The following is a 72089-nucleotide window of genomic DNA, read 5'->3' as shown; positions in this document are numbered from 1 at the left end:
TCATTTGGTGCTTCTGAAAATTGAGATGTACTAGTTGCCTTTGTTTACAAGCATATTCTAATTTTTTAGCGTGCTTATTTTGGCTTGCCATTTTGACCCAGAGTACAGGGTTTGCGTGGCAAGGTTTTGGTAGAGGGTGGCAACCAGGGTGACTTCTTTGAGAAGCTGCTGGAGGCCTTCTCCGTATTTGACAGAGCCAACACCAGCCAGCTCCAGGATGGACCCACTGCTGGCCATGGAAAAGCCTATCAGCAACACCAGTAGTGCCTTTGGAATAACAGATTTAAAAAGGGGGAAAAAGTCATTGTGCAGAAACAAACTGCAGCCAGAAAAATGAGGAGTAAGAATATGTGAGAAGAACAGTCCTGCAGACAGCCTGGTCCGTGCAGCAGCAGTGGTGAGTGGAGGTGGGGGATGCTCCAGGCACCGGAGCAGAGATTCCTCTGCAGCCCATGGGGAAGACCATGGTGAGGCAGCTGTTCCTCTGCTGCCCTTGGAGGTCCATGGGAGAGCAGAGATCCACCTGCAGCCTTTAGAGGAGCCCACAGGGAAGCAGCTGGGTGGCCAAAGGAGGCTGTTACCTCGTGAGAAGCCCACACTGGAGCAGGCCCTGCACACGTCTGGATAGGGGACCCCACACTGGAGCAGGTTTGCTCACAGGATTTGTCATCCTGTGGGGGACCCATGCTGGAGCAGCCCATTCCTGAAGGACAGCACCCCATGGAAGGGACCCACACTGGAGCAGTTCACGAAGAACTGAAGCCTGTGGAAATGACCCACGTTGGATAAGTTAATGGAGGATGATTTGCCATGGGAGAGACCCCATGCTGGAGCAAAGGAAGAGTGTAAGGAGTCTTCCCTCCCTCTGAGAAGGAAGGAGCAGGAGACACAACAGATGATGATCTGACTGCAGCCCTCATTCCCCATCCCTCTGTTCCCCTGAGGGGGAGGAGGTAGAGAGAACAAGGAATAAAGCCTGAAAGGAGGATGGAGCAAAGGGGAGATGGTTTTAAGATTTTGATTTACTTCTCATTATCCTACTCTGATTTGATTGGTAATAAATTAATTTCCCCGAGCAGAGTCTGTTTTGCCCATGATGGTAATTGCTGAGTGATCTCTGCCTTATTTCTAGACACAAATTATTTGTTACATTTTTCTCTCCCCTGTCCAGCTGACAAGGGGAGTGACAGAGCAGTTTCAGTGGGCAGCTGTCATCCAGAAAAGGTCGAAACACCCATCCCATGCAGTTTCATGCCATCCTTGCAAAATTTTCCCAACTGTTGAGAGTCACTTGTAAATATTTGCAAAGATCTGGCTCACAGCTATTTCAGACAGAACACATTTTCCTCTTCATTGTGCAGTAAAATATCTTTGCATTCTTCAGTGGTCTTTGCAACGTTATTTAATCAGTCCATTATCCAGAAAAGAAAGTCACTTCAGTCATCTTTCTCAAGTATTCTAAGTGTGGCTGAACACCAGTAGGATGAAAAAGCTCCACAAGTCTTAAATCTCTGTATTACTACCCATTTGTACCCCTTTTATTCTTTCTTTGCTTTTGAGTTAAAACCATTGCTCTCTGTATTCTCAATTGAACAACAAACAAGTATGACATACTTGGCCTCAGTTTCAGTTGAAAAATTTTCACTTCACACTGGCTTTTCTACACAGAAATGAAATGGGTTATCTGGTCTTTAATAAAACTGCCTGCAGTTCACCAATCTGTTAAGTTTAAGATTAATCAACACTTATTTACTTCAAACAAGAGTAGAAGCTGAATTTTTAAAAGCACTCAGCAGCAGTTCTCTCTTTGTCCTCATTGAAGTCTATTGGCTTCTGCTGATGAATTTAATGAGCTGAAAAAGCCATTTAAGAAATTCCAGTCTGTGCCTTACAGAAAAGATTAATGGTTAAAGAGCACCTTCATATGATAACCTGGGTCATTTCAATATCCAGAACTCTGAAGCTTACAGCAATTTCCTTTCCATACAGAAGGGTTGATATCCTCTCAAAAAGGATTTCAGAATATTTCCAAAATTTTTCCATAAAGTGCAGAATTCAGTGAAATAAGACAGCATGAACTCCACTGTTACCCGTGAAAAAATATTTTGAGGGTTTTGTAGTTTTGATACCTCAACAATTTCTTTTTCTGTGCTTGCTACTGAGAAAAGCAAAGTCTCTGCAGAAGAGAAATTAAACCATTCTGATAACTCTTGTCATCAGAAATGGCTCAAAATTTTCAATCTTTCATAGCATGAAAAATCAGAATATAGAGGAAATGAGCACATTTTATGTATTAAACACATTTTATATATTTAATTGTTTCTCTTAAAATCACATCTTTCCTTTTACCTGTAGGTAAGCATACCAATGGCTAATCTCCAGAAACTGCAATTATTTAGGTCTTTAAGGAGTCCTGTGAGTAGCTTAAAGAACAGGACATTTTATACCTGTTTGTATGAGTACCATCTGTACGGACATATCTAAGATTTTGTCTCACAAACTGAAAAAGACTTTTTACAAAAAAATATTTATCTTAGAATAGCTTGGCTTGGAAGGGGCTATAAAGGTCGTCCCCATCGACTCTGCTCCCCACCCCTTACTGCTTGCCATGGGCAGGGGTTTCACCCCTAGACCAGGTTGCTCAGGGTCCCATCCAACCTGGCCTTGAACACTTCCATGGATGAGGCATCCACACCTTCTCTGGGCAACCCATTCCAGTGCCTCACTGTGCTCATATTAAATTTCTTCCTAGCCACTAGTCTAAATCTCTTCTCTTTTAGTTTAAACCATTCCCCTTTGCTCTATGACTATCTGCCCATGTAAATATCACTCTCTCCAGTATAAGTGATCTGAGGTCTTTGTCTCAGTCTAAAACCACAGAATCTTAAATTTTAGAACAATAAATTCCACTAAAACTTGTATGAAAAAAAGTAAGTGTAAATATGGTATCACACAAGTTCCAGGACTTCTCTATCCACTTATGCTGCTGGCTTTCCATCATTCTTCTCTCCTCTAAGTAAGAGAGTATTAGAAGTCACACTGTGAGTTTTCATAAGATAACAACATTCTGTTCTAATTTTAGAACTCATCTCTTCCTTCATTTACAGCCATAAATTTAATAGATGTGATTCTCTCCCAGGTGGAGATGCATGGGACTTCATCACTGCCATCACCAAGGTTTTTTCCAGGGAACAACAGCATTCAGGTCCATTGCAAGTTCTCTAGCAAGGCTGCCAGATAATATTGTTCAGAAATTACACTGAATTCCCTGGGGTTACCAGGGAGAAAAGGCAATCTGGTCCATTGCCACTGGGTCCTTCATTAACTTCCATCAATTTTAACATTTACACCTGCCATTACTCCTGCTGATCGAGTCTTGGCAATGCTGGCACTTGCAGGGTATTCCTGCCAGCTGGGTTTTCCTGACAACATTCATTAGCAGGTAATTTGCCAGTTACTCTGAAGGACCATGTTGTGTTCTGTGGTTTGAAGATCTCCAGCATACACCTGGTGTGGCTAATTGAATTCTAGCAATCCTTGCTATGGTTACTTTCATTAAAGGATGCTTGCAGCCTGTTAAAGGAAGAATTAAAACACATCCTTTTCTGCTTGCAGATTAAAAAATCTGCCAGTTTCTTATCCTGTTATGCCCAGTTGCAGATACTGGAGCCACACCAGCCTCTCTTGCTGTGAGGCTTTCAGTAGGTTTCCTTTTTACTTTGTTTTACTTGTGCTTACTTTGTTTTGCTGTCACTGTTTATTGTAAGATTGAGCTTCAGAATTATAGAATTCCAGTTTTTCAGTTTGAGTGTGAAATGTTTATGTCCTTCATGTGCAGTGTAAGCTGTATTCTAAGCAATATTTTAGAGCATTTTTATTTGAGAACCACCACACCTTTGAAAATTTTAGCAGTGTCTTTGGTTGAGGTCCATTAATGATGCAAATTGGGTTAAATTTTGACTATTGTTTTCATATAATTTGATAGGTTTATTACGTTGGTATAAATACATTTTTTGTAGACTTTTTGCAGTCATTCCATAGGTCACTACCCAATACTACATGGATCTTCTGTGATTCACTGAATAGAAATTATGGAATTTTTTATTTAACATAGCTCAGCCATAAGCCAACCATAACCTACTCTTGCAAATCCAAATGCATTGCTGGACATGATAATATCCAGCCCTTTCTGATTTTTTAAGCCGTTTAAGTGTGTCTGTGTCACTGCCCCTCCTATTTAACAAAATATTTCAATGTCTATTTATAAAGCTACTAACACCTGAAGCAGTTGAAGTTTTCCCACTTCTTTGAGAGAAGATTTCAACCTGGTGCATCATCATTTCTGATGTTATTTTCCTTTTTTTCTTTCTTTTTTTTTCATCACTGCAAAGCTAAAGAAGTAGGTTTGTGTGAGCAAGTTAGTTTAATGCAATCATTACTGTAAGATGATTTTTAATTCTGTTTTCCTATCCCTTTATGTAACAGCTCCTATTCTTCATTATCATATTTTTTTTTTTTGCCTGTCAGAATAATACAGGCAGTGCAAAAAGATTTATTATACGACAGTTAGAATTGCTAAACTTCTGTGCTGCTCTCCAGTACTGTGATGGTCCAGTCAGAGTTTTCTCCCAAATAGACAAAATCTTTACTTTTCAACCAAACCTGAGGAGAAACACTAAGGATTAAATAGAAAAGATCCCAAAACTCATATGGAAAGATGTACTCAGTAATTCCTCTGTCTTGTTATGTAGGGAATTTTTTTGTTTTTTTCAGTTTAAGTTTTGATAGCAGAGAACAATGAAGATGGGATGCAACAGCGATGATTTCCTTAGAAACTTATTGCCCCGCATGATTTGACATTGACATGATATGATATGATATGACAAGATATGATACTGACATTTCTTCTGCCGTGTCCAGCTGCATGGAGTGATTAGACCACCCTCTTACTGTCTGATGCCTGCTCCAGCAGGAGACTCCAAGGTGCAAATGGCTTGGGAAGGGGAAATTGACAGGTACCTTGCACTGCCCTCTTCTCCACACACCTACGCGTTATAGGGTGTGCCTGTATTTATGGGCAGCAAGTGCTTCCCCACAGCTCAAGGCCAGGTTGGGTGGGCTTTGAGTGACCTGGTCCAGTGGGAGGTGTTTGCTCCCATGGCAGGGGGTTGGAACTGGATGATCTTTAATGTCCCTTCCAACTCAGACCTGTCTGTAATTCTGTGGTCTCTCCTACTGCATGGTGTGGGTGAGTGGATTGAGCCTCTCGCTCCCCACAAATCCTGGCCACTGCTCCCCATGGTGCTGGTGATTGTTTAACAGTTGAATAAAGTTACAGTTCCTTGCAGTGCCATGTATTTTAATGGTTACACATTTTCTAGCTGTCATTTCCACTTTTCCAAAGTCACTCCCAGGCTTGGAACAGGAATTAATTGCAATCCTCCTGTTAGGAGGGTAACAGTGCTTGCCAGATTCATTCAAATTCTGCTGCTTCCACCCAAAAAGCTGCTTCCAACAGTCTTGAAAGAACAAAACGAAGAAGCTCCGCTCTTAGAAATTCTATCACCTGCTCACATACTGCTACAAACAAACATCAAGGTAGATTATGGTGCCAGAACCGAGAATTGTACCATTCTATCATAGCTCAACAAATTCAGTTTCTGTTAGTGATGTAAAAACCTCTGGGAAGATGGAGAAAAGATGGAGTCACAAATTAGAAATAAAAAAAAAAGCAAGATTACTTCATCTGCAATGGAATAAAAATTGAAAATAAGTAAAAATTAAACCCTTCCTTTGATAAGGAAGCTCAAGCTAAGGAAATAATTTCTCTGACATGCCATCTTTGCTGTTCCCTGCTTTCAAAACTTCAAAATTAAAAAAATTATTCCCCTTCATAGGAGACAGTGAAATTACATTTTAGGTTATAACTCAAAATAATAGGCATGTCAGGCAAGGAGCTGGTTTAAGTTCTCTTTTACTTCCTTGCTTTTCTACTGCACTCCTTTCTTTCACCTATGATCTCTGATTGCAGAGGACTTGTGAAGGAATGTAGGGGTACATATCTTGGATAGTCCATTTTGAATTCTAGGGAAACAATAATAAATTCTGTGCTCAGGGAGGTGAGTGAAATACCAATTTCTGTTACAAAGAGCACCACAAATTCAGGGACATCTTCTTCTGAGTAGTTCTGGTAATACCATGAAGTAAAAATTGCTCAGTCTCCACACAAAAATTTGAATTGTGCTGAGTGACTTGTGAAAGATTCAGGAAGGTTATAAAATCCTTTACAAACTTTTCCCTGAAAAAACTCTATTTCTCTTTTTTTTTTTTGGTTGGTTTTTTTTTTTTTTTTCCAGTTTATGAAGACATTCAGAACAGTTTGTCTCTCCTTTTTAGGCTTTAGTGCTGAGGCAACTACTCTATTTTCCCTTTTCTCAGATTTTCAGTCCTTTTGCTCCCTTCTTTTGTGTTATGCTAATGGTTGCATTGGGATTGCACAGCCAGGTTTTGGTGGTGGGGAGCTACAGCCCTACAGGGGTGATTTTTGTGAGAAGGTTCCAGAAGCTTCCCCCATGTCCAACAGAGCCAATGCCAGCGGGCTCCAGGATGAAGAGAGGAGCCCGTGGTGGAGCAGGGTTCCTGGAAGGATTTGGGATCCTGTGGGGGACTCCCACTGCAGCAGCCTGTCCTTGCAGGACTCCATGCCGTGGAGAAGTGACCCACCCTGGAACAGCTGGTGGGGAACTCTGTCCCAGGGGAGGGACCCCATGGTGGAGCAGGACAAGGACTCTTCTCCCTGAGCAGCAGCAGCAGGAACAGCTGTGATAAACTGACTGGAACCCCACTCCCTGCACTGCTGGGGGGAGGAGGTAGAGCCTGGGAAGGAAGGAGGGGCGGGGGAAACTTGTTTTTAAGATTTATTTTACTTCTCATTATCCTGCTCTGGTTTTGTTAGTAATCAATTAAATTAATATCCCAAATCTGGGTCTGGTTTTGCCCATATTGGTGTTTAATGAGTGATTTTTCCCAGACCTTATCTTAATTCACAAACCTTTTGTTGTATTTTCTCTCCCCTGTCCACTCATGGAGGTCTGTGATAGAGCAGTTTTGGTGGGTGCCTGACACCCAGCCAGGCCAAACCACTTCTGTAGTGTGACCTTCCTGTGAGGTTTCCCACTTATTTACCAGAGAGAAAGGAATATAAGCCTGCTTCAGAGCATGAGTGGTCACTTTTGTTCAAGAAAGCAGGGATTTTCCTCTCTGGTTAGGGCAGGACCTGGTACAGACCATGGGGGTGGAAGGAAGCAACAACCATCAGACTTTACTGCTCCTAGGCCAGTGGAGAGGCAGGCCATCCCACTTCTTAAACTGTATTTTCCTGTCATGGAAGCCATCAAATGGATGGATGTTCACTATTTCAGCATTTGTCCAGATGTTAAAAAAGTTCATCAGCATTTCTTTTTCTCTGACTACCAGACAAGCAGATCGTGCTGCACAAATTACTTTTGTTTTCTTTGTGTCTAGACTTCACTCTGTTTGCATTTTCACCACCTCACTCAGGATTTCACAGTTATATGTGACTAAGCCTTTCTCTATGAACTACTAAATCACCTGATTTCCATGGCAACTTGGCTTATGGAACTGTCAATTAACTGACCTCTGGCTTTATATAGAACTGATCCTAGGAAAAGCAATATCTCCCAAGCCATCCTTTTGCCAGAAAAGGTTGCAAACCCCTACCATGCAGCCTCTTCAATAGGTTCATCTGGAGAAAAATTAGCTGATAGAGAAAAAATAAGCCAAATAAAAAGTACTGACAAACTTTTCCTTCCCAGAAATAAAGGAAAAAATCTCATTCTTTATTCTGTAATGCAGCTCTCTGAGTTCTTAGCAAGGGACCAATCCAGACCTAGGTACCAGTTACCTACACCCTGTGGCTGTATTTTCCAAACTAAATGCTATGACCCTTCTCTGATGCAGACTCCAACAGAGAAAACAATGAGCCTCAGACCTTCATTTAGCCAGTGTGGGGCTAAACATTGCTTTTTCCTCCTCAGCTCATAATGTGAGGCAGCTGTCTGGTGGAGAGAGCAGAAGAAACCCGATGAAAAAGTGCCGGACTGTTTGCTTCCCCTCCTGACACTCCTAAAGTATAGCTTTTATAGGCAAAGGAAACAGTGAGTTTGAACCCAAGCCTGGTTTTGTCTTTTGTTTCAAATGAATGCCTATAGTGTTAAGCCAAGACAGCTCATAAAAGCTTTTATTTTTGTAAAAAAAATACCACCATATTAAAAAGCATGAACAAGGAAACACTCCTAATACTTATCTTTGTCTGAGCTATCTTGATGCTGTTTCTTCTCCTGTTGTTTTTCACAGGCTCTCAGATTTGTCTTTTCCTGACTGGGAAGTAAATCTCAGACCTACCTTTGAATCAAATCTGGAAATGCTGTGGGAGTTCCAAATAGTGTGAAAATTCCTGTTCAGATCCTGAAAATAGTCTGAAAAGCATGTCTGTGGACATTAAATATTGCAAAATCCATGATGCCAGGGACATTTCAACATTGATTAAGAGTCCTTTTAATTATGTCAGCTGAACTTGGATATTCAGTAAAGTCCACTGGAATTTTCTTGGAAAAATTGCTATCATTGCCTGCACTTTCAATGGTAGCATATAGATGCAAAACAATCATCTTTAGTTAAAGTTGTTTGCTTCTTCTGATCTAAAATACCACAGTCCATGACCTGTCATTGCATCATCCCACACTGTATTTGCAAAATTGTTTGCCTGTTATAGAAATTCCTGCAAGAATTTTGAGATGTATCCTTCAATTTCTTTGTTGTTGTTGCTGCTTTTGTTGTTGTTGTGGGGTTTTGGGGGGTTTGTTTGTTTGTTTATTTGGTTGGTTGGTTGGTTTTTGAGATTTGTGACTTACAGCAACTTATTTCAAAAATATTTATTTAAAATAAATCCTGCATTTTTCTTTCCTTCTGTTTCTGGTCAATATCTGCCTTCTCTCCACTTTCACACATGGTATGGTATTAATATTTCATTTAGCTTTTCTACCAGGAGTCATATTTACAGCATATTAAATATATAAATATATAAACTTTATTTTCACTGCAGAATAAGGTATACTGCTCAGTAATTTACTGTAAATCCTAGTTTTGGTTTGTGTTTTTCATTTTCCTGAAGATTCTATACTTTTCCTTGTGGCTCAGGGTGGCTGCATGCTTTACTTTGGCAGCTGTTCAATACAATTCAGAACACACAAACATATGCATACATTATTTTAAAATAATACTATTTATTTCATTTAGCCATCTTATACCATCACTGCTCTCTCTGATGCCAGAGAAGAGAGAAGAGAAGAGAGAAGAGAAGAGAAGAGAAGAGAAGAGAAGAGAAGAGAAGAGAAGAGAAGAGAAGAGAAGAGAAGATCTGTGTTGATTTCACTAGAAAATAGCATTTTATAATACAATCATAGTACTGTAGTAAAGCTGCAAATTCACCCCTGTAATCCCACAACTCTGCTCTCATCCCTATATTTTTACAGGGAAAATGGTAAGATGAAGCATTAAGGAGCCAAGAAACTTTGATTCTGATTTTCCAAATACTAAAGGAGCTGAATAAGCACCACAACAGCTAAGTTGCCATGGTTCTTTGTGAAGAAGAATGTGAAACATCTTGTGTGTACAGGTTGGATGAGAACACAAAGGAGAAGAGCAGCACAATATCAAAGAATATGCTGAGTTGGAAGGGGCCAACAAGGATCATTAAGTCCAACTCCTGTCCTCAGATGGGACCATCCCCAAGAGTCACACCATGTAATTGAGAGCACTGTCCAAATACTTCTTGAACTCCATCAGTGCTGTGACCTCTTCCCTGGGGAGCCTGTTCCAGTGCCCAAACATCTGGGTGAAGAAACTTTTTCTAATATCCAACCTAAACCTCCCCTGACACAAATTCAGGCCATTCTCTCACTGGTCACAACAGAGCAGAGATCAGTGCCTGCCCTCCCCTTCCCCTCATAAGGAAATTGTAACTGCAGTGAGGTCTCCCCTCAGTCTCTTCTCCAGGCTAGAAGACTCTACATGTATTCAGAATAGTGGCAACAGATCCAGGCTTGTTCCAGTTACCCCAAAAGTAAAACAGGGACAGAAAAATGATTGGTCACTTTTACAGAAGGAGTGAAAGAAGAAATGTCCATGCCAGCTGAGCTCACAAAATGTTGAGGTTCTTGAAGGAGGTGCCTATAGAAGAATAAGAACGTTTTATAGAAGAGTTAAGGCTCTTGAATAAAGTATCCCAAGTGAAGAGCACTTAGAATCTTATTTAAGACTAGATTGCAGTGAGAACACAGAAATCTTACAATGACTGTTGGACTATCCCACCAACTATGCAGAACTAACATTGCTAAACACACATCTTCTGAGGATGCCTTTTCTTATCAGAAAGTTATAGTTGTTACATATAGAACACCAGCTGGGTATAGGAACTGATAATAGACTGAAATATTCTAATGCTTTAAAGTTCTTAATAATTAATAGAATTTTAAGAAGCCATATACCCAGACACCCAGAAACTGCTGAGGATTTTGGCAAAATTTTTCAAAAATTATTGGATCTATATATAAGATTTATGAATCAAACGCAGTTTCAAAGTTATATTCACACTCTTAAATGAAGGTATACTCTTTGTGTCCAAGACCACCATCTCCTGAAATCCACACTCAGGATTCAAATGTCCAGTTTTGAAATCTTGGATATTAAAATCAATATAGAGTAAACATTAAATGTCATGACAAAGTGAAGAACAAAATATTCTCCTATGAAAGATCAAGTAATTCAAGGCAGTCACTAGATGGTGTACACGTGCACAACTTATAAAGCTGCTACTCTTTACTATGAGGTTATTATGAAACGAGGCAAGATTTAATAAAGTCATCTCTTTCTGTTCATCCTATTAACAGATATTTGTCATAAAAATGGGATAGATCCTGGAACTGAGTCCTGAAGCTGGACTGAAAGGAGCAAAGCAAAGGAATGAATGTTGCAATGGGAAGCTCTGAGCACAGAAATGCCGGTGCAGTCTGAGTTGTCTCTTGGTAATCGGCATAATTAATTGAAATTTGTTTTCTTTTGTACCAAAGCTATGCAACTCAGTTACTTGTTTAAAAAATTAAATAAATAAATAAAGGCCCTTGGTTTCCTGAAAACTCTTGCTTTTACTTTGACAATTTATTCTTGCAGTACACGTTAATAAAAACCCTGTTTTCCTGCAAAGTTGATTATATTCAAATTTAAACTAGGGTGGCAAAATGAAATCCCTTCAAATGTCAGTTATCCAGGAATGAGCTCACAGGCCTCCTTGAATGAATTTTGCTGCAAAGCTGCTAGATCTGAGCTTATAATCTTTTTGACAACTATAAGCTCTGTGGCTGCAGCTTTTATGCTTCATAGGCTGTTATACTGACTCTGTGGCTCAGTGTGTGCTTTTATATGTAGATACATTAAATGCCAATATTTTATGAATTCAGATACATAAAGTATGGGCTTGTCTGTCCAGAGAGATTTCCTACAGGAAGCAGTGGCACTTTGACCTAAGTCATAGTCTCAAAGTAAGCATGATCAGTTTCTCACTACCAATTAGTTTTCTGGTACAAAACTTGCTTTATCCCAGAGCCCCAGACAGAGACTATAAAAATGTTAATACCTGAATGGATCCTCTCAACCTTTTATTATAACTTAGAACCTTTGCACTAACTTTTAGTAGTACATTTTCAGTGTGAAATCCAAAGAACTGATCTACAAAGTGCACTTAATTTAATACTGAATTTTAAATGGTCTTTAGCGACCAGCTAGTCAGAAAACCAGTGTTGATAGTGCTATAGCTAAGCAGCTTAAAAAAGCTGAATTTTAAGGTCAGAAATAACAGTGGGGTGTGGATCTTGCGCTGCATGGTTCTCAAGGCTGTGTGAAGAATCCACTCCCTTATGAATGAATCCAACCTTCAGTATTGTCCTTTTTCAGAGGAGCCACTACAGGACACCCACCCACTGCAAGTACCTTTACTCACAGTGTGGGTGACTTAAAATGCTTCCAAAGGGCAGGAAACATCCTGTTCTCCTTTGAGTGCTGGAGACCAATATGGACCTACACATACAATCATTTTTTTAAGGGTAGGTGGAAGCAAGCGTCTTATTTATTGTTATAGCTAAGGACTATTCAGTACAAAAGGAATAAAAAAGCAGAAAGGAAATTGATAGAGGGAAAGGGAAAGGGAAAGGGAAAGGGAAAGGGAAAGGGAAAGGGAAAGGGAAAGGGAAAGTGATCATAATGATGACCAGAGCTCTTTGGGTACTGATTGGTGACCATTAAGGGAGCTGCTCAGGGACAGCCTTGAGGAGGGTCAGTGTAACAAACAAGGAGGGAAAACATTATAATTGTGAGCACTGGGGGATATTTCAGGAGACTTCTGAGAATTTTCTCACTCTTTTGGAAGGGTCTTGTGGCATTGTGTAAAATGTATTGTGGAATGTTTAAGAAAATGGCCAAGGGAAGGGTCATGCTGTACCATGGACCAGCAAGCACAAGAGAAGGGAGAAGAGGGAGGAAAAGGGATGGTCTCACCTTATCAGCCACAAACCCATGGCTGGGTATAGCCTCTGTAGGGGGCTATGCTGGCAAACAGGTAAGGAGAGGGAGGAGGGTCCCTGCATACTTCACTAGTGAAATTCAATCCTGACTCTGTAGCTGGTAGGAAGATGGGAACATGAGCATCTAGGGCGAGTTTGTCAGTACAAGACTCATCATTTCTGTAGAGGCATAGCATTATATATAGGGTAATGTGATTTGACAGACTTCAGAGTGGAAGATGACCTTGTTGACACCATGTGAAAACTGACAGGAAAGCCCCCACACTCTTCCTGGTCCATGGAAAGAAAAGAGACCAATTCCCATTGCTGCATATTTGGCATCATTTGGAAGAAAATTCTCAGCAGGCAAATTGCTAAATAAATATCTTATAAAAGAAAATCTCTTTGCCTATATTGTTTAAATGAAAACATTTTTTTCTGAAGAAACGTTCCTTTAATCTAAAACAAATAAAACTGTTAAATCTTGCTGCACAGGTTGTCACAAAACTGGCACAAATCCTTTGTCAACAGTTTTCATTAGCCTAGAAAGTCAGCACGGCAAGAACCATAACTCTATCCATCTGGTATTGGAACAAATATATATACATATATATTCCAAAAAATTAGCTGACTTTAGTACTCCCCACAGTCTTGAATTTCAGACTGTTGCTTTGAACACGACCACATGCATGAGGATACAGCTTTCACATTAAAGGAAAAAATATCATGACTTTTGTGTACATTTTTCTATTCTTTACCTTACTTTGTCTGCAGAAAATATCAAATGTAAGAGCGAAACTGGGATTCTGCAGTTAGGGCAGAAACATCACTAGCTTTAGGTGGCTAAATTTGAACAATGAAGGACCACCAATGTGTTTGGAAACTATGTCCTGCTATGGGGGTGTCAGGAGGTCAGCAGCAACCTAAGCCATGTATGGCTACAAAGCACTTTTCATCCTCTCATGTTGCTTGCAAAAGGTTTGTCAACCTCAGATAGTCTCCAGCTCAGAATCACAGAATCACTGAGACTGGAAGGAACCCCTGGAGACTGAGCAGTCCAACAGCACTGCTCAGAGCAGAGAGTCAGCTGGAGCAGGTTGTTCAGGACTTTTTCCAGGCCATTTATGACTATCTATAAGCATGGAGACTCCTCAGCCTCTCAGGCCAACCTCTGCTGGTTTTCAACCATTCTTAACGTAAAAGTGTCTCTCAAGTTAAAATGGAATTTTCAATTCCATTGACTCCTAGCCCATTACTGGATGCCACTGAGAAGTGCCTGGCTTCATTTTCTTAAGTCCCCCCACCATTCATGTATTTATACATGTTTGCTGATAACATCCCTTTGAGCCTTCTGTTCTCCAGGCTGAACAGCCCCAGGCTTCTCAGCCTCTCCTCAGACATCACATGCTCCAAGCCCTTTATTGTTCAGCCTTTGCTGGATTCCCTGCAGCATGCTCATGTCCCTCTTCTACCAGAGAGCCCAAACCTGGGCCTGGTACTTCAGAGGTGTCTCACTGGTTCTGAGTAGAAGGAAAGAATCCCCTCATTTGACTTGCTGGCATTGCTTCTCCTCACTTTTTACTTATTTTATCCCATGCTTCACTAGTTCGTGTGGATGTTACGGCAAACTACAGAAAACTGTATTGAAAGCCTTGCTTATGTTGAGCCAAAAAACATCACTGCTCTGCCTTCATCCACCAGCCAGAAATCTCTTTGTAGAGACCATGCGGCAGTTTAAACATGATTTCCTCTTTGTAAATCCACAGACTTCTCTCAGCTTGCTGCTTCCTGCTGAGCAGCCTGGTCTAGTGGAAGGTGTCCTTGTCTCTGGCAAGGGAGTTGCAATAAATGATCTTTAGAGTCCCTTTCAACCCAAGCCATTCTACAGTTTTACGATATGTTTGGAAATGGTTTCCAGGAGGATTTGGCTTATACAGATTTGTTAAATGGTGGGTTAGTTCAGATGTTAGTATACATGTTTCAGCCAAGCAATTTAGGAAGAGCAGGTGGTCAAAGCCCAGCTGTACATAAGTTGTCTAGAGGAGTAAATTAGACTGTTCATAGAATATAGTTTGGGGTTTTTTATTTATTTAATTTTGACTGATTAAGCATTTCAGTTTTTCTTATACAAATAAGTGGGGGAATAGAATATACTTCTAGAACTTTCATTTTTTGGAGACTAAGACAAAGGTATTGAAGCTCTTGAAATGATACAAATATATTCTGATAAATTCTGGTTGCCTCTAACTTAAATGAAGTCCTTTTGCTATGGGCACAATATTTGCATACCATGACAGTTGATCCTGGACTTTGGCTGTTTTAATATCTTTGTTGAACACAGCACCAAGAATAAGTTTGTCAGAGAAGGACTTTTTTTAGTGCAGGAATTGAAGCAGGAGAGAACAAAAAAGATGAAAATAAAGGGGGAAAAAAAGAGGAAAAAACAAAGGTGTGTAGGTGTTTTTACATGAAGACTTTGGTGTCCACCCTCCTGTTACTGACAGTGTTGACCTTATTTCAGTTGCCAAAAAAATAGGCAGACCATGTTATTTGAAGTGTCTTAGACATGCCTGGTAAATGGCAGGAGCTGGTAAATGAAGATTCTTCCAAATTAAATAAAAAGTGGAAGCCATGTTTACAGTGGGTTTTTTGGTGGGAGCAGTGCAGATCTAATTTTGCCAGATTTGCCTGAAATTCTACCTCTTCCCTCCTTGTTTAGTAGTCAGTCAGGTTCTAAAGATTGTATCTGTGCCTCATTTAACATCAGTCCTAAAGGTGATAAAATCTATAGTTTGCTAGGAAGAGAAAATCTCAGCTGAATAACAGAAAGTCACACATCCACTACTTCAGTGTGTTCTTTTGTATTTAGAAATTTACATGGAAACATTGCATTTAAGAGCTGATGGAAATTAATTGTTTGTGTGCTCAGCAAGCCCATTAAGAGGAATAATAAAAAAAAATTAAATAAGAGCATGATTAAAATGCATGATGCAAGCCACAGGTATTGATGTATAACAGTTAGGTGCTCACTCAAGTGTTTCCGTTATTCAGAGTCAGTGTAGTGAATACATTTCTTTCCTTTCTCTGCAGCTCAACAATGGAATGAAAATGTCATTTTTGTGGAGTATTAGAGATATATGTCACTGAAAGGTTTTGGAAAGCAGAAGATACAGAATCATCCTCATTTTAGAAAATTCTCAGATGAGCTGAAAGATGAAAATTATGCTGGCTCAAAAATAATTTTAAATTAGCTCTAAGATTCTTTAATACTGTAGGCTATATAATCCATCTGGTAGATTTTGGGGGCAGAGTTAATCTTTGGTACCAAACAGTTCAACAAGAGAATTTCTTTGCAGTTTCTATTTGCCAAAATTCCTCTTCTGCAGCACTTTTACAAGCACCTTTCTCTGTTTGTGCTCTGGGGACCATCTTCTGCCTCAGATCCCATGCCAGGAGAAATTCCATGGCAAGAGGAATACAGAGAGATGCCACCTGGGTCCACCCGTCGCAGCAAGACTGTCGTGGTACAGGGTACTCTCTCATTCCCACTCAGGAAGGGGTGGTGGTCCAGAAAGGCCCAGCACCAGGAGCTGCAGCCCAGGGAAGCATGGTGGTGAGGGGCAAGCACAAGGCAAGGGGCAAGCATCAAACAGGAAAGCAAGACCTAACACAAAGAGGTGAAGAAATAAATTCCATGCTGTTTGCTTCCTATTCTTCCCTTTTTCTGTCTTCCAGGCTATTTTTAAACTCTTGGTTCTAAAGAGCAGAGCTGTTCATTAATCTTTTCCCCCACATTTCATAAAGTGTTGAAAAAATATATTCTTGGCCAGCTTCTCCATACTTTAAATCTTGATTCCCTTTCTTCAACTTCTCTTTCTTTTCTTCTTCAGTATATTTTTCCTGGAATTCTTAAACAAGTGTCAGCCTAGCCAGTCTTTGCTACAATTTTAATGCTCAAATATTCTGAGTGAATCATCTTTTTTCATGTAATTCCATTTGTACCAGGAAATAGGACTATGTCACAATAACATGAAAATACTTGCCTAGAAATTGTTCTGGTATTTGTAAAGTGCACCAAATTTTCTTGACTGCTTTGTGTTCCAGGATTTTGTGCTGTGCTGTTACTGTATATTTTTACCAGTAAGGTTATCAAACACTTCTAAAAAGTGTAGTCTCCACAGGTTAAGCTGACTGATTGGTTGGCAAAACATATAAACAAGGAGTCGTCTTTTCAAATTTAATTCAAGCTAAAAAAACTTTTCTTGCCACTTTCATATCACACCAGATTTTCTGTGTGTATATCACCATAGTCCAGTTCTGCTCAAGAAAAACAGAAAAAAGGACAGCCCTACTCTCTCAGCGGGTTAGGAGTAAGTTATAAGGATTAAAATGAGCCCACCCACGTTGGTAACAATTGGCAGTTTCAATATTTTTAAGTTCATAAACACACTGTGATCTCTTTTACTTTCAGGCTAGAGGGAAAGGACTTTTTGGATCAGCATGGGGATCTTGTCTTCCTGAACAGGAAGAAAAGTGACACAAGCTCCCTGTTAGGTAGAAAACAATGTTCCTAGTGAGATACTTAATTTCCTTGGGGAGCTTCTTCCCCTCAACAATTATAAACCGTGTTTAGAAATACTATTTCATTTTTCTAAACCAGGGAAAAGAAATACCTCTTGCAGTCACTGTACTGTCAGCTCAGAAAGACATCAAAGTTGGGAAGGAGAGGCTGTTTCCTAAAGGTTATTGCCAGTTGCATCTGCTTGTTTATTAACATTGTAAAGCTCAGAGAAACTTTTTCTGCTTCACCTAGTCAGCCGAGCCACTAGAACTGCTTGGATTCTGTATTTTGTATAATGCAATCAGATGGCTATTGGCAGTTGAGATACAATCAAATTTATTGTTTCAGATAGAAAAATTCTACAGAAATTTTGAAAACTGGCTGATAACTCCCCTTTCCCCATAGAATATATATACCAGGCTGGGCTGTTCCTACTTATAAACACTCATTGCCTATCCCCAGTTGGAGATTTTGGCTGCCATATAGGAAAGCATTTGCCATTCTGGCTGAAGATTATCAGCTGGGTCATGAAATAAATACCTCTAAAGGTCTGAACAACTGCTGGCTGCCCAATTTTTGTGACTTCTACATAAACACTCTTTGATGCAAAGTGTGTTAGTCCATAGCCAGATACACCTTTAACAAGCAATGTGTGAGTTCAATCTGTCCATCAGCAGAGTGCTCATTCACCACCCGTGGGAAGAGCTGATGTCACAGCTAAAGCAACATCACTGGTGTCCTTCTTCACTATTTCTTAACAGCAAAAGTCTCCTGAACAGCCTTTGGCTTCTCTCAAACACTGTTGAAAAGCTAAGTTTACACAGCATAGTAGAGCTTTATAAAGGAATTCATCTGTGTGGTGATTGACCTAAGATACTTCCTCAGCTGGATCCAACCAAGCCATCAGTTCTTTCAAAGGTTTGGGTTTAGTTCCAGAAATCTAATTTTCCAATAATTATGATACATGATACCTGTGTCCCTCCTTTGCATGCACTTTTTTTTGTTCCAACTGTGCTCCCTAGCAACAGTGCTGGAAGATGTTCCAGTACCTTTTTTTTCATACTGAATTTTTTTAATATGGAATGTATTAATCATTAAACTGGACCCTACACCATGTGTAGCCATATTTGTCTCCATGGTGATCAAGTGCCTCACACCTCTGACAGAGTAACAACTCAATGCATTGCCCAACTGCTCAAGTGGTTGGTTGGTAGAAATCAGGACTTGTACTTAAAAGCAGGTAAAACAGCTGAATAATCCCAGTGAGTTTTAAATTTTCAGTCCATCTCTTCAAAGTTCCAGTCAATCATTACACCAGTCTGTGATAGTTTTATAAAAAAGAAAGGGATTATATTAGAGGCAAACCCCTGGCACTGTGTCTGGTTTTGGCTGGAGTGTAGTTAATTTTCTTCTTAGCTGCTAATGTTTTGGATTTGTGCTGGAAATAGTGCTGATAACACAGGGATGTTTTTGTTATTGCTGAGCAGGGCTGCTCCCCACCCCATCAGCAAGTAGACTTGCAATGGGAGTGCAAAAGAACTTGAGAGGGGACACAGCTGGGACAGCTGACCCCAGCTGACCACAGGGAGGCCCTATGCCCTATGGCATCATGCTCAGCATATAAACAAGGGGGAAAGTCGCTCAGGCACTCTCTGGGCATCAGTTGCTTGATGGTGAGCAATTGGTTTTAATTTCTTCACTTGTCTTTTGTGGGGCTTTTTTTTTTTTTTTGTTGTTGTTGTTGTTGCTATTTTCTATTTTTATTATTATCATTATGATATATATAGCTTTAATAACGATTGCTATTATTTTATTTTATTTCAATTATTAAATTCTTCTTATCTCGCCCCACAAGTCTTCTCCCTTTTACCTTTTGAATCTTCTTCCCCCCATCATGCTGGAGGGAGTGAGCAAGCAGCTGTGTGCTGCTTAGTTGCCTGCTGGAGTTAAACCATGACAACCACACACACTTTTTTTTTTTTTTTTTGGTGTGTATCTGACTTGAACTCATTACATACAAAAATTGTTATGATATTACAAGCATTTTTTTTATTTAGTCAGAGAAAAAAACCAGTATATTCATCAGATTGCTGATCATTGCTTTCATTCTTTTGTGCTTAACCTAGGATTTTCTTTTCCAAACTGCTTTGCTGGCAAAATAAATGCCAGTAGGAAATTATAGGATAGTTTAAAGAAATATTTTTTCATAGGGCACATTGCTGATTGCTGTTATGTTAGTCTCATATGGCAGAGCACCAAATCTTAGGAGAGAAGAGTTTTAATTAAGCAGGAGAGTGCACTTATTGCCTGCTACAGACAAACCTTACAGAAAGGTTTTCATTTAATTTGGGGCCATCTTTCCAGTGCAAAGGGATCCTTTCAAGCCTGTGCAGTAATTGAGAGATGCTCAGGTGCAATGCTTAGGGAAAATGTCATGAAAAAGATTTTCAGGGATGAGTCAGCCCTAGTTCTGATCAGTAATTCAGACAGAGTTTTTCATACAAATGAAAATATAATCACTGTGCTGCTGTGTGGAGTGATGTGCTCGTGTAGAACTTGGCATCAGATTCAATAGTAGAGTACACAAACATCAGCCAAGACACTGGTAGGCACTGTGTAAGCTCACAAATAGATCCACTCCCTGCCACACCCTGCTCACATATTTTGCCTCTGCAGATTGCTTTTTCTGAGCATGCAAATTCCAATCTAGTGCTGCATTTTATTTTTAAATTTAAATCACACATTATAGCTTTGCTATGGGTGTTTTAATACACCACAGAGAGTAGAAAATTTCTTGACTGCCTTTCATTTTGTTAATGCAGAATAGCCAGCTGCCCTTCCCTCTTTGCCTGCAGTGTCAGGGAAGCTGCAGCAATAGGATGAACAGCATCTCTCTGCATTATGTATGTGCACACAGGGGCAGTAGCAGCCCTTAAGCAGTGCCGGCTGCCTAGCAAGAAGTTACTCACTTTTAAAACACTAATATGACAGAGACACAGGCCAAAAGGCTAAAATTGCTCAGTGGCCAGTGCAATTTTGCATGTGAGTATTATGCAAACATCCCCAAATAAGCAATACTATCTCAACAAGAGTGTAATAGGAATACTTTCAGCTGTTGCAATGAAGAATAGAATAATTATAGCACTAGTGCATCAACTCTTGCTTTTTAACTCTGGTATAATTGTGATGTTAACAAATACCTTTTAAGTGATATCACAGATGTTGTCATAAGGAAAAATATACATAACCATATAGCTGTATTGTGATGAGATAAAACAGATTATTTCTTCCTACAAAGAAGAAATATAAATATAGAAGGCTGTCCTGATGAATTATTCCATTTGAGGGCTCACTGCGTTCTACAATAAAAAAGTTGCTGTAAACTGCCAGTCTTCAAATTTTGCACACAATTTGTTTGAATTGTTTGAAATATGTAAAGGCAAATGTAGAATAAGCTACAATTTGCAATAAAGTCTATTTCTTCTAACTAGGCACTGGGCTCCTGAAACTGGTTCCAGGATGAAGGACATTTCTCTCAATTCCTTTTAAATTTTATTTGTGCTAAACTGGAAAGGAGAAAAGCAGGACCAATTCATTTCACAGCATAAACTTTATGTATACTGGAATTCAGCAGTTTGAAGACACAACTGAGTGCAACTTCAGGAACATAATCTGATATCCTCTGTCTGCTGAGCCAATGACAGAAACAGCAGACCTACTGGAAATGAATCAGTTCTGAAAAAAAACCCAATGCAGTATAGTTCTTTTGTGATGTGTCCATAAAAATCCTCCCTAAGTTTTCACTGTGATATATATGTTCACATCCATCTTTTTTTGCTAGTTAGCAGAAACAACCATCATTACATAGTACAGAAGTTAAAGCAGGGCCTCCTCATATGATAAATAAAACATAAAGGGTACTGAGCAGCAACGTTCCCCAGTAATCATATTAGCACACAAAAGCCTTTGTGTTCCCTGTTCATCACTCCTTTGGAAAAGCCCAGATCATAAATTGTGATTTAATAATAGAATCATTTAGAATGGAAAACACCTTTTCCCTTTTTTTTAAAAAAAAAAGGAAAAAGGAGTCCAGTCATTAACCCAATACTGTCAAATACAGCACTAAACCATGTCCCTAGATGCAACATCTACACATCCTTTAAATACCTCCAGGGATGGTGACTCAATCTTTTCCTAATACCTTCCCTAGCCCCCTCACACACCAACACAACTTCAGGCCATTCCCTTGAGTCCTGTCACTGTCACCACAGAGCAGAGATCAGTGCCTGCCCTTTCTTGTCCCCTCACAAGGAAGCTGTCACTGCAGTGAGGTCTCCCCTCAGTCTCCTCCAGGCTGAACAGACCCAGTGCCCTCAGCCACTCCTCACACAGCTTCCCCTCAAGGCCCTTCCCCATCTTTGTTGCCCTCCTTGGACACTCTCTGATAGTTTAATGTCTTTCTTACATTGTGGTGCCCAGAACTGCCCCCAGCACTGGAGATGAGGCTGCCCCAGTGCAGAGCAGAGCAGGACAATCCCCTCCCTTGCCCAGCTGGTGATGCTGTGCCTGATGCCCCCAGGACAGGGTTGGCTCTCCTGGCTGCCAGGGCACTGCTGACTCATTTCCATTGACCAAGACCCATCCCAGGTGCAAAATCTGGTACTTGTCTTTGTTACACTTCATCTGGTTGGTGATTGCCCTGACATGGAGATCTGTCTTCAGGGCCTTCCTCTCTTTAAGGGAGTCAATATCTCTTCCCAATTTTGTATAATCTTTGAACTTGCTCAATATCTCTTCCTGTGTCCAAGTAGTTTATGAAGATGAAGAGCACAGGGCCAAGGATGGAGCGCAGTAGTGGCAGGTCACCAGTCTGATGTCACCCATTCACTAGAACTCTTTGTGCCCAACCCATGAGCCAGCTGCTCACACATCACATGATGTGTTTATCCAGCTGTGTGCTGGACATTTTGTCCAGCAGTACACTGTGAGTGACACTATTGAAAGCTTTACTGAAATTCAAAAAGATTACATCAACTGGCTTCCCTTGGTTCACTCAGGGTTAGCCAAAATTGCTTCTCTTCTATCTAAATTCCAGTGCAGCATGAAAAATAGGAAGCTTGAGCTGAAAATCAGACTTCACAGAACCCTTCTTGACATCTCTACCATACAAGAGTTTTTCTTTTGTAAATGGTTCCACATTACGGGGACAGATTTATCATGACTAATTAATGTTTCAGTAATAGCAGAGTAAGCATTAAGTAGATTTGATGGAATTAAATTAATCAATGAAAACTTTGGTTCGTTAGCAAAAGAAAACTCCTTCAGGGAAAGTAACTTATGAATGTCACTCCATAGTACTAATTTAGTTTTCTTTTTTTTCTAAATTACATGTAATACATTTATTGAGGAAAAAACTAAAGTGGTTAAATCATTAGCAAATCTATCCCACTAAAGTATGTTGGAAAATACCTTTGATGATTGGAAACTTGTCTGGAAATTCTAGATTTTCTCATCAAACTGTATATAATGGAATGAAAGATGCCTGAAATTTCACTGAAGTTACAGATAAACTTTATTACTTTACTGTGATATATATAATTGTAAAGTTTAAACAAATGCTGCCAATGAAGACTGAGCTTTATAAGCAAAACCTTATCACACTATCCTTTGTGTTGTTCCAATAATTACTATTTTTCTCACAAAAGAATTTGAAGACCTTTCAACAAAAATGGGCAAAAGAAGATAAAATTTTTGAAATAAGAAAAGGTTTATATATATGAAAATAAAAGGATACCTGAGAAAAAGTATTAGTTCAAACTATTCAGCTTACATGGCATAATTATGTATTTCAATGTGGTATCTCATTTATATGCTGCTGTATGCACTCCTGATGTCAAAACAGAAAAAAATAAGCTCTCAAATATTCATACAACTGCCTTCCAGTAGGGCAAATGCAATTACACATGTATTTGCAACCTCTGGCAATAAGGAATAGCAGTAGCGATTTGATTTTTAATTCCCCCCAGCCTTTCCTAAGAAGCATTAGAATCTCCTTTTACAGTGATGTAAAAGGTTGGCTAAAATTCAACCCAAAGAAAACCTCAGAATATTATTTTGAGAAAGAAGTTGGTGTTCTGACCACTGAAAGCAGAACACAATATATTAAAACAAAATCCCACAATTAAAGAGGAAATTGAAGTGAATTGGAAGTGAATTGGAAGTCTAATGTCCTTGGGTACAATGCAACATGGTTCATAACTGCAAGGGAAATGTCCATGCTGTACTCTACCTGCTCTGATAAACCTCAGACTCAGCTCATGTCTTTGCAATAGCTGGAGAGAGCATTAAAACAGGAAGGTCCTGGGAGAATTTTGAAATTATTATTTTTCTTTTATTAGTTCTGAAGTAGTAGATTTTTATCTATTTAGTTACACACAAATGAAGAAAATATTCAGTTTGGGGTTTTAGTTTGTTTTTTTATGGGTGGACAAATATTCTTGGTCTGCCATAAAGAGAATGTAATATTATTGTGTGCAAGCTCACCCTTTCTCCAGGGCATGAAAGGAGGCAGAAGATTTCTTAAGGAAAGAGGATGGGCCTGAAGACAGAGTCTTGTGGTGAAATGTCTTTGCTGATTTTTACCAAGACATGGTGCTGGTATGCAAAAACATAGAGATATTGATAGTCCATGGATATGGACGAAGGGCAAGAAGTTTGAGGAGCCAACCTCCAGGACAAACTAGCTGGCACTTTAATGAAAGAGCACTGCTTCTCCATGGGTCAGCTGTGACACCACAGGACATTCTATGGCGAGGACAAGAGAACAGAGCCTCAGGTCCAAACCACTGAGGAGCTGTGCCACACATTTTAGCTGCAGCAAAAAACCCTGGGATATTTTAGAGAGACACAGCTTTCAGCAATTGGCTCATTAGGGCAGGGCTTTTCGTCCTCCCTGTTTCAGAATGTCAGGCAGAATAATTAATTAGCAGAAAGCCTTAAAGTTAGATGACTGTTTCTCCAGGAGCAACAGTGGGAAAAGTTAAGTCCCTAATGTATCACAGAGTCTTTGTCATGAAGGCTTCAGATGGAGACTTTAACTCTTATGAAGTGTGAGGATTTATGCTAATTAATTTGAAGAAAAGGTCAAGTTCATGTTAATAACCAAATTGAACTGGTGCCTCTGCATAAAGGTCACTGGAAATGATTATGATTTTACACAGTTTTAATGTAGGAACTTCCAGCTTCATCACAGCTTTGTGGCTCTTCAGCCGTGTTTCTTCCAGAGCTGAATTTTACAGAGCTGCGAGTCTAAGAAGAGTTTTGCAAATTGAAAAATATTCTGTATCAGAATAACTGAGGAACATCTCTTCTGGGAAATCATATCACAAGATTGTTTTATATAGTCAGGTCACCACCACAATATTTATTCTGCTACACTCATAAAAGCCCTTTGCTTTAAAACATACAATGTGCCACGTCCTCTGCAGCTATTCTCACAGGCCAACATATTCAGTAACCTGCAGCATTCCAATTTGTCTAAATTTTAACTAGATAGATATAAGATTTCTTGCTTTGGAAAACTGGGGGGAAATGAAGGGGAATGTCTATTCTTGTATGAAAAAGCAATTTCCTTTGCCAATAATCTTTTGAAACCCCATTCCTATTATTTGTGATGTTTGTGTTTGAATAAGGTCTTTATCTTTCCCCTTACAGCACTTATATAGATGGAGTTATTTATTTTCCTATTCAATTGCCTATTTCTACCAACAGTATCTATAATTCAACCTGATTTCCTTTGCATGGTTAGTTTTGTTAAAACTCAGGAAAACAGATGCACCTTCAAGCAGAAAAGCAGAACAAAATATTTTGAAAAACTAACTGGTCCCTTTGAAAAAAGTGAAATGTTCACCAACCTTCAATAACAAGTAAAAGGATCCCAGAGAGACATGGCAGGAAAGGATCCCCACAGCAGGTCCACAGGCCTGGTTTGGGCTGAATGCAATGTCAAGGACATGCAAGGTCAGCTTTATGGACAGAAAGACTCCTGGGCTTCAGAGAGGCAAGCAGGGCCAGGACAGCCAGGTGTGCCTGCTAGTCGTCCCCCTCTCTGTGCCTGCCCTCAGAGACACTGCTCCACGGGTGGGGATTTTTCCCATCCATGCCTTCTACCTTTCTTCTACCCAGCAGCTCACTGAGGGCATCAAACAAACAGATTTAATGGCAAGAAATCCAGCAGTCTGAGGTTTGTGCCAGGCACTTTTCCAGGACAACTGCTCCTGATGAGGTACGTACCCACTTTGCTTTCAATGATGCCCTAAAAACCACTTGGTACTTTTTTTTCAGTAGTTTATGAGGAAGAGTCTCTCATAATATCTCCCCTAGCCTTCACCTCCGTGCCCTAGAAAAATAGATGATAGGAAGACAAAGAGCTTTATTGCTTATTCTCTTTTAAGGGAATATAAAAATCCTGTGCAGAGGAGTGAACTGTGAATAAAGAGCAGGGAGAATTAAGCTGGGAGAACTCAATTGTTTGATGCTAATTTTAATACAGCCATAAGGACATAGAGGGGAGAGTATAGGGAAAGGCAGAGGCAGAAAAAAGTGGAAGAGACAAGGAAGAAGGAGAAAGGGACCATATGTAAGTCAGAGATTTGAAACAAAACAAAAAGCCAAACCAAAACAAAGAAAATATTTTAAAACAGAGGAATCAATATAAGCAAAAAAGGAAATATATGCACACTGAAAAAGTCTCCACATTGAAAATATGGAATAAAGCATCTCCTTTGAATACACTCTCCTCCTGAGCAGAGAAGGAAAACCACTTTACTACCGCAAGATGAATACCTTAAAAATAAGTGTTGAAATGTTCTGCATCTGCCATGCCACATAGATGATGGGTTAAGGACTCCAGGAACTTTCATATATCTGACTGCTCTTTGGCTCACTCGCTGTGTAATTTCACTTGGAAGATGCTACATTGTTAAACATTTATAGAGAAAAGCCAACCCTTCCCTGACAGAAATCAGATATTACACCCAAACCCATCTGACATTTGGCTGTTCTCTCCAAAATATAACTTACCAACAATTTATTGCCTTTTTCCCCTTAAATTTTGATAGATATGTTTGCAAATACCCACTGATGGAGGTCAGCTGTGATGTTAGAAGCAAGGGTGCAGGGCAGTGTTCACACTCATAAAAGCAGACATTTTGGAGAAAACTTAAAACAAGAGCTGAAAATAAGTATAAGAAATAGTTGAACTGCAACTAAATCCCAAATTCAGAGGAAGATAGTCCCATTATTCCTCTATAAAAGATCCTTGTTTTGAAGACATTGAGTTTTGAAGGAGTAAGGGTTTAGGCTCAGTGATAAAACAGATAATCTTCAGTTGCAGTGAATCTAGGTAATGAGCACGAGGGTGAGGCCCAAGATACCACTACTCTATAATTCTCCTCCTGAGTGACAGAAAGACTGATTCACTGGCTTAAAGCTGTCAAGAAGAAAGTGATGGATCTAGGCTTATGTCCAATACCTCCTTAATAGCCCAAGTGGAGTGCTAAAGCTGCATTTGCTGTCATTGAGAAATTTCCTGCCTTTGTGAGAAGCAGCTGCCCTGAGACGAAGACCTACTCCATGCAATGGCAGATGAAAAAAGGGGTAAAAGCCAGGGGAATATTAGTCTCTGACTTTGAAATGCAGTGGCATGTGAAAAAAAGTTCAGGAAGGTCTTCTTACAATGCTTCACATATGGAAAGAAAAGAGTAAGTAATTACTGCAAATATACTGTTAACATGACCACAAGCCAGTAGCTTAGTGCTCTTAAATTGTGTGTGAGCTCCTTCATCCCAAAACAGATGGGGTCAAAGTATGTTAGGCTGTTCTCTGAAGTCCATTTCCAAACTAGATTCTTCTCATCTCCTAACAAAGTTTATCCCCTGGGCTAGTCCAGTACTACATCACTCTTGACATCAGGACTAGATCCAAGAGGGTGGCACTTATGTAGGCCTGAGCTTGCACTCCTGGAAACTTTCTGTTGCTTACACATTTTGTGGCACTAAAATTTCCTCAGCACCAGAAAGTCCTGCTGTCAAGCATTCACAGAAATACCCCAGTAATAAGGGGACAGCTGAGATTGCTTAGGCCCAGAGCACAGACAGCACTTACTTTTGCTGCTTTGATTTATCAGGTAGTTACAGGGGATGCCTGCAGACTTGGGATCCCTACAAAACCCAAGTCCTTCAAATATGCTTTTTTTTACTATTTCCCAGCTGAGTGCTCTAACCACTAGTTACATTCTCTTTTCACTTGCTCATGCCTGGAAAGAAAGGCTGCAGGCACCATTAATTAGGAGAGGGATCTGGACTGTGGGAAATGCTGTGTGATGTTCTTACCTGAGGAATTAAATTTAAGATACATACACAGGATTTGCACTTTCTGCCAGGTAGTATGTTTATTATGCATTTTTGCAACATCTGAAAATACAGCAAGGCAGTGCCTAACTTGTGACTGTGTGTGTTCTCTTTTCTCTTCTGGCTGCACGCCCCTTGCCCTGTTCAATACATTAAGCTGTTCCTCTGGGCCAATAATGACATGGGAAAATGTGAAACTATGAAGATAATGCATTAAGCCCCTAATTGCTGAGAAAGTAAGAAAGGCAAAGAATTGATGGGCATAGTAGAGGAAGGCTGAAATCTAATTAGTCCCTCTTCCAAGACAGCAACATATTTCTTTACAAGCAGATCACGTTCTAGGAGTCATGTTCAACAGTTGTGCTAATCTGCTCTCTGGAGAGGATCCCAATGGTAGCTCCTCTACAGCAGCTCAGTACCTCACACAAGTAACTGCTAATCTTCCTCCAGTGTTTGATGCTCACAGAAGACTCAATAGCAGAAGAAATCACTTGTATTATTGACCAATTCTTTCTTATAACCTGCCGTAAAGGTATGACACAGGCCTTGAAGTCCAAATATGCTTTACTCCACACAAAAAAAAATGCTGTCTTCCTTGCTCCCATAAACGGCAATGACTTTCTTTCAATAAAAGCAGAAATTTCTTGCATTTTAATGATTAATTATCTATTTTTGAATTCTTAAAATGCATTTATTAAGTTCATTTTAGGGATTCTGTTCATTTTTGATTCTGTTCTTAGCCAATTGAAACTTTAGGGTAAGAAGAGCAATGTTATCTGGGAATTTCTGTCTTTCTTTAGACTTACATAACTACCACCAGTTTTAACATTCTGTGTTTTAGTTTCCAGAGAAGGATGAATGTTATTAGACTTACAAACCAATTTGGAGACTCAGCAGCTCTGATTACCAGGACAGGGTGTTTGCTTGTCAGGAGCTGGATTCACACAAATGCATTTGTTTAACAGGCAGAAGTGAAACTCTCAGGAAATACCTGTACTGTTACTCACTTTCTTCTCATGGTTTTCACACCTTGAGACTAGATAGTCCTGCAAAAGAATGAGTTCAGGCCGATGAAGATTCAGACAAGGAAAAAAATATGTTGATTCCTTGTGTTATTCAAAAGAGTGACCAAAATACCAGCAAATTTTCACAAGTTTGTCCATACTAGGCATTAACCTCATGCTTTCTTTTAAAGAATACAAGCACATAATAGTCCCCCTGAGGTTTCACCAGACTTCTAATAAAATTCATGTGTGTATATTACTGTGAAAGAAAGAAGACTGAATACACAGAAATGTATAAATTCTCAGTACAACCTTGAGTCTGAGATAATTCTATATATTTTGTACAAAACAATACAGAATTGGGGATTATGGAAAGCCACTTTTTTTTCACAACCTGAACTTCATCAAGGGTGATTGTCTATCCATTGTACCATGACAAAGTCAGAAACCTCAGTTAAAGTGCTGAAGACACAGCATGAGGGTTCACGAAAGCCAGGCTGTGCTCATTCACTTCAGTCACCACCCCAAAATCACTCAGATGGCCCTTGGTGTTACTCTGCTCAGACTTTACATGACCCCAAAGACCTATATCTCAGTAAGGAGGCAGTTATGGCCTGTGTGACTTTAGGCAACTTTATTTTTTGCATCAGTGTTCAAAACTGAGTTGTAATATAGCATTCAACAGATAAAGCAGTTTCAGGTGTCATCATGCATAAAGGGTGACAACCAAATAACTCAGAATACTTTTATCCACTGCTGATGCAAATAGTTGTTAATTTGCAAGGCCAGAAAAGAAGATGACATCTGATTTAGCAAAGAGATATTTTCTTCTCAAGAAAAAGGAAAAATATTTATTCTGCTTCAAAAGAAACTCCAGATTATAATCAGGTAAAGGAGTAGTAAAGTTGACTTCTGGAAGGAAGATGATATCTGTCCAGAACTGATCAAGGACTTCAAGGGCAACATTAGCTAATAAGCTCAGTTAGTACAGAGTCCTCACTTATGAATGCAATTTTAAACAAGATGCAGGTGCAAGAAAAAAGGAGCTTCTGACAGCCATCTCAGAGAGAGCCTACAACAGGTCAGCTGAATAAGGAAAAGAGAGGCATCTTTCTCATTAACTCTTACTATAAGTAGGGTAGGTTTTTCTTCTGTTTCTTCATCCATATAATTTTTAAACGTGACTGTCATGTATTTTGAGTGGTGTAAAATGTAAAAAAAAAATAATTGAACTTGACTGGAACAAGGAGTGATTTTGAAGTAGGTGTATAACAGCAAAGCACTTTGCCACTAGGAATACTGATGCTGGTACAAATCTATGAAGTTTGGTTCTAGTACTCCCTATTAAGTGTCCCAGATTTCCATAACTTGTCCTTTACAGTACTCCAAGTGTATCAGAGGAACATCCATGAAAGCTGGCTAAGCAGAATGGAGAGTGAAATGGTTGGAGGGGGAAAACTATTTTCCATTCCCTGAAATGAGAGGAGGCAGCATACTTGAACCCCAGGGACAATAATCTCTATAAAGACATTAACGAGGCCAAGGCAAAGTCACAAGCATGGCATACAATGACCCAAGCTGTTGCCTCTATTTCTGGCACAGTCTGAGCCCAGGCCAAGCCTCCAGATGATATGTGGGCACTCTCCAAGATGAGCCTGAGGCCAGGATGCTGCCTGAAATGTTTAGGGGTATCGATGTAGCTGGATCCAGCAGGTCTAAACTTCTAGCATATGACAGATGGATGAGCCTTTCATCGTAGAGCTGAGCTGTTCTGTCGCTTTGAGAGTTTAGAAACAGCAATTTCTAAGTAGAAAAAAATGAACCCTGTCCTACACTGCCAGACATAGCAATCATTTTCTATTCTTCTTCCAGCTTTAACTATTACATTCCTGAGAATCCACTCTGACCACATAAATCTAGTAGAATATTTTAAAACTACTTACAGCATCACAATTTTAACAAGCAGCTTGGACTCATTTTGGGGTTTCCCTCAGTAGGATTATAAAATTTTTTAAAATACTACTTAAGCTTAAATTGGTTTCATGAACCCCAGACCTGAATTATTATGGACAACTAGCAATCATCTGCCTACATTGTTTTCACACTACAGTCCCCATGGGACCCATTATCTCTGCACACTGGAAAAAGCAAAGCCTCCCTTGAACTTCCACAACATACAGTTTTGCTTCAAATAAACCAGAACAGTTTGCTCTTTTTTGTGTACTTATTTAAGTATGTTTTCTGTGATGTCATCAGAGTGCCAAATTGGTAGCATCAGGTGACCTGCTGAGTTAATATGGATTTGGATCAACACAATTGCTCTTTGGATCAACCAAAATGTCACAGTTGTGATTAGCTCTCTCTGTTTAAGACGAATGTGTTCTTTTGGGTGGATCGCAATAATTTAATTCTATGGGTAATGAAGAATGAGGTTATTATGGATTATCAGAGCTCTTTTGTAGCCACTACAGCACAAACACTTTTTCTGTTTTGTTGAAATAGTGTTTTACTGACTCCGAAGACAGATTTATTTTAAATTTGCTGCCATTGGCAACAACTGTATTTTGTATTTGATGCACATGGACAATGTTCACAATTGTTTCAAAGCAGTGGTACAGAGGCCTCTCTATTATTTGCTGTCAAAAAAAATCTATATTTACCACTTCCCTGTAACACTCTCATCATCATGTGTCACCTCTAAGTAGTCAAAATGGTCATTGGCTGCAGCCCACAGAGAGTTAACGTAAAATCATGCTGAAGCTTCTGCAACTTTCAGGAATCTTCTTGCTCTCCCTATTACAATATCACTTCCCTTTTTAAAAACTGATGTCAGCTCTTAGTTCAGCAGATAAGAATTGTACTGCAGATTTGTTCAAGAGATGTGAACGTTATTTTGACTTTTTAAAGGAGAAGCTCTTTAGTTAGCTCTTTAGGTTATTTTAAAAGATGCTGGGCAAGTAGCAGAGGATCATCTACTGTCTCAAAAAATCTGTCAGGTACTTTCTTGTGTGATTGAAATGAAACTTCCCCAGCTGCTCCTACTATTGCCTAAAACAAGGACAACACTGAGGAGAAAGCAGAACTGAAAATGATAGGAAGCCAGGATGGAGGGTTAACCAAAACAGAAGTGCCACTACACCAGCTCATTTTTCATAATGTGTGAAAAAGACGGGATTTACCAGGAGTTAGTGGCTCTCATTTATTTTTTTCATTTGTACATTGGAGTAGTGTACTGATTTGATGCTGGCTGGATGGCTGGCACCCACCAAAATTTCTCTATCACTCCATTTTATAGCTGGACAGGGAAGAGGAAATATAATGAAGGGTTCATGAGTTAAGGAACAGGAGAGATCACCCACCAAATACCATTGGTAAAACAGACTAGAATTAGAGATATTAATTGAATTTATTACTAAGAAAATGAGAGCAGGATAATAAGAAGTAAAAAAACCCTTCAAAACAACTTCCCCTCACCCCTCCCTCCTTCCCAACTCTACCTTCTCCCCCAGTGGTGCAGGGAGACAGGGAATGGAGGTTATGGTTGGTTCACCACAGGTTGTTTTTCTCCCTGTTCAGGGAGAGGAGTCTTTCCCCTGCTCCTCTGAGGGGTCTCTCCCATGGCAGACAGTTGTTCACCACTTCTCGAATGTGAGTCTATCTCACAGGCAGCAGCTTTCTGCAAACTGCTCCAATGTGGGTCACTCTTCCACAGGCTGTGGTCCTTCCAGGACAGGCTGCTCCCATGGGTGCTGCCTTCTCCACAGGCCTCCCATGGGGTCACAGCCTCCTCTCAGGCATCCAGCTGCTCTGGTGTGGGGCTCCTCCCTGGGCTGCAGGGGGATCTCTGCATCCCCCTGGCCCTCCCTGGGCTGCAGGGGGATCTCTGCATCCCCATGGTCCTGCCTGGGCTCCAGGGGGATCTCTGCATCCCCATGGCCCTCCCTGGGCTCCAGGGGGATCTCTGCATCCCCATGGCCCTCCCTGGCCTGCAGGGGGATCTCTGCATCCCCATGGCCCTCCCTGGGCTCCAGGGGGATCTCTGCATCCCCATGGCCCTCCCTGGGCTGCAGGGGGATCTCTGCATCCCCATGGCCCTCTGTGGGCTGCAGGGGATCTCTGCATCCCCATGGCCCTCCCTGGCCTGCAGGGGGATCTCTGCATCCCCATGGCCCTCTGTGGGCTGCAGGGGGATCTCTGCATCTCCTTGGCCCTCCATGGGCTGCACAGGGATCTCTGCATCCCCCTGGCCCTCCGTGGGCTGTAGGAGGATCTCTGCATCCCCATGGCCTTCCCTGGGCTGCAGGGGCCCAGCTGCCTCTGCCTCACCTGGGCTGCACCAGGGGCTGCAGGGGAATCCCAGCTTTGGCACCAGGTGCACCTCCTGCCCCTCCTTCTTCACTGACCTTGGGGTCTGCAGTGTTGCTCCTCTCATACGTTCCCACTCCTCTCTGGCCACAATTACAAATGTGCATTAACTTATTTTCCTTTCTTCTTAAATCTGTTATCACAGAGGCCTTACCACCATTTCTAACTGGCCCAGCCTTGATCAGTGGCACATCCACCTTTGGAACTGCCAGGGATTGGCTCTGCTGGACATGCTGGAAACTTCCAGCAGCTTCTCACAGAAGCCACCCCTGCAACCACCTGCTACCAAAGCTTGGCCATGGAAACCAAATCCAAGTAGAGAAAGAGTTCTCAAAAGGGTCTGTACTCCAACAGCATGTGTGCACAAAGGTGGGATGGTTCAGCATCTCCTGTTTGTCTGACAAAAAGAGATACCATTGCCTATTTAAAATAATCTGTGTACTGCTGACAAAGCATTAAGACTGGCACTGCGTGGTAGGACATTGCAAAACCAATATTATGAGATTAAAAAGAATCTGAGTCAACCAAAACTTCACATGACACAGAAGCAGCTTTATAGTTTCATTTTTAGGATAGAAGATTACAAAGTCCTATTTATGGTTTTATACTCAAGGGCTACCCAAACCCATAGGTTTATGAAAAAGTAGTGCTGGTACCCACACTGGCTTAAGAATTGGGGTTTTTTCTGTCCCTGGCCTAATTCTTGCCTTTTCCACATGAGTATTTATTGGGTTTTAGGCAATTAAATTTTTTTACTGGTTTGGCCCAATCTTAAAAGCCATAATGCTTGTTAGGGATATCATGCTGCTGTGAGGGAACAAGTGTGAGCAGACATGGACAGAAGTTCTTAAGCTGACACTGCTGCCAAAGCTACCTTAACAGGAGAATACATCTGAATTTGGGAAATTAAGATTTCACCTCAAATAAATTCCTATGTTTTTGTTAGCAAGCCTGAGGACAGGACTTGTCAGTGACTGTATTTCAGCTCTGGGGAACTGTTTAAAATGCCCTGACAGATAGTTAGACAGTGTGCTGTCTGTAAGTCACCTAGAAGCAAGACTGCAATCATCTAGTTTTAAATATAGTAATGTTTTTGTGCCCTTGCCTGTTCCTTTAAGGTCAGATAAGAGTGATTTCAGGAAACCCAGCAGATAGACCTTAGTTTCCAGGACATGGTGATCCAGAGAAGAGCAGAAATGTTTATTCATGTCCCCAGGATCCCATCATGGGCCAGCCTTCCCTGGAACTGTGTGAGTCTCTCTGCAACTCTGCTCCTCCTTCAGATTCCTCGGATGCCACATGCCAGAAGAGGCTCCTTCACATTCACCAGGCTATGGGAAACGCCAAAACTGCCCTCAAAACCATAACAGATGGTTTCCACACAAGTAAAGGCTACTGATATGTGAATGTCATTGTACAGATCTGCATGTCCTGTCCTGCTGCTCAAAATTAATCTAATAAATATTTCTCTGTTTACCCTCAGACAGATGATGTGCACCCTGTCTGTAAGGCATATCTTTTTAAACTTGTTTTCAGTTCTAACATTATTCTGTGGCAAAGTATGAATTAATATCAACTATTTAATAACTCATTCTTTTGCAGCTGGCCAATGCAGCAATGAAAAGGATGGTAGAAAACCAGGGTTTGCAGGCCAGCAATTTCTCTGCATAATAGATGTTTGTGTGGCAACAAGCACATGGTGACTGGCTTATCTTCTGCTGAAGGCAACAATGTCTTCCAAAAATACAGCACTTAATAGAGAGGCACTGCATTCTCTTTGCTTTATTGAGACCTCCACTGCAGTGTGAACTGTGCTCCAAATGGCTTTCCTCAACCTTCTGAGGAATAAGAGGAAGGAACAAACAGAGAAGCAGCGACAGAGCTCCTGCTGAAAGCAATGATTCTGCTGGCAAAGGAACTGGCTGTACTTAGTATTTACTGTAAGGAAGACTGGGCTGTGCACAGGAAAAAAAGAAAAGGAGCAATAAGCAATGGAGAGAAAAAATAAAGTTCTAGCATTGTTGCTTTCTAAATATTTGAAATGTAAGAAGTCACAAGACAAAGCAAAGGATTAAACCCAAGTAAAAAGACACAGAATTACCTTAGATGTTTTTTGTCAAATGCGAATAGTGTTTGCATAACCCTATAAATGCCTAAAGCTTCAAGTACGCTTTTTTTTTCTTTACATATTCTTCAGAACTCTGCTTTTTGCACCTTCTGCTCTGAGTGTTTACTCCACACCTACAACAACATGACTATGGACACAAGGTGACTTTCTGTCTCAGTCCCGGAGGCTGCTGGATCAAGCCCTCACAACACATATGGGACCACTTCTGTTGGAAACCTGGGAGTTCTGGGAGTTGCTTAGACTTACCCAGTAAATGGAGGCCTGAGTTAAATGATCTCTGCAGCCTGAGGGAATTGAAGACACTCAAGTTTCAAAGTTGTTGCATTGCTACATAGAGCAGAGAAGGGAGGCTGCATGAATAGGCAGAGGAAGTATAAGACACCATAATGCAATCCCAGAGAAAGTCTGCTGCCTGCAAAAAATGATAGGGGACACAAAATGCATTTATCATCTTAAATGGGATTTATCATGTTATTCTAAAAGCATGCTAACTTGTCTGTCAGTCTTCCATATAAAACCTAGCTTCTGTGCTGTCAGCCAGACTGTAAGCATGTGACAGCATTGCTCTGTATTCAACCCTTTTCATACTTGTTTGATTTTATTCTTTTCTGTCATACCCCCTTCATTCAGTGTCTTTTTTTCACAAGCTCAAGAATTCTAAACCTATCTAATCTTCTCTGACAGAGGAATGAGACACATCTGTCCTTCATGAACCTGTACTTCTATGAAGATTTTTCTAGTCCTAAAACTTTCTTATGAAGAATGATGACAGATGCATCCAATATTCAAGCAGTAGAAGGAGTTATGGATTTGTACTTTGACTGCTACTGCAATGATACTTTTTTGATTTGTTCTTCAATCTGATTCTATAATTGCATTTTTTTTTTGACTGACATTGAATAACAAGTTCATCCAAACAGTTTTCACAATACTGTCTGTAGTGGTGACTTGCTGAGTGATAATAATTTCCTTTCACCTCTCTGCTGTGTGTTGGTATAGCAGGGATTATTTCTGCCATTGTCACTAATTTGTGTTCATCAACATTGAACAGCACCAGATCTCAGCTCACCCCCACAGCCTGTGCTGAAAGAAGTTACCACAGCACTCTTTGGTAACTCCAGTTCATTACAGGAGTTCTCTAAGATCAGAAAACCTCTGTGACCACTCCCTTTCCAGACCACTAATGAGTGCTGACCAGCAAAGTCATCCTACCTCCATTGTAAAATGTCTTACCATTCCCATGTAGTCTATTCTGTTTTCATCAATCCTCACATGGAACTTTCTGCTTATGCAGTGGAAGCTTATTTTCTGTGTTTTGTAACAGACCTACTCAAACTCTTTTGGAAATGCCATGCACAATATATCAAACATTTCATCCTTATCAATGTGTTCACTGACTTTTAAATAGAATTACAGACATGCAAGGCATGACTCTTGCAGGAAAATACTCTTTTTCCCCATTGTATCATTTTCACCAACACATCTTAATCCTAATCTTTATCATAGTTTGCATGAGTTTGCTCAATATAGTAGTCAAACTTACTGTTGTTACCTGTATCTCACCACAATTTGGTTGTCATGTTTGATAACTGACATTTCTCAGGCACCTTGGATGACTTAAACTATTAGCAGGTCATGGTTACTTGGCAGTTGCACCCACAGGATCCCTCAGAATTCTTGGGCAAACACTCTTGGGTCTCATATATTAGTTCATATTCTTTTCATAGACCACTGAAAGCTTGACTTGTTATGTAACAATATGAGAATTCTTAATTGTAGTTAGGAGTGTTAGCAACTCTGAACAAGGAATAAACACAAGATTTTGTTTGATGGAGTTGTGGCTGCTGCTAAAGCTGCTCTGTAGAGTGACCATCAGGAATACCAAAAGACTATCAGGAAATCAGGTGGTATCTCATGGCCATATAATAATGAGTGATACAGGTGGCGTACATGCCTTGAACACCAAAGGAGAGAAAATACTGTGCTTTCCTAAAATACATAGCTACTCCCAGCCCTTAAAGTTGTAACAGATTAACTTCTGAGGAGTTATTTTTAGCATCTAATAAGATGGTGCTTAGATTAAGAGGCCTGATATCCTGTTTGGTTATCTAGTAATAAATCAAGTTTCACACATCTTCCTCTCATTAGCCTTTCACAGGACACATCCGCCGGACTCCTCAAGGTTGTTCAAACCAGCAGGGATTCTACCTACTTAAAAAATACCAGGCAGACACATACTGGACTGCCATGGTTCTGATGGACTTCAGTGTTTCTACATTAATTCAGCCTAGAGCTTTATCCAAATAAACATAGAAAGCTCACATTGTCCTGCAGCTTTCCCTGAAAGTTACATCTAAGCAACCCTCCACATTTGGCTTTGCCTGAGCAGGAAATCCACCAGAATCACTGGAGTATTATCACATTTGAAAGAAACAAGGCTAATGCTCAGCAGAGGAGATCTGTGTAAGAGGGGAATGGCTACAAATCCCTCAGTTTCTCCTGGGCCTTTACAAAAATATCTGCTAAATATTTATGTCCTTAATTGATGCTCTCTTAATATAAAAAAGTTATCAATTTTTAAAATAAAACATGAAATAATTTTTTCAGTAAAACATCATATAGATATATATATCATATCCAGTGTCAGGTAGTATGAATATATTTTTACATAATTGTGTATCTTATATTTCTGTGAAAGACAGAAATGTTTCCCTCTGAAAAACAAAAGGACTTCAAATCTCATTTTTACCTTTCCCTCTCTTCATGATGATAAAGGGGCTATTGGTATTTTTACACTAGAAATTCATTAAAAAATGAATTGTTTGTTGAAAGCCTGTAAGAATAAAACAAATAAATCTGAAAGAGCTACAGATGTGGGGGCAGGTTATTAGACTGACTCATGGAAGCAGTCTGCTCTGACAGCCATGTAATGTCCTCTGTGTTTCATTTTTCACGGCTCACATCAGTGACTCTTTCTTGACTAAATGTTTTTGCTTAGTGAGAAGTAGTTTTTATAATTTCTCAGTGTCCTAAATGCGGGATTTTGGGATTTCCAAAAAGTCTTCAGTGTTGGCCAAACCCTGCTCTGGGAAAGCTGAGTATGGTTGGTGCTTCAAGAAGGATCATGAGACTAAAAAGTACTGAAGGGCTTACCAGAGAGGGGATATTGGTCACACACTTCTGGGGAGTAACCAGGGTGTAGGGCAAATGGCTGGAACTCCCTTCAGGAATTTTAGTCTAGCAGTTACATTTATTTTCCCTACTTATGTTCTGAATTGTTTCATATAATGCATAGCAATTTTACTTGATTTATGGTAGAAGGACAGTATGCAAATGCTTCAAATCTTGCTGGTCTCCAGTGTCTCACTTAAAGACAAGTGTTGTTCCAGGAGCTGCTCTAGGTCTGCAGCCTTGTTAGATGCAGGCCCACAGCCAGGCTGTGTGACAGAACCATGAGACTCTCCAGCTAAAGAGGAGGAAAAGAAAAAATCTCCTGTAAATTACCTTTCTCACCTCTCAGTTCTTGTGAAATGGAAGTGGCAGTGGCTGTTGTTTCCATATCAGATGCTTCCAGCCAGGAACAGAGGGCATCTCTCAGCAGTGTCACTGTTCAAGGTCACAGGAGAAGCAGTCTGCATACAGATACTCCAGAGCTCAGTCTTCCTTCTGGCTCCTGACTCTTTCCCATCTCCCAGCCACAAACTCGAAGAGATTAAAGCAGCCCTATTATGTTGGCACTGTGTTGTGTCAGAAGTGGAGGAAGAGTCAAAGGGCACAAAGGGCTTTGCTCATCCTAGCAGAGCAAGAAAATGTGAGATGCAGCACAGGTTTTGAGGGGTTGCATGACTGCAAAGAGATAGGTGCGTAAATTATTCTGTCGTGATGCAACTGTAAACAGAGTGGTGTTGAGTTGCAAGTTCAGCATGACTTGTCTAATGGGGACAACAACCATTTAGTCTCTACAAACCTTTTCTTGTTTTTTTTTTAAATACAAAGACAAATAGCAGAGTTAAAGTATTTAAAATGTGAATTATGAAATAATTTATTTTAACTGTATTTTAAACACCTTTTCCCTTTCTCTATAAGGACAGAAAGCTGTTGAGTGACAATCTCTTGTAGGCGGAAATTATCTTTCGCCACCCCATATCCAGGGAAACTTTAGTAATTTGGATGTGGGAATTGCTACTATTTCAAAATTAGGTCTGCTTCCAGTAAGATGAAAAAAAAAAATACAAAAAATTAGAAAGGAGAAGGGAAGGAAAGAATAGGGAAGGGAAGGAGAGGAGAAGGGAGTGAAGGAAAGAAATAGCAGCAGCAGAAAATCTGCATCTCTGCCATTGTGTGGATTAGCTCATTGCTGCAGAAAGGTCTGGTCACAGCATCATCTTATCAGCAGCCTCAGAACCTGACACATAACCTGACATCCCCAAATCAGGCTAGGCCAGAGTTTTATTAGCATTTCTGATCATGCACAGCTCATGGCTATGTTGAAAATGTTGCAGCTTTGACTAGCTAAAAGATAGATAGGGAAGGAAAAAATCATATTGGAAAGCAGAAGGGAGAAAGTGGTACCATAAGTCCCAGTCTCATATCCAGTTCTTCGTGGAAGCAAGGTGATGGGTTCAGGTCACATTTCTCTGACTTGAGTTTGCCAAGAGGTGTCTTATCAGATAAAGTAACATAATGTTAGAGCTTTTGACTTTGTCCCAGAGTCATGGGAGTTGCAAGGATCTTTAACAGTGAAATTTGTTTTTTAAGGCCAGAATAGGACAGAATAAGTCCTGCTTCTTTATAAAATTTAGGTATTGTAAATTGCATTTTCAAGAGAGAAGCCTGTAGATAAATTATGATCTCTTTTGAGTACATGTTGCAACATAATTTCTAATGCTTTTTTACTTACTACTCAATTTAGAACAAAAGAACAACAGATATATCTAAAATACACTTAAGGACATCTCCATCAAATTATGACAGCCAGTATACTTCACGTTGTGTGTTTTGGTTCAAGTTCAAACTGAATTCCAGATTTGGATCCTTTCCTGAAGTTCAGTATGACAAAGCATTTCCCTTGCAGCATGGGGTATGCTTTCTAAGATCATCTGAATATATTAGATCCTGCTACTTTAGTCTGGAGGCTCTGCTCACTTTGTCTGTAATACGCACTGTAGTCTGAGGAGGACTAAAATGTTTTACTTTAATTCAAGCTGATGAAGCTCATATAGAGTATCTGTGTGAAATTTAATTGCCTGTAAAATGCAGGTCAGTTTAGATGATCTAATGGTCCCTTCTGGCCTTAAACTATACAATATCTGTCAAACAAACCATTAAAGTGTTGCTGGGTGTAATAATCACAAAGATAACTATGGCTTTTGTAAATGCCCTCTAATTTACATGGCACCCTTTATAGTCTGCGTACAAGCTCTAATTAGCTATTTTAATGATGCTCCTAAGTGTGGTAAGTGGTTTGTATAACGTAGAATTTAAGAGTTACTGGTATAGCAGGGATCAGATCTATACAACAGAACTCTCTTGTCCTCCAGAGCTGAGGCTGCACCTCCCAGAGCAGCACAATGTTCCCCAATGCTTAGAAAGTCAGATGTTCTCCCGGGTATTATCTGCGCGAGCAGCATCTATCCCATGCCAAAATTGCACCTAGAACTATATTAAGAAAACTACCTGTGGGAATGATTGCACGTGCCTTTGTTCCTTGCTCTGTTTGGTTTAAAATACATATTTTTTTGAAACTTAGATATAATTTGCATGAATGTGTTGGTAGCTTGGCAGGTGCCTGGAGGAAGAGGGAGGAAGAAGGAAGAATGGCTCAGAAAGAAAGTACTACTCAGCCAACTCTAGGAATTTGTTCAGACAATGATATATCTGTTGGCTTCTGCATCACCAGTTAATGTTTTTTTATTTTACAGCCTTATATTCAAAACCATGGAGCACAGCTTCATTTAGAGGGAGTTTTGTTCTGCCCAGATGAGGGTGACCCCCAGCACTTCCCTGAGGATTCTGGTGAAGACAAATCTACCCAGGTGTGCCAGCAGGGTAAGGGGAGTACAGGACTAAGATGGACATGGCTTTTAACTGTAGTATATTACATCTGTTTCTACAGAATATTTTGCTTCAGCTGGTAAATTAGCATATCTTAAGATGTATTTTTGATCAGTGTGTGGCTTTGGTCACTAGGGAAGAAATGCAAATACCTGAGCACTGTGAATTGACAAGTTCACTTACATGCTGAGGGGTGTGCAGTTGTGGATCACAGCTTTTCTTTGACAAACCAGTGCTTGCTTTGGGTAATGCTTGTAACTTTTGTCCTGGAATGAGGCACTCTGCTTTCTCTGCTTTCTCTGCTTTTCTGAAGAGTCTGCCTTCTCTGTGCCTGCTGGTACCATAACACAGCTCATCCGTTTGTGACACAGTTTGCTCAGGCAGAAATATTTGGCTAATGAGATATTTTCCTCACTGAGGAAAGCAAATTAAGCACTGCCAAGGTATAGACCCAGGCATTTTGACTCTCAACTGCTGGCAGTTTTAGATCATTAAAACAGTCTCTAATACCTACTGTTGTGCAATTGTCAGAATTTATTGCTAATGGCTTACTGGATCTATTTTTTCTGTCCACAATATATCTGAAAAACATCAAATATATAATAATTTAGGTTATAATTAGTTGCACTTAACTCTAACCATCAAAAGTAAATGTTTAACTCCTTTAAATTGTCTAACAGTCTTTATGTCCAACGTAAATGGCAGTTCTGGACTGGAAGTTTTCAAATAGCTAAAATCAGGCAACATGGATGATCCTCTCCCTCCCCTGGATTATTTATGTGAGTCATTTCTAGCCTTTGTAAGATGCCATATAGGACTATTTTTATGTGATGGGTTGCCCTGTATCCCAAAGTAGTTTGCCATCCTTTTGAGGAACAGGGAATTGGAAAAGTGTGCAGTGTAATTTTCACCTTCCAATGTGTTTTGGGGGTTGCATTGGAAATTAAATTTAATTTCACTGCACAAAATGTCTTTCTTTCTTATTTCAGGATGGCTGGTTTCTTTTATAACCACAGGACAAATATGACCAAAACCAGGTTTACCAGGCATGCAGCAGATGTTGCACACTGTTTTCTGTCTCACTGTTAAAGGGGACAGACACTTGCAGCAAACCTGTCTGCAAAGCTTGTAGCCAGACCTTGGCTGGTGCCTTCCTGGTGAAACAATGATGTGAAGGAAGCTGTGCCATGTCTGCAGCATCAAGTGGGCCCCTCTGAAGCCATGTGAAAAAAGATGTCTTGTGCACATCAAGCACACTGGGCTGCAGATTCAACAGACATTTCTGCACACAAAGTCTTCTGGAATTGCAGTTTTCACTGCCCAGGTCTTCAGAACATGCCAGAAAGGTTGGTTGCCAGTTCATGGATGCTGAGGCCAATGTTGCAGTTGATCTAAATGTGAAAATATGTCACCTTTTCATAATCCCTTTTCTCTCTATTATCAGCTTAAATATTCCTGGCTATTTCCTTGTGCTCAAGTTATTTGTCTTCTTGTTCCAGAACCTTATAAAGGCTTGCAAATAGCTACAGGCCAAGTTCCATTATAAATTTTAGTTCAAATATTTGTTTGTGTAGAAATCTGAGATACCAAATAATAGAAGCAAATAGTCATTTTATACATGAATATTCTGAAATATATTTTCAAAGTACCTTTTTTTGTATGTCTAGTAATAATGGCACTGGCTCATTAAATGGAGAGAATGCTCAATTCATATGCTCCTTAGTATTCAAAACAAGATTTACAACCTATTACCATTAGAAGGAATCTTGTGAAATTACACACAAAAACTCCATTTTTATTATTAATTTTCATGATTAATTATTTCCATGAAGAAAAGTCCTTGAGAAAGATAAATTCCTTGCCAATTGAAATGACTGTGCTGTAGTTGATTCACTAACTTTTTCCATAGATTAACTAAATTAATCATTCTCCCTACAGCAACACTTCATATTTATTTTATCCAAAACTTTAATCCAGTTTTCATTATATATAAACCTGTGGCTACTGTCCTGTGGGAAAATAAGCTATTCCTACCATAGGGCTGCATGTCTTTAAAAAGAAGAAATTTTGAGAAAGTCTCCTGGTGGTTAATCTAATTACCATATGTCAGTTTTAAACTTTTTGTTAAAACACGAGGCTTAAACTAACTGAAAAATTTTAAACATCCAAGAATATCTACTTTTATGATGAAGTTTAATATTTAAAAACCATATTAATTTCTGAGGAATTGAGAATTTATTGTTTTTCAAATATATGATGATAATATGGAGCTAGGTAGCACAAAAATAAACACACTTTTCCTCCATTTAAAAAAAATTATCTTGTCAACTCAAGTGCTTTTTAATGTTGGAAAAGGTTTTTTGTTGATATCCCTCAGACAAGAGCAGAAATTGGCAACTGCTGAATGTAAGCTAAAACACACACCATGAAATTTGTGTTCCTGCAATTGCTTGTGTCCAGACATTTGGAACAAGTTTCTGACAATCTATTAGTGTCAGTGCTGGGAACTATGAAGTGGTTTTGAAATTTATTAAACATAGAAATAGGTTTTAAAGTCATGAGGAAAAAAGTTGCAAATATTTTCTTGTAGCAAGACTGGAACTTCTTTTGAACTCCAGATGTGATTTTAGTTTAGTGTCTCTTGAGAAAGCAACCTTTCAAAATCAGCCTTGAAAACATTGTTATGGTTGCCATATCCCAAAGTAAATAACAGGTTTGTTGGTTGTATCATCTTGGAGATCAAGTTTTACTTATTTGTTCAGGTAGAACTCCCAGTCCTTATATTATTTAGAGAATTCTTCCAAATGAAGAAAGCTCCTATAATGATCCTATGTTTGCAAGGAAGTGGATAGGCCATGAGAAATGGGAGCCAGGTCTTCCAAATAAGGTAGCAGTGAACTGGCTGGCAAGGAGAGAAATAATGATAAAATGAAAGCCAAGAAAATCCCAAATATTTAAAAATCTGGTTTTTCCATTGTAATCCCATGTAGGTGGAAGTATTGTAAATCTTATCTGCAGTCAGAAATCTCAAATTAGAAATGCATAAATATATATGTAAGTTATGGAAGACAAATATTACTTCTTTAAGAAATGCCTTAACTACTAAAGGGAGAAATAGAAATTTCCTGGACAAGTAAATGGTTCATAAATACTTTATCATGCACTAAAGCCAAACAGTATAGGAAAATAACATGCAAGGCTGTTTCTTATTTTTGAGTCAGAAGAGAACAAAATTCCTCCAGTAGGAAAAATACGGCATTCTCTTATCCCACTGGAGTAACCTAATTGTTTCAGGGAGTGAGACACCAGAGATATTGTGCCCCACAGCACTTAGTGTTTTATAGCAACAATTTGGGAAACTCAGGTTTCTCACTCCCAGAGTCTCCATTTATTCAAATAGCTTCCCAGGACATGCAAATTCTTTACAAACAAAAAGCATTTCCCAAATATTACATACCTGACACAAGAAAAAACAAGACAAAAACAAAACAACAAAAAAAAAAGAAAACAAAAAAATTGTTTCTTTAATGAAGAAAAAATCCAAAAATCAATTTTAAAAAATTGTATCTAGCTCTACGCTGTGTCTCAACCAATGATCGTTTGTTGCTGGTGGGAAATAGTGAGTAAATACAAAGCTCCTTGGGAAAAAAAAATCTGAAATCTAAGTAAAGGCAATAAATTTACTCACTAGGCCCTTGTCCACGGTCTGAAGGTTAAGATTTATCATTTGCTTACCACCTGGTTCAGAGAAGCCAGACACTTGCAAATCCTCAAATCATAAGATGAACTGAAATGATTTGTGTCTCCTACACAAGTGGCTGGTAGATTACAACCAACTTTTCTTCTACCATGAAGAAACTTCTCCTTGGACCTCAGCCACTGCCTTTGAGCAGTTATCTCATAAGCCATAAAATCTTACCAAGTGAAAAGGTGGCCACACATTTCAAACTTAGCACCTCATGTGAAAAATGGACCTCTGAGAAAGTAACTGATGAGTGATAATTGTGCTGTAACTCAACATTAATCATGCTGCAAAGATCTGTGTGAATTCTGCCCTTACAGGGTAGAAATCTTCCCTTAGAAAATCAGATTTTCAGAGCAGGCAGGCATAATATTTTAAGTCATGTCGTCTGCCCTCCTCTGACTCAAACCAGTATGTGGCCTTTCACATAAAGCCACCATTCCATATGAATTTTAGATTTTAGCAATGGTGTGATTTGCTTGGGCAAGATGACTGATGGCTTTGCCATTAGGTAAGGTAGGACACTGACCTTCTTAAAAACACACAAAAGCAAGCTCAGAAGAGAATACATTAACCAGCCTCTAATCCACAAGCAATTCAAATGTAGGTTACAGAATAATTCTTCACTGAAACCTTTGGAAAAGCAGCTGCCACAGGGCACCATATTTTTTATGTTCAAATAAAGATGTAATGCTTTGGAGGAAAGACCATCAGACCTCACCAGAGAGAAGGCAGTCTCTCAGTTAGATAACACAGTTGTTGCTAACATGAATTACTGCAAAACATCCTATTGAAAGTATTGTCCTACTGTTGCAGGTAGTTCAATGGCTATTTTCAAGAAATGCATTACCTCAAGCCTGTATATTACACTGAAGATGGTCCTGCAAGTCCCAGAGCCCACAGTGGGCCAGCAATTTGCCTGCTCTCTGCTGGGGCCTTTTTGTCTCTAACTTCATTCAAAGTGAAAACCATGGGTTTTCATAATTTGGTTTCATAAGGGAATACTCTATGGAAAACATTGGAACGGCGATTGAAAATGAAGAGAGAGCAGCTTCCCACAGAATCTCCCAGAATTAAAGTGCAGGCAGTAAGAAGAAAAAAACTTCACAGGTTCTTCCCCTAGAAGTTTGCAAGTGGAAAGGAGATCCCTAAGAAAATCTAAAAAGGGACCAGAGAAAGAGAAGCAAAAGAAAGAGGGACATTATAATAAAATCAAACATATGCTCAGCACAAGTGAAGTCTGCATAGTGCTGTCTAGTCTGTGAGGATTTCTTTACTTCACTTTCTTGCTAACTGGTGTTATGAAGGATACATAAATAATCAATGCAAACAGCTCCCTTGCACTGAGCCTGAAAAGAATTCACTAACTTGATAAACTTCTCAGTGAGTTGCACCAAATTTTCTGATTCATCATTTATTATTGCCATTAAATACCAGTTCAGCACTGCTGCAATCAGTGGCTTGGTCAGCCATCTGAACCTATGAATCCAATGATAAACATCTGCTAAGCACAGAAGAAAGGACTTGCTTTTCTCCTATTCTAATTTCAAAACTTTGATAACCAAACTCATTAGGAACCTATTGTCCACCATGGAAAATTTCCACCTGATTTTAATAAAAATATATGTTGCAGTTGAGATTTTTATGTTTCATATTTTCAAGTACAGAGTGATGGGTGTTTCTCTTTTCCTTTTGAAAGATGCATTCTAATTTTTTACCATAAAATAGAGGTGGCTGAACAAATTTGAGCAATTTTAGAAGCACAGTACAGCATTTTGTTGCTAAAAGCATTCTGGTAAACATGAAAAAATGTGGGTGGTGATTTTAGGAAAAAAATAGTAGGGCTCAAATAGCACAGATCTTGAATATGGGGTTTATAAAAATATATTTCATTTGAGTGAGTGTAAATTACACTTCCAAATAATAGCATTTTCTAGGGTAATTGCATTACTATAATGTACTTTGCAGTTTCAAATATAGTAGGCAGCGATCACTCAGAAGGCAGCTATTTTATTGAGATAAGTCAAATATTAACAGAAGAAGTGAAAAAAGGAAAGCCTCACTTTCACATAAAGTGTTTCAAGATCACTTTCAGCCATCCTAACTTTCTACTTTTAGCAAAGTTTTTACATTTAAGGCCTGCTAGGGGAGAAAAATAGTACTTGAGAGTGTAGTGAGAAAGGGGTCGGTCATTCTCCCAAGTAACAACAAACAGAACACAAAATATCATCAAGTTGCACTAGGGGAGTATTGCACTGGACATTAGGAAATTTTTTTTCATGGAAAATGTCATCAAGCACTGGACTAGGGTGCCCAGGGAAGTGGTGGAGTGACTGCCCTGGGGGTATTTAAAAGATGTGCCACATTAGGAACATGGTTTTGTGGTGGACTTACCAGTTCTGGGTTGAGGGTTGGACTTGATCTTAGAGGCGTTTTCCAACCTAAACACTTCCATGATTCTAGGCAGAAGGTATGTACAGGAATGCAGAACTCCCTGTATTGTGCCATCAGTCTTTCAAACAGTGCTTGCACTCAGAAAATTCTCAGGTACCTGAGAATCTTCCTGAGCAAATGAAAACTGACAAATGTGCTTCTGTCTCTTAAGTGCAGAAATGGCAATAAATTTCTTGGAATCGCAGATTCTCGTTCTCTGTAGCACCCTAAATATTCACATACATATTCCAAAGCAATATAAACATTTAATAAAATTACTGGTTTTTTTAACAAAAGGTGAGCAGCAAGTTTTGTTCCAGTCCCCTCTATAAAACCATGATACTTAAGCATTTTAAATAATTTCTGTGCTTCTGAAGATAAAGTTCGAAGATTACAGGATAATGAAGTCTGACCTTCTGTATCTTAAAAGACATTACATTTTACCCAGATATCCACAAACCAAATTCAAGAACATTTAGCCACTTAAACCACTTAAAGACACTTTGATTTCTGTGAGCCTTTGCAGACCCACAGACATCCAAACAACTCGGTGCTTCTCTCTTGGGGAGTTTGCTCTCACTGTCTGATGTTATTACAGCTGCTCTCTATTTCTAATTCAAGTTCTGTCTGACTGATGTTTCCAGCCACTGGTTTCACCAGCCAGCTAAAGTAACCACCCAGCTGTTCTCCCTCAGTGATATGAGAAAAAATTCTTCTTCAAGGTGTAGGCTGCACTTGTGGCTGTTCTCCAGAATGCATCCAGTCCTACACTGGTAATATTCTCCCTACATCTGACCATTACACTCATCTACCCACAAAAAAAATCCCACCAGCTTGCTGTGAAAGTAAAAATATCTGCTGAAGAGTTTATTTCATACTCTTGATCATTAAGGGAAACCTGAGTCATTTGAGGAGATGTCTGATGTCAAAGACAAATGTCTCTGAAACATTCCCCTCCTCTGTTAATATATGTGAAGAAGCCCCTGACTTCTGCACTTTAAAGAGCAGCAGAATTGTGTTGGGTTCAGATACTTTAAAAAAGTTGATTATCATTTTGCTTCATTTTGTTTCATGGTCATTTTTAATTGAACTAAATTTTCCAATAAAATATGTTGGCATAGATTTCCCCATGCCACTTGTTTTCCTGTGAAATTCTATAAATTTTAGGTTTACTTATTTCACTTTCAGGTTGCTTCAGAAATATTGTATTGTAAGATAGTTTTATCTGGCAATAATTGAAAGATAATTATATATTTGTACTGAAAATCCAGTAAATATATTGCATGCAAATGCAGCTACAAATATTTTCAGTCAGAAAAACCAAACTTTGAAATATACTTTCCATGACAATATTAAGTGGAGTAACTTAAGTTTAGAGCATTTGTATCAGGATAATTTCCAAACAAAACAAGAAAAGTCTACTTTGACAATCTCTTGAGTCTGTATTAGTTCTGTTTTGCACTGTGAAAGGAATGTAATGTAATTTTTTTTCAACTAAAATATAGCCTTGACAGCACAGTTTTGCTTGAGGATGTGGATTTGGCAGCAAATCCCCTGGCTGTGAGAGGCCTTGCTTGTAGTAAGTCACCTCCTGACAACCCCTAAATCACAGGTTGAAATTAATATTAATAAATTATATTGAATGCCTCTGATATAAAGTTGGGTGCATTTTGCCTTTTTTCCTTCAGTTTACCTTCCTTCTTTTGGTTCCTTTCTCTTCTGTCATCTTCCACTTTTCTAAAGTCTTTTACTTTGTTTCCTTGCAGAGAAAGTTCTTAGAATGGAAAGGTAGGGGATTTTTTTTCTTTTTTACCATTTAAATACTTCTTTGTCTCCAAAAAGATTTAAGACATGACTAAGAACTTTGACTAATTAGGTTCTAATTTATTTTAATTCATCTCTGGTCACTCCCATTTGTCTTTTCTGCCTCTTTTTAATCACACTCTTTTTAAAGCTTCATAATCATGTCTGCTACTTATTCCTTTTCCTGAATAACTCTTTCCTTTTATTATTATTATCATAATTATCCATCTCTTGGTTTCTCCTGTGTGTTTTAATTTCCTCTCCCTTTTCAGGTTTTTTTTCCCCCTCAGAGGTCATGTTCTCTGCCTCAGCTGCACTGGCAAGATGTCAGTCATGGTCTCAAGGGTTTGGGCTCTGAAATCCTCTGGGATGGGAAGATTAGAAAGGTTAGAAAGTCTCAAAACCCTGCTCACTCGAACCCACTCAGAAGAATCAGTGAGAATGATGAAGTCTCTGTGAAGGGGCTCTCACTCTGGCACTGAGAGACTGAAAAGCACAAACCACCCCAGCATCTCCTTCCTTCTCAACACCCCCTCTGGTCTCCAAAACTGCTAGCCAATTTTCTATAGGACAGGCAGAGAATTATTTACTGCTCCATCTCCTAACTCCTGTAGAATGCTGCATTATTCCTCAATCTTACCAATTTAGCACTTTGAACGTGTATCAGAATTTCACCCCAATGGCTCTGTTGTATTTTCTCACTCTTAGTTTTTAGTTAAGAGAGAGCAGTAGCCTAACTCAGCAGACTGGTAGGCTGAACCAGTAGGAAAGATTGCAGTTGCAAGATTGCAACTGCAAGATTGTATCTCTGTATTCTTAAGCTCATATGTCTTTGCTTTGAGCAAAGTTTTAAGCAGTTCTGTTCAGGATTTTTTTAGATAGGGTATCTTGACTTCATTTAAATGAATTAGCAGTTAAAAAATGATTGTCATTTTTAAGCATGCTCATACAATATAATTTAGCTGAGGACTCTCTCTTGATTCAAAAGAGAATCCAACATTAATCTAAAGAAACAGAAATTAAAATATTGAAACAGAATTCTTATTGAAATTATTTGTAATAAAAAATGAGATTAGTTTCATGAAAGCATTCAGACTTTATTTTTATTGTGGTTTGTGGCAGGAAAATTTTTAAAACTCAAAAATGCTTACAGTGGCAGATGCAACCTTGCTCTTTTGATGAGTTTTTTATATATGGTAATTCAGTGCAAATTTTGTAATTGTAACTATACAGCTACATTTGCATCCATTTGATTTCACACTGTAACAATGCTTACTAATTTGCTTTCCATGCTTGTCATCCTCATAATCATTTACTTTACCTTTATCCTGGTTTATTACACAAAAGTAATTTAATACCTCAATAATGGAATAAATTATACACTACAACTCCAGTTTTAAATGCCTATTTCATTAACACTTTCTAATTTTATTTTCTGCAGAAGATCTTCCATATAACTCCTTGTGCCTCCAATAAATCATTTTACAACTTTATAAAGTATTTGACAATTCTATTAGATTCATTCTGTGCCTCATATATGGAATAATATTAAATATACCTCAGAGAGGTGTTTCAGATTTCATTTGCTGAACTATTAAAAGCTCAAAGATGAATATATATGAAAAATTTACCTACTGAAATAGATTTATTGATAATTTGTGTCTATTACTATAACAATCTGCCACAAATTGAAAAGGGCATGGATGAATAGGTAGCATTAGCATTCCTACTCCTCATACACAACTTTTACTACTAACTACTTAAAACAGAGAAGGGTTCTCACAATGACAGAATACGTCATTTATTTAACCCCATACTCTATTTCCAGATTTTTCAAATTGCACTCATATTCTGTATGGGGACTATTGGTATATCTGGTATATCTCCTTTTCCTTTTATTTTTTCTCTTAGATAACAGCCAAAATCTCTAGAGCCTCTGAAGTTTTCAGACTCCTGCCTGAAAACTTTAACCTTTCCTTCCTCAGCTGTGCTCTTTACCTGCCTTGGGTTTGCTGTCTCCAGGGGCAACAATGCACCAAAGGCCAGAAACAAGCATAGGCACCTGCAGGTAATGTGGGCATCTGAATGTAGGCACCTACAAGCAATGTGGGCATCTGAACTCCAGCATGGAAGCTCTGGGAACTGCTTTGGTCCCACCACAGCTGGACACTGTGGCTGGGCTGAGGTGGTGCAACTGCCTGGGAAATGTCACTTCAGCACAGCTGGCATCGCTGGAAGTGAGAGGGACAATGGTTTATACAGATGAGTAAGACTGCTCAGATGGAAGCATGGGGTCAGACACCCTCCCAAAAACCTGTTTCTGCTCCCCACTGGGTTCTAGGCCTCGTCTAGTTTGCCCCTGGCCTCCCTCTCACAAACCCCACTAATCTTGCCTGTGGCCAGGCTTCAGAAGAAGCAGCAGTCACGTAATCCTGGAAGGTGTTTCCTAGCAGAGGGTGATGTGGAGGCAGTGACCTTCCAAGAGATCCAGCTGGAAGGTCTGTTTCTGGGAACACTGTGTGACCAAATCACCTTATCCCTTCCAACAGAGTTCAATTTTCTCCCCAACTTGGCACCTCTCCATAGGAAGGTACTAACATGCCTTCCTAGGGATCTAAACAGACCTACAAGAGAAAGAGAAGCCACCACATGACCACAGAACTATAGAATGGTTTGGGTTGAAAAGGGCCTTTGAAGATCCTCTAGTCTAACCCCCCTGACATGGGCAGGGAATCTTCCACTAGTTAAGGTTGCCCAGAGCCCCCCATTCAACCTGGCATTGAACATTTTCAGGGATGGAGCATCCACAAATTTTCTAGGCAACCTGTTACAGTGTCTGACCTTCAATGTAAAACAAAATTCTTCCTTATACCCAATTTAAACCCACCCTCCTTGAGTTTAAAAGTGTTGTCCCTTGTTCTATCAGTACAGGATTTGGTAAAAAGTTGGTCTTTCTTATAAACACCTTTCTGTAGTGAAAGGCCACAAGTGATCCTAAATGCTTCTGAGATTGCCAAAACAGGTAAATCTGCTCTCACATATTTAGGCACCAGATCTATCTGCCTAATCTAGATTTTTTTTTCTACACTGATATCTCTATATAGGCATTGTTATCCATTCATAGCCAATGAAGAAAAATTGGACTTTCTTAAAAGCACAGCGTGACCAAAAAACAGAATCATCAAAGCTGGAAGACACCTTCAAGATCATCTAGTCCATCTATGAACCTGGCATCACTGTAATCGACTCTCAATCATATCCCCAAGGGCCACATCCAGACATCTCTTGAACACGTCCAGAGACAGTGAATCAACCACTTCCCTGGGTAACTTATTCCAATGCCTAACCACTCTTTCATTGAAAAAAAAATTTCTAACCTCTGATCTAAACCTCCCCTGGCACAACTTAAGCCCATTTCCTCTTGTCCTTTGAACTTGAGACATGGCAGAAGAGACTGACCCCCGCCTGGCTACCGCCTCCTTTCAGGCAGTTATAGAGCACGACAAGGTCACCCCTGGGCCTCCTTTTCTCCAGGCTACACACCCCCAGCTCCCTCAGCTGCTCCTCACAGGACTGGTGCTCCAGACCCTTCACACCTCCACTGCCCTGCTCTGGACTGGCTCCCGCCACTCAACATCTTTCCTGAGCAGAGGGGCACAGAATTAGACACAGCAGTCAGAGTGTGGCCGCACCAGTGCAGAGTACACAGGGACAGCCTGGTCCTGCTCCTGCTGGCCACACCATTGCTGATCCAGGCCACGTGCCATTGGCCCTTCTTGGCCACCTGGGCACACACTGTACTGACATCTGAATAGACAACATCCGCAGACTTTCCCTCACCTACTAACAGTTGACTTCAGAGAGCAAAATATTTTATTACATAGGCAAACTTGGCGTTTTCTTCCCAGCTTCCCTCCTTCAGTGCTGTGAAGGTTAAGTAGCTTCAAGTGAATTTTCATACTCTGTCCTAGAAGGTGATCAAACATGTTACAGGAGAATATATTACTAAGAGAAAATTCAGTTTTACAGTATGAAATTCCAAGCAAGAATTGAAATCTATTAATCTAATGCACAGTCTAAAGTAAACTAATCAATTTTTCATATACATCAGATGAGATACGAAATAAACTGACAGTGACTCACTGAAATAAAGGTATTCACTTCTTTGAAAAGACAGTAAGATGAGCTTCTGAACAAATGTACTGCAAGTTGAAAGAAAGGACACAGGCTATGTTCTGGGCATAAAGATGTGATTGTCTAAATGGCATTTTTACATTGCAAAGTTTCTACTGTTCTTGAAAAAATATAATACTTTATTCTCAAAAGACATATGAAAGTTGGGAGGAAATAAGAGCTGAGAAATAGCTACTGCTCTGTGTTTGAAGGGTATTTTAGCTCATCAAATGTAACCTTTGAGAGAAAGGTAAAGACACCTTTTATGCTTATTAGGGAAAAAGCTTACATGACATTTCCCAAATCTCCTACTTATCCAACTGTCCAGTCAGCTGCAGCAAGTGCCAGGACCAGCAGAGAGCCAGGATGACTGCTGTGTCTTGTCTCCCAGAATGTCACATTTTCAACTCTCATCACTGCTGTTTCTTTTTCCTGTTTTTTTTATGTCCATCTGACAGAGCTGGAATAGATTCATTTTCTATAGCATGTGAAAAAAAGGCCATATCTATCTACTTTCTGTGTTTCATCATAGATTCAAAGGCATGGTGAATAGATTAATAGGTGGAAGAAAATGTGGGGTCCTTTTCTAAAGAATGACAGTTTCGAGGACCGGGCCAGCCAGGTGCTTCTGGAAAGAGTATGGAGAAGGTGGAAAGAAGGGGGCTGCTCTGGGGGAAGAGCAGACCCTTCTGGGTCTCTCTCCCCTTTGTGCAGACCTGGCTGTCACCCTGTAGGTCACTGCAGTGAAGCACATCTTTTCTCAAGTCAAGTGAAGAAAGTTTGTGGGTGAAGTTCCTGAAACGAGGGTTTGTCGTCACCATTCCTGTGCCTCTGTCCCTATTTTCAGGTGGATGTTGTGTCCTTTTTGGTCACAAGACCACGTAGAGAACAACAGCTTCTAAAGTTCTGGGAAAGCATATTTTAGGGGTGAATTCATATGGAAATAAATGATAATTTAAAAAATACTATTAGTCTTAATCAGTAAATCCCACAATTTGCACAATCCACAATTAGAAATTATGGTTCCTTACAGGCTTTTATCTTGTTATCATTATTTCTCATTTCTTACATAACAAACTGGACTTGACATTCTTCCTCTTACCATTTATTATCCCAACTTCCATGTACCCTTATATTCGTTTCAAAATCAGCTACTAAGGGGTTTTTTATCTGTTTTTCTTCACAAAAAAATTTATCCCCTTGCCTGTTTTTTCCAATTTAAAATGTAAATATGCCTATTCATTTCAGGCTATCTCTAGAGCAACATGACACTGTTTGCACACTATTAGTGGCCACATTTTTGGTTTTCTTTCCCATCCTATAAATACAGTCCTGATTTTTGTCACTTCTGTCCTTCAAATGTAAAAATTATCAGCTTAAAGAAAAAAAACACTTATCTGCTGATGCTGATGGCAGCAGCTGAATGCCAGCAATTCTGAGTACAGCTATGAATATATATTGCTTCTGTCCCCTACTAGTGAAAGCAGGAGCACTTGGCTCTGTGAATGAATATTTCCCAAATAGTGCTATATTCTGTATACCCAGAAATACTACATAATTTGCATACCACTTTTGTCATTAGAATGAAAATGTCACTTTGTCATAGCTCTGCAATGAACATTTGTACACTACTAGAAATTATTATCTTATGTTACAAAAAATATTTCATTATAGAGAAGCTGATGACTTATTAAATGGGGGGTACTCCACCAGAAAAGCAGGTGTTAGTACAGATTCCCTCAACCTCCCTGGGATATTGTTTCATATACACTTGAAAAGACCAACACTAATAATAGAAAATAGAGGCAGAGATATGAAGCAGAGAAGAAAGGTGTCTTATCTATATCTAGAAGTACACGTAAGTATTAAGTACTAATTTACATTTAATATATATTCCATATTCTGACAAAGTGAGATAGCATGTTTTAAAAACACATCTTCTAGATACAATTTATGCTGTAAATAAAAGAAGCCTAAAAATTTATGTATCACATAAAATAATCAGCAACACAGGCTCATTTACACCAACAGAAAATTTGTCCTTCATAGTTCAGGTACACCATTTCTGAGTATACCACTTCTTTTCTGTTTTTTCCAAGTTTCTATTGAAGTTTGAAGGTCAGAGAATGCTTGACTCAGGTACAGTTACCTCAGGATACTTTTTTCTGACCTTTAGGTAACTGATGAGTATTTTAAGAAGCCACATGGGTTTTGAGCCATTCCCATGGCATTTATTCAGGAAAGAGTTATTCCTGATGTTCAGCATTTCTGTATTTCATACTGCCAGCACTTCAGCTATCATCATTGCTCCAGCTCACTGCTCAGACAAATGAGTTGGATGAGGTCTGGGCCATCCACTGCTCTTGACTGGTTAAGTTTATGAATTCTCGTGATCATAGGCTTCAACTTTTTACAGCAATGTCTTCAATTTCCCAGTATCCATTCGCTTGCAGATCTGCCTCAGTGATAAATGTCTCCATTAGAATAGATTCATTTTATTTTCTCAGTCTCACTCCACATGTTTAAAAAGGTCTTAAAGATTTAGGAACTAATAGAGCTAGGCAAATACAGCAAGAAATGTCAGTGACTTATTGGTCCACAATATTTTAATGAATTCTCTTAATCTGTGTCCAGCAATAGTCCAATGTGTGGGTTTCACAAGTTGGTAGAGCTAAAGAATCAGCAATTTTTAAATAATTATTGGAGTCTAACATCAAGACTCACTTTCCATAAAATACTTACACCAGAAATCAGATTTTAAGAGCTCTGAGAATTTAATAGGGAATTGGAGCACTCCTGTTAGTGTGAATAAGCTAAGGAAACATTGCAGCTGTATTTTAGTAGGGTGGAAGTCACCACTCCTGAGATAAGAATAATTGCACTCTTCAGAGATGGCAGGAGCATGCTGGCTCTGCAAGGCACTTGGCCAAACAAACCTCTTTCTCATTTCCATTTCTGCTTAAGCCACTTCAAGCAGTACTAAAGAATGCACATTTCTTTAATAGCAAACATTTAACTAGCTTTAAAATCTGCAGGCTACACAAAAGCCACGTGACAGCTTGAGAAGTCCATCAGTTTACTGCAAACAAGATTTATCTATTGTCAAATCAGAAGGAGCCATGCCTCGGTAAGCCCTGCAGTCATCTGATCTGTAAGGGCATGTTGTTTAAAGATTTCATAATTAGTTCATTATCTATGAATGGGCTATGGGCTATTTTCCAATTAATCTACTCATTTTATTCAGGGACTACACACTAACAATAATGGATCAAAAGAAAATGTATTCCTCTTGCTTCAAGTGCTTCTGTATTGTGTTGGTAATTTCCTCTGCTCTAGAGTGATTTATTTCTTCCCTCTTTCTTCACTTCTGGCCTGCCCTGAAATATCAGTTTGATTAGGGTGTCTGAGGACTCAGGTTTCCCCATTGGAGGTGCAATACTGAAAGGGCATTTCTTCTCCAAACCAGAAACATTGTCTGAGGCTAAAGACAGATTAAAGGAAATCTGAGGAGTTGAGGAGGATGGGGAGAAGCTCAAATTCTAAGAGCAGTGAAATAAAGCACCTCTTTATTGGCAACTTTGATCAATACTAGAAGGGAAGAGAAATCAGCACTCATTGCTTTTGCCAACAGTTTTTCCATAAGTAGAGCAGTAGCACTTTTCTTCTTGATAAGGTGGTGTATCAGATGTAAACCTCAAAGAAAATATTCATTTTAGCTATCAAAGCCTGTCACAGTCCAAATGAAAAATAAGCAATGGAATAACTAATTTAGAGTTAAAAAAAAAGGCCCAGGGAATTAAATAACATCTGCTTAAAAAAATTAACAAATTTAAACAGGAGAAATCCTGCACTAATGCCCAGGCTGATGCCCAGCATATAAGTGTCACCACCATTTATTCCACTTATGACTAGACATACAGTGCTTCATCATGTTTTAAACACATTTCCGCTAGTCAGTCTCAAACAGCGAAAGGAATAAGTCACAGTGCTTTGACATAAATACTTTCCTGGGGCTGCACCTTTAAAAAAAAGTTCTTGATTTATTCTAACAGTAAGTAGTGACAAAGAAAGTGAAATAAATGATAGTGAAATACTATTTTTATCCAATTTAGAAAATTTTCTCAGAACACTTATTATTGTTTCATATTTTTTGCCCACTTCTGGTAAATGGGGAATGTGCCCTGTGCTAGAAACATGGGAGGTTTTCAGCTACTCTTACACAGCATGGGAAAATTATTTTTATACTAAAAACTGGATTTTCAAACTTCAGAATATTTTACTATATCTGGGTGAAAGGTTGAAACATTAAAATACACAATTAAATATAACATCTTGCAGTTGTTGTGTGTTGTCTGAATGGATTAGGGGAGACTTTTCCTTCAACTTTTCTCCTTATCCATTCATATAGGCAAAGAGGTTTATTTCAGGAAGATCTTTGGAGGAATATAAGACCACAGGTGTTGTGTGAGCATGACTATTTTCTGGTTTTGACCACTTGTCATTTATTACTCATTTCAGTCAGATGCACAAAATAAGAGCTCACATGGCTCCCTGTGTAAGTGCCAAAGTCCAAGATGTCAATGTTTAGGACCAGAACTGCACAGAGACACTGCCAAATCTGTCCATTCCCAGAGAAACCACAATGGGATGATGTCTCAATTTATCAGCAGAGCTCCCATATATATAAAATGCATTCACATTAAACCACATTGGATTTATTCTAAAAATTAGCAGTTTGTTGTTTGCTTGATTTAACAAATAGAATGGGATTCAGCTGAGAGTAAGACATCTAAATTTATACATCTAGGTACAGGGATTCAGATATGACCAGGTGAGACCCTACTAAAGTTACAACGCAAGCTATCAACCAGATATTGAAATTGTAAAGTTCTTTAGCTGACTAGCTGCTACAGTAAGATTCAGTAGCCAAAACAGAGGTGTCCAATGTAATTTGAGATGCTGTGAATTATCTTTGATGTCTTCAGTTGCTGCCACAAAAGCGTGGAGGTCTGCTGTTCCTGCCCTATCTGCCTGCCCTGGGCAGGTCTGCTGGGCATCACAAGCACCACAGGAAGCCTGTGCTCAGGAAACTCAGTGCCGCCCCAAGAGCTGCTCCTGGGATGAGGTGAACTGCTCTACAGGCACGAATGACTGCTTGATCTGCCACAGGAGCATAAAGTCCTGGCTAATGCCTATTGTACAAACTGTAGTTCAGATATCTTGGTTTTGAACTGAATCCCAACCACAAGTTTCCCTTTCTTCTGAAACAAACATGTCATTCCAAGAAAGTCTAGGAAAATACAAGGCTGTATCCTCAGCAATGCCAAAAGAAGAAAGTACTATTTTCTACTTTGCTTTTTGACTTACAGCATTACAGATTTGTTTCCTGCTGCTGCTTTTGAGGATTGGACTGCATATTCCCCATTTGCAGATGTGATGTATTGGGAGTACTCTCCCTCTTTTCAACCAGCAGTTCCAATCATTGTAAATCAAGCCTGGAAATCCATCATAATCTGGGGAGCTTCCAAAACAGTAGACAAGAATGTCATTTTTATGTGCTTTTATACTGCTTGTCAATCTGTACTTAGTTTATGCCCAGAAGAGCAACTTTAATAAGAAAGGCTTGAGCTAAGGTTTCAAAAGATGAAGCATCCAGGAGTTTTAGGATATTCCCACCCCACAGCTCACTCCTACCTGGTGCTGTGTGCCATTGCTCTTTTGCAGGACCAGACTAGCTGTTTGTGTGGCTTGTGACTCAGGAAATTAGCCAGCTCAAAAATAACCCAGAAATTAAAGAAAATCATTAAAGGAAAGAGAGGTTATTTCTAATCAAAATCAATAAATCCAGTTTACAGTGTAGCCACAGGAAGCAGAGTTGGAAAGCAAATACATAGGGATGAGAACAGGGAAAAGATCTGGGGGAGGGATGAGAGACGGAAGAATAGGGCAAGAATATTACAAAAGAGTTTTGCAACATGTTCCTTTGCCATGAGAAACTGCAGTCTGAAATAACCTCATTTCTAAACAAGCTGTGGCCTGGTGGTTGGAATGTGCACCTGACAGCAAAGACTCACTCACTGAACTCCACTCTGCGATTTCCATCAGGAAAGGTTCTGCCCTCAGATAAACCCTTTAATGGAGTGAAAATAGATGGGGAACCTACTGCATTTACAGAGATTTCTGTCTTTCAGACATCTCAAGGATAGATGGACCTCCTGAGTTCATCTGCTAAGGAAGTAATATCCTTCCTTCTCTTCAGGAGATAAAAAGCCAAAACTTGCACTGGTTTTAAAATCTTGGGGTAATGCTGGGCTAGGCAATCCCATGGCTTCTGTCAGCCACATGCTTTGCCAGAGGCTGACTCAGCTCTGGTACAAATGTGATGGTGCAAGGTGATGGAGGGGCACCCTGCCCCACACACAGTCTCTCCTGTGTCTGGGACTGCACCCAGGCTGTATCACTGATCTCTGCACACACAGAGACAACTGCTGGGGCCAGACTGCCAATCACCTGGATATGCAGTCAAACCCTGCCTTCTCAATCTGAAGAATACCTCCAGGTAGTCTTCAAAGAATAAAAAACATATGTATACCGAGTTTTTGGGTTTGCTTGGTCTTGTTGTGGACCAGGGGGTCACTGCTGGGTGATGTGGTCACACCTCAAGCTGCAGTTCTTTACCTGTGTTCTCTTCTGCTAAGTTGAGGCTGTTACCTGAGATAAATTTGACATTTCCAGAAGGAAAGCAGATTTTCCTCTAAAATCATCATCTGTTCCTAATTTTCTTGTCAATTAGAGAACAGCTCCCAGGCTCAGAAAGAAACAATAGTTTCCCTCTGAGGTGATAACTTTATGACATGCTACACTGTTCAATTGCTTGCATTGCTGTCATGGTGTGCATTTTATCTTGCCATGAGCTGGAAACCTTAATTACAATCTTGTGTCTTCCATTGTTTGAGACAAATGACTAAGTGACTTATAAAGACAATTAGATTTGAATCTGCTCTAGCTAATCTCTTTCCAAGTGTGATATCCTATTAGACACACCAGGCCTTTTTCTGAAGGGAATAAGGGAAGATGGGGAGAGGAGAGCTGCCTTTGAAATTCTGTTTCAGGGACTAAAAAGCTGAGTAATCAATTGTCATTGCTGAGTCTTCTTTGGTTGTGACCAGCTACCTTTTCTATTCTTGCTGTACTTAAATACACCCAGCTGAAACTAGATCTACAAGAATAATGGGAAGTGGGCAAGAACGATAACTCCAAGGCGTTGTTTTGGGAAAATGCATTTATTAGCTGTTTTGCAGGAGCCAGAAGTGAAATTCTGTGGTGGTGTGCTCTGATTGTTCTGTACTGGGGAGAGAGGAGAGCACCCAACTTTCCATTCACTTTGAACTTGTCTCACTGTCTTTAGGATATCATGTCTTACTGGTGCAGAGGGACACAAACATACTTCAATATGACATAACCTGTGCTCTGAAGAGATCATTAACCAGCCCGTTACACCAAAATGGAATTCACAGAATGACTAGGTTGGAAGAGACCTTCAAGATCATCAAGTCAAACCCATTGAGTCCCAACACCTCAACTAAACCATCGAGCGCCACATCCAGTCTTTTTTCAAACACATCCAGGGATGGTGACTCCACCACCTCCTCCTGACTACAGCCACCTTTCAGGAAGTTGTAGAGAGTGATAAGGTCACCTTTGAGTCTCCATTTCTCCAGAGTAACAACCTCAACTCTCTCAGTCGTTCCTCACAGAGCTTGTCTTCCAAGCCCCTCATCAACCTAGTTGCCCTTCTCTGGATGCTCTCATTATCTTTAATGCCTTTAAAAACACAAGAACATTTCTTACTTTTCCTCCTGAGTAATTTCTAAAAATTCATATTTGTCTTTCTTAACTCACACCTTAGTGCTGCATGTTTTGATTCTTTGGTTATCTTTGTGGACAATACTTCTCCAGGTTGACTGGGTAAAGGATCAAGCATAACAGGCTTGCACCAGAAATTCAGGAGGCAGGGCAGGAAAAGCACAAGAGGACCAGCACTGGAATAGATCATTGGAGGAGATTATATTTTTTGAGAAGTATGTGGGCAAATTTTTATCAGCCTTGGTTTTGATGGAACATTTTCTGTTGGGAAATGCCAGAGGACATCCCAGGCAGGCAGAACTAAGCCTGGGCCTGCTCCAGCTTCATAACCAATGCAGTGAATTACTGTCATACTTTTCTTCCTCCTTGTGGTGCTGGTGATGGTCCCATGGCCCAGCAGCAGGAGAAGCCTCCCCTTCCTGTAAGCTACTTTGCAGAGCTCTGCTCTCCACCAAGCGTGCTTGAATAATATTACTCCGATAGATTTAGCTGCTGGAATCTGAAAGACCTCTCCCTCTTCCACCCAAAAGTCATATATACTTAAGCAAATATGAAAATAAATAAAAATCAATTTTCTATACACTGATATTCAGTTACTGATGCATTAATTTATTGCTTTCTTTTTTAATTGTTTATATTAACTAAATATAAAAATTAGTTCTTCCTTATTTATGTTGTCTATTCATCTAAAAATGGCACATCTGCTTATCCTAGTGTTATTAAATCACAATAACAAGACCTGAAAGACTGGCTGTCTACTTCTTTCAATGAACCATCCCAAATGGAGGTACATATAATTTTCTGAAAGTTTGAAAAAAATTCCACCTCAGATTAGAACTTATTTTAGCTCCCGTGTGTTAGCTAAAAGGGTACTGCACACAGCAAAGAACAAAAGATTTTCTGATATTCGTATCTTGAATATACGTTTTTCAAAAATACCTCAAATTAATTTTATATATCATACTGTAAGTGATTTTATATATCCTAATGAATCTTACAGATCACAAACCAATTTTTTAAGTGCTTTTCTGAATCTCACTAAACAGCAACCTGGATCTTAGACTATCTTAGCAAATTATGTCCATATTTATAGGGTCCATCATGTGTGTTTCCCACACTCAAACAATAGAACAATAATGCATTTTATTATTTTTATTTATATAAATTAACCATGCAATGGGTAAATGTTTCATGAGTTCAAGTGTGCTTGCAAATTTAAATTGACTAAAAATTAGATTGGTTCTAAATATAACATAGCATACATAACAGTGTCTGGAAATTTGTGACACATAAAACTTTCTTTATGAAGCTTAATGTACCAATGAAAAGGTTTAATAGATCCAATTTTCATTTCTAGTTGAGTAACCAAAAATGCACTTTAAACTTGGAAAAATAACCATTCACTTCATACTACTTCGATCCCATGTTTTTATAAATTCCTTTTACAGAGGCAGGTGAACATCTTCAGAATAAGGACGCTTGGGAATTTTAAATTAACTTCATGAAAGACCTTAGCTTGCAACAAGAAGTGTTTAAGTTTCTAGGCTGGATCTCCTGCTCCGCCAAATGTTCCAGAAATTTAGAAAGACATTTCAAGCACAGAAAACAGAAGGGTGTCCTCCTTAATATAGGATTTTAGTAATCCTCTAGAACAAAGGATTCATGTTGTCTTCCTACCTGGAAGTACTTGAAGGCATCTCATACCTAGTTATCCTTTGCAACACTTCGAGATGAAATCAAAACTATTTTGCAACAAAGTGCGTTGGGTTCAACTTGGTTGGCCACCAGGTCACCTACAAGCTGCTCTATCAACTCCTCCTCTCAGCAGGACAGGGAAAAAATAAGATAAAAATCTTCTAGGTCAATGTAAAGTTTAAGAACAGAAAAGCAAAGGCCTCATATGGAAGCAAAGGGAAACAAAAGGGTTTATTCTGTGCTTCCAATCAGCGAGTGATATCCAACAGTTCCTAGGAGATTGAGCCCCAGCACACAGAGCAGTTGCACTAGAAGACAAATGTAACACCAAGTGTGCGAGTCCTCCTTTTTCTTAGCTTTTATTGCCAAGATGACCTCACATGGAATGAGATATTGCTTCCACTGGGTCAGCTGTCTCAGCTGTGTCCTGTCCCAGACTGTCATCCCTCCCAGCCCACTGTCCTGTGGATGGGATTGGAGAGGCAGCCTTGATGCCGTGTGCACACGTTCAGCAGAGACCAAAACACTCCCATCCCACCAACTCAGTTACAGCCACTTATGCAAAGCACAGCACTGGGAAGGCTTCTATAATAAAGGATAGCTCCACCCCAGCCAGACCCAGTATGTGTATTCAAAATACTCACAGGAATTCCTGCTCCAAAACCAGCTGGAATTTCATCTGTTACTAGAGCATGTGACTGAAACATTTCCTTAGTACCTCAAACATAGCAAGCAGCTAATCCAAATTAGGAACTTAACATTTAATTAATTCCTTTGTTGTTGGGGTTTGACCCATTATTTCTGTAAATGCCTTAGTTATAATTTTGTCTTTTTCCTCTTCACTTACAGGCAGAGAAAACTGCAACCTTAGGATATCTAAAAGGGATTATACATACCCATGACTACCTTACTCTCCAGAGCAGGAACTGGAAATTCTCAAAATGAATAGCTAATCCTGTGTAGAAATAATATGTTCTTTTCTCTGGAAATTGGCTTAGCTCAAGTTCTATAAGGGTGTTGAAATGAAATAAAAAATGTCCCAGGAACACAGAACACCAATATCTTTAAAGTACATCCTAAGAATGGGAAGTAAAATGCTGCAAAGCTGTACAGGTCAATACTAGTCAGGAAGAAAACTTGACTCAACAAAAATAAATTTTCCCCACTTACAGAAAAAAAAATCAACCAAAAAAAACCAAAAACACCTTGGAGAAACTTTAGATTACTTGGGATCTTTGATTATTTACTGAAATATAGCCTGATATAAATTTACCTCTTTTCAAAAAAAAACATTCCAGGGCTGGAGAGGTATGACCAGACTTTTTTGATTTAAGGGCCTTCCACCCTCAGAGAATAGAATTGCTATATATCACCTTCTTATCTTCAGTGATTTTTTAGCTGATCTGAGACCTACATCTTCCTTTGCTGCCACTTCTATGTTTCTTTCCAGAAACATGAGTTGCACATTAACTGCGACCTATGAAGTTTTTCTATTCAATAAAAGCAGCACAGCATACTTTTTGTAGCCTATTTGCTTTGTGTAGACTTGAATGAAGTCAAGTTTAGGCATCTGAACTGCCTAAACACAGTGAATATGTGGTGATTTAGTGTGCATTTGCTTAGAACCCAAACTCATTAACTCCACAAAACTAATTAGTCAACCCCCAAAAGGATGTACATACCATGAAGCAAAATCAGGGCTGTTGGATCTAAGCTTAACAATTCCTCAGTCCAGAAATTACAAAGGCTCTTCTTTCTCAGCAACTGTGGCATTCAACTTACCAAAAGACTACAGAAATGCAAGTTATGAGAAGCTACTTTGGCATCTCTAACAAACTCTCCTTTTAACATGTCATGTCAGCAGCAGCCAAAGAGGTAGGCAGAAGAATTGCAATTTTACATGAATTTGCTCTAAGTAAGGAGTCTGAAAAAATTCACAGAGCTTTAATTCCCAAGATCTTTTCTGAAATACTTTCCTTCTTTGTGCAAAATTGATTGAAAACATCAGGTGATGTTAATAGTGCTGATAAATAGATCATAATTTCTCCAAGCTGAAGTACACCAGCTTGGCATTATATGAAAACAGGCTGAGTCAATTTTTTCCTTGCAATTTGTGGGAAATGTAACTGGTCTTTTTTCTTACTAAAAAAACCAAACCAAAGCAAAACAAAGTCCACAAAAATCAACAAAATAATCCCACACCTTTAGAGAGAAACCAATCCCCAGATGCAAGCCTTGACATTTTTCTTTCCCATGATATGTCAGGGCACAGTACAGGCCAGCTGGTAGCTGCTCAGTTTAAGAGCATCTCCCATGGGAAGCAGGGGCAGCACAGGATGGACCATTCCCATAACACATCTGGGAATCTACAAAGGAAGGGGCTGTCCTTGGCTACACCTATCCAAGCTGTCACCTGAGCTTCCAGGAAGGGGGAAGTTCTTGGGGCCCTAATGCTGGGCTTCATATACACCACCAGGCAGTGCCAGGGAGAGACGGCACACAGACAGGCAGAAAGCCTTTCCACAAAAAATACAGAAGCCAAAATGGAATTTCTGCTGCTCAACTCTTTTCTATCTGTTCACTCTTTTTTTCCATGGGTACTCATCTGTTAAGCGAACTGCTGTATTCCTTCTATGCTTTGTCTTGACAACCAATTTCTCCCATGAACAATATCCATACTTCATGAAAGGAGAGATTTTACATCATTTTATTTGCTGTCTTAGGTCCTGCTTCTGAAAAGAACCTTACACAGGCCCAGGGTCCTAATTTCTTTTGTGCGGACAAACAAGAAGAAAATTTGAGTAGTGGGTTTATCATACATGACACAAATGCAGCCACAATCAGTACAAGACAACTTTCCAGGTCAAAGCAAAGTGCTCCATGTTAAGGATGGTGGGCAACCATGTCCATGTCCATAAAAGGTGTCCATGAAAGAGCAGTAGGGAAAGGAACAATAGAAGGATTTGGAATTGGCAGCAACTCCTTCTCAACAGCTTCTCACATGCAAGTTTTACTCCACTCTCAGAATGCTGTGAAGTGGCCTGGGACTCAGAATGCTGCTCTCATCAATCTTGAGATGGTGAAGCATCAGAAAATTTTGTCAACATGTGACCGAGGACAATATTGTGCTCAGAGAACAGCAAGCATTCAGCAAAGCTTTGAGCTTTGACACCATCAAAGCAACTTCAGTCACAGGGCAACTGCTCAGTAAGTCTGATTCAATTGCAAATGTCCTGGCAAACAGCAGGATGCTAAATGCAGAGAGCCATGAGCCAGTGAGTTCTTTGTAAATGGCCCATTTGCTGCAATAAAGGAACGAGGGTCAATAGGGAAGTGGCTTTCCCTATTTATTTATTTCATTTTTCATAGGGCAAATTCATTCTGGACCATTAGGTTACATATCCAACCAACCCTAGAATCATATCAGTTTCTTAGAATGCCCTCTATTTTTTGTATTGCTTTTAACAGATTTTTCTCTCTTGTATTACATATAACTGAAAAACCCACACAAGAGAATTTCTTCCTTCTCAAGTGCTATGAAAGGGCAAATAACTATAACAATAAGCCAGATTTCTTGCTTCTGCAACTTCATTGATTTAAAAGTGTTCAGATGCAGATAATCTGGGATAATAACTTCTTTCAAGTGTGAGCAGATAAAACCACTAAACAAAAAGCTGCCATAATAGCAGCAGATTAACTATCACAATACATAGGACTAAAAGTGTTCTTATTTAAACCAACACAGAGTGATCCACCTTGAATCATCAGGTGCTGTTTGGAAACCAGCCACAGATTTTTTGATAACAGCGTACTTTGTGAGCTAACCTAAACAGAAGACGCTCAGTGAAACTCCTTCATGAAAACTAACAGAAGACATACCAGAGAAAGGTAACTATCTTCACCACAGATGTGTTTATGTTGTGTGTGGGGTTGTTTTTATTTCAGCTCTAGAAATCAGTGCAGTAAGCAGCAGGAGTGTAGAGGTTATATATGCTTTATATCTTACCAAATTCTTGTTTGGATGCAACCTCTCCGGTTGCATCCAGGAATTTATCAAAAAATAGACTGCACGATCAGACTCACCATATATCATGTCATTTGCACTTAAGTTGGATTTGGTACACTATTGTGTTGGTGTTGTCTTTGGATTCTGCTTGCTTTTCTGTACACTGGGATACTCAATGTGCGTTGTCCTCACTAAACATATGCACAACAATCCAGGTTCAGGAGCATTTTTTGGTCGGGCTTTACTTTGCAAGTGATGGCTCAATGTAAATACACTGCTCCTGGAAAAGCTGTTAAGAATGCTTTGGCTAACATAGAGACCTGGAAGATGAGACTTTTTTCACATTGTTTGTTCTGACCAAAAATCATTACTTCTGGGCAATTTTTCTGGCAAATTTGAAGGGATTTTGTACACAGCTACACACAACTACAATTGTTCACAATTTTGTGCTGGTGTTGGAAGTATTTTAATTAAAATTTTGTATGGGAAAGCTGTCTCATGAAAAGATCTTTTTGTGGGGTTAATTTTTCTCTGCCACAAACCCACTGACTAAAGCATGTTTATGCCAAAAATGTTTATGTGCATTTTTTTGTCTAAATTAAATACAGATGATAATTGCAATGAATCATAGAAAAAATAGCTGTATCATTTGAAACTGCAATTAAGTGAAAAGTGTATTAGCCTTCAAAAAACATTTGGATGGCTCTAAGTGTGCTGCCAAGGCTTAGCTTATTGCATTCCTGTGACCATGACTGATACTGAGGACCATGTTTTAGTGACGTTCTAATGATTCATCATTGAGCATATTCTGATGACTCGATATTCTGGCAGATGAAGTGGACTTACAGAAAGATGTTGTCTGGGGCAAAAGCCTTTAATAAGTCTGAATAAAACTGCAAAATTTTCAGAAAGGTAGATGACTGTCATAACTTTTATATGTGTTGCACAATGTAATTGCTTTTTCATTGGTGTTGCCAGTTTAAATCTGTGAAAATAGGATTCCATTTCACATGGGGAATCAAAGCTTAGGGAGTGAAATGCCCTGTACCCAAATGTGCAGACTGAGTCATATTCTGTGGCTGCTGACAGGGATTTCAAAGAGACATGCCCATGTCTTTTCTCAAAGCCACGTGTGCCTGGCACTCATCCACCCCAGTCAGAAAGCTGAGGAGCAACTTGGAAGTGAGAAAGAGAGGGGAAGAGAAGCAGAACTTTGCACCCAGGCAGGAGGAGTTGCACCCAGGCAGAGCTCTCCAGGGAGATCCAATACCCAGTGGCACTGGGATGAGGGTGTTGCATGGCTTAGTCCCTGCCATGCTGCTTGTGGGCATCGGGGTTGATCAGCCCCTGCTCTCAGGTGCCCCACCTGCACTCGTGGGGGTGTTGCTGGCCAAGAGTTTGCAACTGCAAACCAACTAGGAAGCAGAGAGCCTAGTTTTGGGAAGAGTCTGCACTCCAACAGGGTGAATGGGAAAAGAGACATCAAATCTCATCATCCTCAGCTTTGGACAGATGTGTGCAGTAATTAAATGCACTGTTAGACACATTACCCAAAGTTTCTCTCAGACTAAATGAGGAAGTAAAGGTGCTCAGCTATAGTGGTAGAGAAAATTGCCATCTAAATATCTGTGCTAAAGTAATCATAACATCACAGAATTGCTTAGGTTGGAAAACACATTTAAGATCCCTGAGTCCAATTGTTAACCCATCACTGCCAAGTCCACCATTAAGCTATGTCCCTCCATGACACTGGGACTTCACCACTTCCCTGGACAGCCTGTTCCAATGCCTGACAACCCTTTCTGTGAACAAATTTTTCTTTATGCCCAACCTAAGTCTCCTCTAGCACAACTTGAGGTCATTTCCTCTTGTCTTATCTCTCATTACCTGTGAGAAGAGAGCAACCCCCACCTCACCACACCCTGTTTCAGGTAGCTATAAAGAGCAACAAGAGACCCCCTGAGCCTCCTTTTCTCCAGGCTAAACACCACCAGTTCCCTCAGCCACTCCTCATTAGACCTGTCTTGCAGACCCTTTCCCAGCCTCACCTACCTTGTTGCCCTTCTCTGAACATTCCAGGACCTCAAAGTCCTTTTCAAAATGAGGGGCCCAAAACTGAACACAGTACTCAAGGCAGACTCTCACTGTGCTGAGCACAGGAATAAAATGTGGTACAACACGGGAGACATGCAGTAGGTATTGATGCAGCTTCATAGAGCAATGGGCCACATTAAATGGACTGTTAAATGAAATGGAGCACATCAAATACAATTAATATTGCTACTGCTTCTTCTACACATGCATTTAATGGTACAGACAACGCTTTACACATGCTGCAACAAATGCATACCCCAAAGCTCACTACATTATCACTCCATAGTCGTGCCTATGCTTTGCCCACTTCTCCTTGCTGGTGGAAAGGTGCTGAGAGCATCCAGCCTCCTGGGCTTCAGCTGCCAGGGCTCAGGACCAGCAGCCACCAGCACAGCCAGGAGAAGCCCCCCGCTCAGGGGACACAGGGAGCCCACAGGGTTGCTGTGGCTGCAGCCCCCACTGCTTCCAGGGCATGCCCATGTGTTGGACCTCCCAGTGCCACCATGGCAGGCCATCCTGGGGGACAATGGGGCCTGGCATGACTCCATTACTGGCTTTTTCCACTCCTGCTTTCACTCTCAGCCCCCACAAGGCAGTTAGGGCCCTGATGTCTGTATTACAATTGCCTATGAAATTTGCTCTGTTATTTCTCTATTACTAAACTACAGATAAAAAAGAAAAGAAAAGAAAAGAAAAGAAAAGAAAAGAAAAGAAAAGAAAAGAAAAGAAAAGAAAAGAAAGGAAAAGAAAAGAAAAGAAAAGAAAAGAAAAGAAAAGAAAAGAAAAGAGAAAAGAAAAGAAAAGAAAAGAAAAGAAAAGAAAAGAAAAGAAAAGAAAATCCTGAGAATGTTATATCAAACTGCACTAACTCCCCTTGAAATGGTTGTAAATCTTGCTATCTTTTAACTCCATATAGTAGGCATAATATTAAATAAAATTAATATTGTTACTGCTTTCCCTATTCATGTATTCAATAATGCAAACCTGCACTTTATTTGAAGCCATGTATAAATTTAATATACATACCATTACAACAAGGTCACTTTGGAGTAATCTGTTTGATTGATTCCAGGGAGGTGGTATGCATAGGGAAAAAGTAATCTTGTATGGAAACCACACAATATCAACCTGAAAACAGCCTGTTTTCAAGTCAGAGTATATAAATGACAACTATTATAATTTCACTTATACCATACAGCCAAGCATTGGCTTGTTGCAGCTTTGCCAGTTATTTTCCATAATAAATTAAATTCTCTTCAGGGCTGGCCTTCTTGCTGTGTTTGTCACTCCACTATCAGAGTACTTTACACACACAAAATCACCTCTTGGTTTTTGCCTTCAGATGAATTCTTTTACCAGTTTCTCCACTTTGTGCTATCAAAACAATAACCTATCAATCAAGATGAAAAAATTTATGAAAAGAAGAAAGGACAAAGCAATATTCTCTAGAACATTTCTCCTCAGAACCATATTGCAAACAAACACTGTGAGGCAACAGACAGCGCAGAAACAGAAATTTCCATTATAGTATGAGTGTGAACAAGATATCCAAGCAGGAAGCACAGACTCCTTTGCTCTGAGCCCTGTGCCATGCCAATATTTAGTTGATGCTGGTCATCCATATTTAGGCCAGAGAGAAGAGGCTGATACTTAAATATTAGTATACTTCTGTTACAACCTTTGTATATTTTAAATCTGAAATGGCCATTAAACTTTAGGAGAATCCAAGGCACCAACATATTCCTCTCTTCTGCCTAGCAAGCAAAGGCCGCTGGATGCTGGCTCAAACCCAGCAGCAGTGGAGCATCTCCTCAGACAACTGCCTTATTTCAAAAGCATTCCAAGGGAAATGGAAGTCATTACAACATCTCATCAATTGCTCCAGCAGATATTTGATCTGATTACAAAGAAAAAAAAATGCTCATTGTCCTGACTTTTAATTTGGTCAGCTGACAGTTAGTAGATGTTAATGTAAATGCTGAGGCTCTCTCTGCCTGTTTACTCCTCACCTTAGCCCAAAAGAGAGCTGTGGGGCAGGCAGAACTTCCTCAGCACCCTGATGAGATCTGTAAGGTAGACAGTGAGATAACAGTGGTTGAGGACTGGGGAAACTGAACAAGGATTTCCTCCCTTCATTGTTTATCACTTACATTGTACAGTATGTTCATATATTCTATCTGCTCTTAGCACTGGAAAGGGAAAAAAGTTCTTAAATAATCAGAAAATCCTTTTTCATCACTGATCAAAAAATGCAGTCATATTTTCTACAGAAGATGAGTACAATAGGGTCTGAGAGTACATATGTAGGAGATAAAACACAGAAGATAGACTTGATGTTTCCATTCTCTACTATGAGAGTACAGCAAGGTGTTCTGTGTAGGTATATTTTCTGCTGAGATCATGCACAAAAACACATGCATCAGGCCCAAGACTGCAGGTGGCAGATCATCTTGGGCTACTTTCAGACTTGCACCAAATGTGCTTTTTCTAAGCACAAGCTGTCAAATTGAACACCTCTGTGAGGAGCTCTCATAGCTTTCCTCAGTCCTTATTTTGTGTCTCAACACCTTCTACAAATTAAAGAAAACTTACCCTTTTTCTCTGTTGTATGCACAAAGCAGAAGATACCATGTGTATACATGCTCCATCCACCCTATCTCTTTTCTTCAGTACTCAATTGTACATCAGATTCAAAATCCCAGATTGTTTAGGGCTCAGGCTTCCATTAACTTTTGCCATGATATTGATCTTCCTGTGCAAGCTGTAATGTGTGGAGGTTATATGAATGAATGATGCTACCAGAAGTTTCTTCTTATATTGTTGGCATCAACATTTTTAAATGGATACCTTTTGGTTTCCCATGTCACTACTTTGCTAACAGCAATTCTCCATCCATAACAATATTTTCCTGAAGAGCCCTTCTAGTGTGAATATCTTTAACTGCTTTTAAAAGCTTTTAGACTCTTCAGGGAAGTCATAAAGCACTCAAAATAATCTCCTTCTTTTAAAAAGCCTTTGTGGTGGACTAATATATTGCCTCAAACATGCTAATTACATCTGATAATGGTTGAGTATTGCATTACAGGACAGGTGCAGCAAACTCAACATCAGCACTCTACTT

Source organism: Melozone crissalis, unplaced genomic scaffold, assembly GCF_028551555.1.
Source record: "Melozone crissalis strain CALT ecotype California unplaced genomic scaffold, PUWL_Pcris_2 ptg000027l_1, whole genome shotgun sequence".
NCBI classification, from domain to species: Eukaryota; Metazoa; Chordata; class Aves; order Passeriformes; family Passerellidae; genus Melozone; species Melozone crissalis.
The sequence above is the reverse complement of the archived record's forward strand: the minus strand, read 5'-3'. Positions refer to the sequence as shown.